This window comes from Lygodium microphyllum, chromosome 6 (genome assembly GCF_053477565.2).
Source record: "Lygodium microphyllum isolate KBCC chromosome 6, Lygodium_microphyllum_v1.1.10, whole genome shotgun sequence".
In the NCBI taxonomy this organism is placed as follows: domain Eukaryota; kingdom Viridiplantae; phylum Streptophyta; class Polypodiopsida; order Schizaeales; family Lygodiaceae; genus Lygodium; species Lygodium microphyllum.
The window spans coordinates 84,616,896-84,688,984 of record NC_141140.1 but is presented as its reverse complement, the minus strand read 5'-3'; the positions used below and the strand labels follow the sequence as shown (position 1 = coordinate 84,688,984).

Below are 72,089 nucleotides of genomic sequence, written 5' to 3'. Positions count from 1 at the left end.
CTACGTACCCCAGCATTAGAAGTGAGCCCCCACTTTTGAGTAGATTTTAGCCTCATAATGGCCAAAATGGGCAACATGTATGTAATGGAAAATATGGCCATAATGGACAACATGCATATAATGAATTGGAAAGTCACAATGGGCAACATGGCTATAATGGGTAGCATATTCACAATGGGTAGTAATGCTATAATGAGTAGCATGCATACAATGGGTAGCATGTATATAATGGGCAACATGGCCAAAATGGGCATCATGGATATAATGGAAGACATGCGTACAACAATGGCCAACATGGCTTAAATGGGTAGTAAAAGGTACTTATGATGATTGGGAGAGCTGGTACAAGATAGTCCTCACTAAATACAACGGACAACCTTGTCTCCATTAGATCTAGAGGATTGGATAGCCAAGTTGGAACCTTACTTTGATCTCTATCTAAGGCGAATGAGCAAAATATTCATTTTGCAACTCTTCATCTTGAGGGTTTTGCACATATTTGATGTCACTATGTCAAGCATGAAAATCAACATATCCATGGGTAGGAGGACTTCAAGGCACACATGGTGCAAGTGTTTGTCTCTTTGATTGAGACAGAGCGATTGGCTAGGAACATCTAGACCAATGTAGCTCGTCCATAAAAGAAACCAATTTCTCAACTTGACAACATATGCTAAATTACACAATTACATATATAGGCTGGAGTCTAATTTATTTATTGTTGTAATGGCACAAAATCCCACTACACTTTTCCAATAATAGAGTTGGTTGAAAGATATGCCTAAAAATACAAGAAGGATATTGAATTTTAGCGCAATTTTGATAGCAAAATGTTGTAGCTAGACAAAGCCCTCAAGGAGGTTCTTATGGGGGAAGTAACATGCCATTTAATGCTTCAAAACAACAATCAAAGTTTAGGCCAGTAAGCAACACAAAATAGATTAAAAATTGATCGATAATTGTTTTAGCCCAAGGCAACAACTCATCCCGATGGATCTATTTATAGAGCTTAAAGAAAATGACTTGTGTTTTTTATATGGGGGGGAATACACTAGAAATCATGATCTAAATTTGCTTATAAGATAGGTAAACTCAATAGTATGTATGTCTTGGAGTATGTGGAATACGAAGATGTGGATGGGCTTAAAGTACACTTCATGATTCATTTAGACATGTTAGACATCTCATTTGGAGATGCCCATAAAAAGTTATGATTGATTCTTTGCAGCACGCATGTTTTGGGACAATATGCTATCCATTGTTTCTAAGATCCTAACTATCAAGAATTGATGACCAAACTCATATATTGTAAACTCTCACATGTTGTATATATCACATACATATCTATATGCCCTAATTCCACATGAAATTGAGCATCCCCAGATACATATTACTCTTCATAATGTTGAACAAAGTAATTTTCAATAACCCCACTATAGGGCCATAGCAATAAGTCCTATTTTTGTTTTTTAGGGAAAAAACCTTAGGGATTGGGATGGAATGTAAAAGAGTAGGATAGATAGGTTAGATATGGGGTTAGAATGGGAAACATACTCGGTCTTGTTGATGGTATATAAGGTGTTGAGAGACTTAGTTAGGGCATCACCTTATCAATAAGTAAGTCTCTTCATCTTTCTCTCTAGCTTTCTTGGCTTCCTTTCTTTCTTTGTCTCCCTTATTATTTTCTCAATTAGGGCATCAGTATATCAATAATCAAGTCTCTTCACCTTTCTCTCTAGCTTTCACGGCTTTCTTTCTTTCTCTCTCTCTCTTTCTCTGGTCTTTCTCTCTCCTATCTCCTCTCTCCTCTCTGTAGTCTTCTCTCTCTTCTCTCAAGTCCTCTTCATTATATATTCCAACTTTCATAGGACTTTGAATTTCTTTAATAACCTTCAACTTGAATCCATGGATGGTCCCAGCTGGCATCAAGAGTATCCCAATTTCCCAATAAATTAAAATTGTGTGAAGGAATCTCTTTCAACCTTCCAAATGATTGTGAATTTGGGGGAACAATGTAAGCTACAACAAATAGAAAAGAGATTCAACAAATACCTTTACAAGAGGAAAGCATTACTATCCAATCGTGGAGCTTATAGGTTATTGGATACCACATATTATCCTCTCCTCTATTGTAGCATGCGCAAGCCTCTATAGAGTTAGATGGTCACTTAGAAGAAGCCATGGAAGCATCTTAAGGTATTGACAAGAAATACGGTTGGAATACAGCATTTTTAATGTGCAAAAAGGATCTTGGAGGAGCTGAGGTGTCGAAACAATGAGAGCTACGAGAGGAATGCACATTGTTGGGGGTAAAGGCGCCTCCACCTAGCCGCCCATGTATTACTACACTGACAGTCACTGCCACTGCACACTGCAAATGGCGGGCGCCCATCACCGTCACTTTATTCTTTATTCTTTTAGTGACAGTTTGAATAAAGGAAGGCCCGGTCACACATTGTGACTGTTGGAGTTCCCATTTCTTGTCTCTCTCTTTCTTGCTCTTGCTCTTCCGCCATAGCTCTCGAGTGCAAGCTTCAATCCTTCTCTCTTTTCAACTGGTATCAAAGCACGGCTTCCCGACTCTTGAGCTTGGCTCATGGCATCCTGAGCTTCCCATTGACTCCCCACTTGCATTGGGTCTCCTTCCCGATAGCCATAGCTCATTCTCTTGAGCTCCCGTCACTCCCCAGCTTCCCGAGCTTCTTCCTAGCCTATTGAGGCACCATCAGGGCATTGAGATTGAGGTATTTCTTCATTATTTTAGAGATTTATTTCAGTCCACAGGTCTAGGCAAACAGGGCAGCCACCATTGAAGCTTCCAACCTTCATATCTCTTTGCTATCGGTTGTGGGCTGCTAGAGGCTTGTTCCCAGGCCCCTTTGGCTCATGTTTGAGCCCTCCAACCACTCCAAAGTTGCCACGTGGACCAGCAGGAGCAACAACAACATCACGCAATTTGCGCCTATTTTTTGGACAGCCACACAGTCAGCCACTTCAGCTCCAGCTCGAGCTTGGCATTGATCACTTGTTCGGGCTCCATTTCAGGCTTCTTGCACATGTATTCATACTTGGCACTAATCCTTTGAGATTAGGCACTGGTTGGTAGCTGAAAACAGTGGTTCAGGACTCTTATAAACAGTCCACAAACATTTTATGCTAGTGCTACATTCACAGTTTATGCATATGCTTGTTTGGGCATGACTACATAACCGGTTTGATACCTATTGCATCCCGATTGATTGGGGGATTGAAGCTACATGTAATGCTATGATTTTGGCCTGATTGTAGGGCTAGAAATACTCAGTTTATAATAGTAAATGCACGCTGAATACTCTTGGGCTGAAGCTATCTTTCATGCTTTGGCATATGCCTATTGGTTTCGGGTGTATGTCTTGGGTTATGCTATGATGTATTGATCATCGATGAACAACTTCGAGCTTGTCATTGGATCCGGATGCTTTTGGAAGCTTGAACTTATTTCAGCCCACACTTATTGACATTGGTCTATGCTTGACAATGGTCACTGCTTTGATAGTTATATGCTATTTGGGTACATGCTTACCCAACGCCTACAGCTTGATGCATTTGTCTTGGCACAGTGTACCATGTACTTGTTGAGATTTAGTGCTCTCTAAAGACTTGGCTTGGATTCTCATTTGCTATTCTGGAATTTTGTATTGGATGTCATTTTGGTTGTCAGAGATATTTATTGGGATGTATGTCTTGCTCATGGATGCTCCCTACAGTTGCCTTGTAGCCGTCATGCTCTTGGGATGCTATTGAAACATTGTCTTGGTTACCTGTCTTTGGCACTTTGACTTGGTTTGATTGAGCTTTTGAGCTCGTTTATCCACCTCTTGTGCCAGTGAGAGCATCTTGTATGCTTGACAGACATTGAGCAGGAGGTTTATGCTATTTTGCACATTTTGCAGATACTTGAGACTTTGGGATCTCTTACACTTAAATGTTGCATGATTCATGCAGTGATATCTTGGAGTTGCTTTTGACTTGAGCTTGGGCTTTGCACTCTTGTGAGCATACACCTACTGGTGTCATGCCTTGCCAGTGTTATGTATACTTTGCCCTACTGTTCAGGGGGTATGCCTGCTCACTGATGGATGCTTTGGTGACATGTTTGGGTGTTTGCTCAGGGTCTTGATGACTGATTGGTGTTGATTTATGCCAGTTTATGGCTGGTCATGTCTTGGTTGTCATTTATAGACTTGGTGCACTGATTTGGTGAGCAATTGACTCTCACAGTACCGTATTGTCCTTTATTACAGCAAGCATATAACTCCGAACTGACATGGATTTTTCATGCTGAAATATTCTGAAATGATGTACTTTCACTAGTACTTGGTTGACAACAGCTTTGGTTACACTTTTCTTGCCATTTTCTCTCGATTTTGGTGATTTTTTGGTCATTTTCTGCAGTAAACAGCAAGCAGTTTTGAATTGTCTACAGTCTTCCAGCCTGCATTATGGCAAGCTCATCCACTGATCATGCTATTTCAACATCACTAAGCTTGATGATACGAATTACTCTTATTGGAAGAGCCAGATTTGGTAGGTATTGGTGCAAAAATCACAGATCAAGCCATTGAGGTTTAGTGGGTAGCCGCCTGCAACTATGCCAGATGAGGAATGGTTTGAGCTTGATGAGTTATGCAAGTTCACTATTGTATTATCTCTCACAGAAGAGGTTCATTACAATGTATTTGAGGAAGAACAGAGTGCATGGTAGTTGTGGGATAAAATCAAGAATCTCTATGACAATAAAATTCCAGCGAGTCAGATGTATTGGGTGAAGCAGCTTATGGATCTGCGCATGAAGGAGAATATGACCAAGTCTGCTCACTTGAGCCAGTTCCATGCTATACTCAAGAACTTGACTTCGCAAGACATCACTTTTGTAGAGGATGTCACTCCTCTTTTCTTGCTTGGTACTCTTAATGAGTCATGGGATGTATTTCGCACTGCATTATGTGCCTCTGCTACTACCTTGAAATTATCTGATGTTTAGAGTACTCTTCTGCAAGAAGAGGTTAACCGTAAGAATTTGGATGCCTCTCGTATGTCGCATGCTATGACAGTTAGAGGCAGGAATGATGGATATGGAAAGCATGGCAGTGGCAATGGTCGTGGACAGGATTCTCAAAAATCTCGATCCAAGTCTCCTGGGAAGTCACGTAGCAAATCCCGTAGCAGGAATGCAGATGTTACTTGTCACCATTGTGGAAAAAATGGCCATATTAGGCCACAATGCCATGAACTACGCAATGAAAGGCGCAAAGATAAGGGAAAATACAAAGTGCATGATAAGTCTTCTGATCGCAGCATAGTGCCTGCAAAGTTTAGTGTTAAAATTGAAGAGATCAATGTTATGCAACCTAAGGATGTTGATGATGATGTTATGCAACCTGAGGATGTTGATGATGATGATTATATCCTTGCAGCTTCTTCTAGTGCTTCGCAAATGATAAAGATACACTCTATGTATGCACAGTGCTGGCTCTTGGACTCAGGTGCGTCCTTTCATGTGACACCTTGCCGAGAGTGGTTTCATTCATACCGTACTGTTTCGGGTTCTGTGCGCTTGGGTGATGACAGCTCTCTTGACATTGTGAGAATTGGTGATGTTAGGCTATAGTTTCCTTCTAGCAGTAGTTTTGTTATGCAGGATGTACATCATGTACCTGCTTTGACATGCAGTTTCATGTCAGTCAGATAGCTTGATGATGCAGGTTATCATGTATCTTTTGGAGACTTTGCATGGAAGATCACTCGTGTTGGCAGACTTGTGATTGCGAGAGGTGCCAAGGCTGACAGTCTCTATCCCTTGATTGTATCCACTTCTTCCCTTGATCATGTTTTGTCTGTGGGTTCTATCCCACATGTATCTCTTTGGCATGCCCGTTTGGGCCATATGTCTTTGAAGGGAATGAAAATGCTTTCTGGTTTGCAGTACTTACCGCCCCTTGATTATGTATGTTTTGATTCATGTGAGCATTGTCTTTATGGGATGTAGACTAGGTCTATGCATAAGAAGTCTGATAGGCCACCCTTGGCATTGGTACATTCAGATGTCTGTGGACCAATGCCTTGTCAGTCTATGGGTGGTGCAAAGTATTTTGTTACTTTCATAGATGATTTTTCACGGAAAGTTTGGGTTTATCCCATTAAGCTGAAATCCGATGTCTTGGATGTGTTTCAGAGATGGCTTGCATTGGTTGAGAACCAATCTGGGTATAGGTTAAAATGCCTAAGGACAAATAATGGGGGTGAGTATGTCTCACGTGCTTTTGATCAGTTATGTGATGAGAGGGGTATTAACCGTCAGTTGACCGCCCCCTACACCCACCCCCAGAATGGTTTAGCTGAGTGGATGAATAGAACCATCCACGAGCGTGTATGCAGTATGCTTAGCCATGCAGGCCCACCACAGAGCTTTTGGGCTGAGGCGGTTAGTACAGTTGTGCATGTCATAAACAGATCACCTTCTACTGGTTTGGATTTCTAGGTTGCAGAGGAGGTATGGACCGGAAAACCTCCCTCTTATGCGCATCTTCGTGTCTTTGGATGTGAGGCATTTTGCCATATGCCCAGGGACAAGAGAAATAAGCTGGATCCTAAGAGTGTCAAATGCATTTTCCTTGGTTATGGGGATGCATGCGAGATGGGCTACCGTCTCTGGGATCCGTAGGCACGGAAAGTCATCCGCAGTCATGATGTAGTCTTCCATGAAGACAAGATGCATAGGCAGCCTGAGAGAGTTGTTGAGATCAACAAGGTCATATTTCAGGAGGAGTTGAGGGCTCCCGCACAGCCAATTGGACAGCCTCCAGCTGCAACAGATGCTCATGGTCAGGTGTTGGACAGGTAGTTGGGTAGGCAACAGCGCCTGTTGTGAGACGGTCTACTAGAGACAGACGTTCACCTGATAGATTTCAGCCCTCGATGCATTATGTCTTGGTTACAGATGCAAGAGAGCCTTTCACTTATGATGAGGCTACGCGCAGGGGTGACAGTCACTCCTAGGAGAGGGCTATGCAGTCTGAGATAGACTTATTGCATAAGAATGAGACTTGGGATTTGGTTTCCTTGCTTGAGGGCAAGAAGGCTTTGCCGTGCAAGTGGGTGTACAAGCTGAAAAGTACCCTTGGACACCCCAAGACGGCATACAAGGCTAGACTGGTAGCAAAGGATTTTAAACAGGAGCATGGTGTGGACTTTGATGAGGTCTTTTCTCCTGTGGTTAAGATGACCACCCTGCACTTAGTCTTGGCTTTGGTTGCTTAACTTGACTTGGATTTATGCCAGATGGATGTCAAGACGTCTGTCTTACATGGGGACTTGCATGATGAGATTTATATGGAGCAGCCTAAGGGCTTTGCAAAACCTGGCAGGTAGTACCTAGTGTGCAAATTGAAGAAAAGCCTTTATAGCTTGAAGCAGGCACCTAGGGAGTGGTATCATAAGTTTGATGCCTTTATGTAGTCACAGGGCTACAGGAGAAGTGCTATGGATACGTGTCTTTACATGAAGAAAGCGTGTGATGGTTCTTTATTGATTTTGGTACTCTATGTGGATGATATGCTAATAGCAGGGAAAGCTCATGATGAGCTAGATGCTCTTAAGGCTCAGCTCAAGAAGAGCTTTGAGATGAAAGATCTGGGACAGGCCTCTCACATACTTGGTATGCATATTAGACGTGACAGGCATCAAGAACTCCTCTACTTGTCACAAAGGGCGTACATTCATAAAGTCGTTGAGCGCTTCCGCATGCAGGACATAAAGCCAATTGGCTGTCCATTGCCTTCTTATGTGAAGGTATCACAGGCTGATTGTCCACAGACAGATGAGTAGAGGGCCGAGATGGCCAAGATTCCCTATGCATCCGCAGTGGGCAGTCTTATGTATGCCATGATAGCCACTCGTCTAGATATCGCCTTTGTAGTTGGTGTTGTGGCAGGCTATATGGCTACACCTGGCAAGAAGCATTGGGATGCCATGAAGGGTATCATGAGGTACCTGAAGGGCACTGCAGATATGTGCATATGCTATGGCAGCCAGGATACAGGAGTCGTGGGGTACACTGACTCTGATTATGCAGGACATACAGATAGTAGGAAGTGCACTTCCGGCTATGTCTTCACCTATGCTGGAGGTGCTATTTCTTGGATGTATAGGGTGCAGAAATGCACGGCCCTTTCTACTACAGAGGCCGAGTATGTTTCAGCCCACTGAGGCTTGCAAGGAGGCCATTTGGTTGGGTCGTTTGGTTGCTGACCTTGGTATTGATGCTATCCCTACACTCTGCATTTGGATTCTATGAGTGCTATTCAGTTAGCCAAGAATCCGGTCTTCCATACGAAGACGAAACACATTGAGGTGAGGTATCACTTCATACGTGGGGTCATTGAGGACAAGTCTGTTGACCTTGTCAAGATCTCGACTGACCACAATCCTGCATATCTGCTCACGAAAAGCCTCTCTACAAAGCGCTTTGCCTTCCTCCGGAGGTTGATGGGCGTGGGATGAGATGACATCTTTCCTCATCCTCTTGTACATGTGTACATGTTGTACTATCTTTTTTCCTTTTTCTTTTTCACTCCTCACTAGGGCAGATTCGCCTTTAAGTGGAAGGTTGTTGGGGGTAAATGCGCCTCCGCCTAGCCGCCCGTGTATTACTACACAAATAGTCACCACCACTACACACTGCAGGTGGCGAGTGCCCATCACCGTCACTTTATTCTTTAATCTTTTAGTGACAGTTTGAATAAAGGAAGGCCCGGTCACACATTGTGACTGGTGGAGTTCCCATTTCTTGTCTTTCTCTTTCTTGATCTTGCTCTCCCGCCATAGCTCTCGAGTGCAAGCTTCGATCTTTCTCTCCTTTCACACATAAAAATTGCACAAACAATAAAAACTTTTGAAATATCTCTCCAATCAAGATAAAATATTTTGGATATTTTATTTTGAGGAAACTTAAAGGAACCTACTTTATAAAATTCATGTCATGGTGTTGAAACGTAAGAAAATAAGCCAAAAAATGTCATATCAATGTAGACCTTTTAGCTTGAATTGCCTCGTGAGAATAATTTTAGATACTCCTTTTAACTTTTTACTAGAGATGGATAAGATTTGGCCAAATTAGTAGAAAGTGAAATGTTATATTGGATCACACATGGTAGTGTGCTATTGGCCTATTCTCAAATCTTATCATTAATGAACACTAATGAAAATGCACTTTTTGATTCACAATTTCTCCCAATGAAACCTTCTAGTCCAATCAACTTAGTATATGCCCTAAGGGATGGTGAACCTCATCCTAGCTAGATAATAGGCATTGAGCTACCCACTTATCCTCCTCAAATCCAACACTCAGCCCTCCTACTCCTCCAAGGAAAGCTACATTAAGATGAGCTCCAAGGGAAGTTACATATTAAGATGGAGGCTAGCTTATGCCCACAATACTAGGTAGCTTTATTTTATTAATGCTACCCAACAAGTGTATTGACTCACACTACTAGCTATGATAGGCCACCCCACATGTGACCATTATCCTCAAAATATGAGGACATACATATATATACATAAGACATACATAGATATACATAAAGCACATACGCATACATGCTCACTTATCTAATGTTAAATAAATAAAATACACACTTTAAAAGGAAAATATACATGGAAGTTCAAAAGTCGTTGATTTACTATCCTTGTTTAACTTAAAAGGGAACTCACGAAACACTCTCAAATATTTGTGTTGCCTTTGAACAAGAAGGCTACAAATCAATCCACAAGTTTGGCTAAAAATTTTGCACTAAAAGATCTTCTAGAAGAGTACAAGGATTTATTCCAAATGCCTATAGTCTTCTCACCAAAGAGAGAGGTGGATCACCCCTATTGACTTAAAGCCTTATTCAAAGCTAATTAATAAGTCCCCCTTATAGGCTTTCAAAGTGTAAGTGCGAAGAAGCTGCAAGGGAAGTCAATGAGTTTCTTGAGATGGGGTTCATTGAGCCAAGCTCTTCTCCTTATGCATCTTCCGTTCTATTAGTCTAGAAGAAAGATGGATCCATTAGGACATGCACTAACTCTAGGGACTTAAACAAAATCACAATTAAGAATTGATACCCCATTACCAAATTTATTAGCCACTTTTGGCAGACAATTTTCAGCTCCATGGGGACCAAATTAGCTCCATCTATCACATACCACCCCTAGATGGATGGCCAAAATTGAGAGGGTAAATTTCTAGCTTGAGACCTACTTGAGCCATTTCTTTCATGATGTACAGTATGTGTGAGATTCATGGCTCCATTTGGCTGAGTTTGCTTGTAAGAACTCTACTCATTATAGCATTGGAGTATACCCCTTTGAGGCCATGTAAGGATACACAATGCCCCTTCCTACAATCATATTCAATGCGAAGTTGAATCCTCATGGAAGAGAAGAATTGGACCACATGCAGGTCCTATTTCAGTAATGTAAGCTGAATCTCAGGAAGGCCCAAGAACACCTGAAGCTCTATGCTAATGAAACAAGGATATCCCTTGAGTTTCAAGAAGGTGAATGTGTTCTCCTCCTAAAGGTACCCAAGTCTCGATACTCCACACTAAAGGATGGCTATAGCAACAAGTTTACACATCACTATTATGGGCCTTACAAGATAATCAAGAGAGTGGGTGACTTGGCCTATTATCTCCAACTTCCTCCCTCTAATAGGATTCATAATGTTTTCCATGTGAGTCAGTTGAAAGCTTTTATTGGGTCTCCTAAAGACCATGTGGAGGAGTTATCACCCATATATGAAGAGGGTATCATCCAATAGACTCCTAAGGTAGTCATTAGATAGAGAGAAAAGAAGTTGAGAACTCAAGAATATCTAATTAAATGGTAGGGTTTACCCATGAAAGAAGCCTCTCGGAGACCAACAACTACTTTGGAGGAGTTCTTGTACCTCAAAGATGCAATTTTGGTTTAAGACTACCTTATTTTGGCCCATTTTGGACTATAGACAACACAATATTTTAAGTTATATTTTACCCTCCATTAATGATAGTCACGTGTAACCTATATGCACTGAAAGTGCACTTCACGAGGTTTTTTTTGACATATCATACGTCTCAATTGGAGCCGCCCATAGAAATTTATGATCGGTTTTCTCTAGCAAGCATGTTCTGGACATCATGCTAACCACAATTTGTTAGACCCTAACTGTCAAGAATATGTGGCCAAACTCGTTGGTTGCCACCTCATACATGTTATATATATCACATGTATATCTATACATCCCAATTCCATATGTCATTGATCTTCTACGAATATACATTACCCTTTGTAATGCTGAATAGAGTAGTACTTTGTAGCCCCACTCTTGTGACCCATACCAATAGTTTTTTTTTTTTTTTAAGGGCAAAAACCTTAGAGATTGGGATGGAATGTAAAAGATTGGGATAGATGGATATGACATAGGGTTAGCACAAAAAATACCCAATTGCAGTATTTGGGTATTTAAGGCATTGAGAGACTAAGTTAGGGTATCAGTTATTGCATAATCAAGTCTCTTCACCTTTCTTTCTAGCTTCCTTGCTCTCTTTCTCTTTCTTCATATCTTTCTCTCGCTTCTATTAGTATTTCTCTCTCCTATTCTCTCTATCTCTCTCCTTTATGTAGTCTTCTCTCTCTTCTCTTCTTCGTCTCTAGTCCTCTTCACTACAGTATTGACCATTGGGATCCCCATACCAATGAGTCAGAAACATCTTGCCAAATTTTGAGAAAACTCATCTTACAGAATGAGGGTCTCATACTTGCAAGGTGATGGGTATTTGCAATTCTTTTATGATTCTTTAGCATGTATTAAAGCAAAGGACCAAGTGGTAGTGCCCCCCTAATATAGGATGGATTTGGAGGTATAGGAGAGCTTAGCAAGGCTCTAACATTATAAATCTTATGTAAGCATTAAAGAAGTGTGATCACGTATGACATAAACTTGCAGGGTTGGAAGGTTCCATCCTAGGTAAGACAATTTTGGCTTTTAATTGATACACTATTTCTTTTTCAAAGTGTTTACTCTATGTTTGAAGTGCTATGGATAAGAAGGGATATGATGATAGGGAATAGTTGCATGCATGCTCATCTATTTTTAATGTCTTCCTTCTATCTAGGTATCAAGTATTAATACATTTGATGGTATGATCTCATTATTGTTGACATTTTCATGACATTGTAAGTAGGAGGTGGTTACAATGGCACCTAAGGAGAAGCCGACCTCTTCAATGGGATGTGTAAGAAATCTCTCCTTGACTTATTTTCCAAAGAAGATAGTGATTCTATTGCTTATGATGGGCTTCATGAGGGCAACATTGGTGAGATTAGCTGCTCATTCAAGGAAAGAACACAAGTCTCTCGACTAGGAGCAACCCTTTCATTAATACTATCAATCTCATAGCTAGAGGAAAATGTATGCAAATTGAAGGTGCCCTACAATCATCTTTGATTGATAACACTCCAAGGTTTGTAGTGAATACAATGACAAGCACTTAGGTTCTTTTCCAAAAGATAAATAAGAGGAAGGGAGGCCAAGGCAAAATTCCCTTGTATCTAGCCCCTAAGGTCTGGGAATAAGGAACAATCAAGATTTCCTACTTGCATACCATGTAGCTAGAAGTTAGGCCACAAAGTCAAACTACAACAACTCAAGCTAGATATCATAGAGAATCACACAATAAATATATATGAAAAACCCTAGCTAATGAGAAGATGGAAAATGTAAGTCCAAATATGAATGTTGACACATACAAAATGTGGGGTACTATGAAGTGCACCTCTTAAAGCTAGGAGGGGGGAACAAAATATATTTTCATCATTTACATGCAAGGAAAATCATGAAGGATTGTGAGGCAACTCTTGCACAATTTTCTATCATGTTATATATCCTATCCATCGGGAAGCCTATGTCAAACTATCCTAAATGGAGAAATCCTCTCAACTTCCATGGACTTCAAATTCACAATTTCCAATATAATATTGGAATATTCCTTTTGGATGGCCATTTGCAAATGCCATGGTAGATGTTTTAAAAGGAATCTTGCAACAAAGTATATCGAATGCCACCTTTGTAGCTATTTTACTTACTGAAGTGTGTGCTTGAGATTCTAGTTCTTGGGCATGCATCCATGCTTGTTTTGTGGAGAACCATATAAGGAAGGCAAACTTCGTTGGAGTGTTTAAGCTAGAAACTAGTGCAACATTAGCTACATGGGTGAACTTGGTCCACTGATGCTATGTCCAACATTGGTTGGAATGGCATTGAAAGATGTTTCTCAAAACATTGTGTGTGTTGGAAGCCTTGATGGTTGTTCCATCATGCATGGACACTAAGCTGGATTGTATATCAAATTCACGAATGCATACATTCCTTATACCTTGGGAATCTATTGCATGTCACATTGTATAAACTTGGCTTACAAAATGCTTGTTGATTTTGATAGTTGCACATGGTTAAAGAGCTAATGCATGAAGCATATGCATTTTTTGCCAAAAGCCCAAAATGGTTCAAAGAATTCAAAAGTTTTGTTGATGGCATAAGTAAAGGAAAATAAGTTGAAGAAAAACATTGACAAAAGGTGGATCTCACTTGTTGGCCCCATTGAACCTTTATATGAAGAGTATAAGGCTATAATTGGTGTGGTGAATGAGATTTCCATAAAGAAGGGCAAGGGATGAGAAATGGCCTCACAATTGCTAGAAATCTTGAGTGATGTGGAGGCACTTCTCTTCTTGGGAGGGTTTCTTCCAATGGTACAGAAGAAAGGGTCATGCCAAATATGATGCCTATTAGGCCACCCCAATCACAAGCCCAATCATCTATGTAGAATCAGTTGATTTAGGAGAAAATCTTCACTCCTACTACCCTGCCACTCTTGGAAAATTGTAGGGAGTTATGGACCAGCCAAACTTTGTTGCAAACCATGGGTCCTAGCCTTTAATATGAAATATCCGTATATTGGAAACTTCTTCATCCTTCTATGCTAAACATTTCATCGTCGCAAGCACCTCAAATCATGTTCGTATTGAAAGGACTCATCTAGTAAGGGCATCAACATTGACAACAACATAATTCATGGTAACATCTTGTAATCCTCTATATCATAAACACTCACCTAGAAAGAAATACTAAATGCCTTCTTCACCTTCACTAACATGAGCTATATAGCCTTCAACAAGGATCGTTTCTTATCCATCAAAATTTTACCACTCCCATGATTCCCCATTTATAGTATGTACTATATCATGTTACCTTTCATTGCAAGTGCCTACGGGATGGCACTCATCTAGCAAGGGGAAATGTTAACCAATTTAAAGGACTGCCAACAAAGAGCAACTTCTAGAAATAGTGAATAATAATTGTTGAAGACCAAAAGTGTGAAGGAAGTTTCTAAGGGTGATAGGATTTCTCGAAAACAAATGTTTCAAAAGCTACCATAAATAGTGACTACCGTATAGGATAACTACATAAAGAGTCAATGACAATAGCAAGCTAGAAATAGCAAGAACAAACTAAGATGGGACCTTTAAAATTAACATATTAATTTTTAGATATATTTAAGGCCTCAACTTCTCTTTAAAGTGTGTCCATCTAGTAAATTTTCATTCATGAGACTAGTCCTAAATATTTTTAGGTCAATTTGCAAAATACTCATAACATGTGCAAAATGTTCGTCATAAAGTCCACGTGTCAAGCTCACTCTTGTGCAAAGTGTATGAACCTACAAGGGGTGGTAGCCCCCTACCCCTCGATTGCATTTACCTATGTCTATAGTGCCTCCCAAGAAAAAGCTTATGATGTTGATCACAATAGGTAAACAAGGGATAAGAACCCCCTCTTCCACATGGGAAAATGTGTAAAACTTCTTACCTTATTTTGCCTCCTTCTCCTTGCTTTCTAAGATGACATCCTAAAGAGAGAGGGGGGAAGTTCACCTCAATCATTTTCATGCTAGAAGGTTGTGTGGGTATGCAAGAGAGAGAGAGAGAGAGAGAGAGAGAGAGAGAGAGAGAGAGAGAGAGAGAGAGAGAGAGAGAGAGAGAGAGAGAGAGAGAGAGAGAGAGAGAGAGAGAGAGAGAGAGAGAGAGAAGGGGGGATGGTAGGTTGAAGGCATTATACAAACCAAAGGTAGCTAGAAAGAAATACTCCTCTTGTTTTATAGAAAAATATTTAAAAAGACTTTCAAAATATAGGAGGTTTGTAAAGCTATTCACAATTATAATGAAGGTTTGGTAAAATTCTAGTGGTTCGAACATTCCCTTAACTATAGTTCCAATCATATAGTAGTATGGATGTTAATGTTTAGATATTTCTAATCACTTAGATTCACCTTTAGGGATTCATAATCCCTCATATTTATATTTAGGGCCTTCTAGTTTCTTACATCTATGTTTATGGTCTTCTAATGCGATAGGTTTAGTGACCTTCAATCCCTTTATAATCTCCATTAACCTCTAATCCCTTAGTTCTTCTAACATGAATAATTTTATGCATAGACAAGTTTGTGAAGTTAGTAGATGCAATGGATGTTTTGTTTTGTGGTAGTTTAAAGAACTCAAAATGTGTAATTTTGTATTCTATGCCAACATACTAAGACATTATTATGCTTTCAATTGCAACATTCAATATATAGATCATATGCTCAAGTTAGCACAAAATACAAGTGATTAAGGTCAATATGTCATTAATATATGTTGACAATTAATTTCATTGTACCTCTCTTAGCATTGCCTCATGATAGCTACCTTGAGCATCTGATCATGGATAGATTTATATACAGGCCTTGCTACATACAGGCCCCTACATGTCAATTATTTGGTTGGCAAAATTAGGTTTGGTTGGGAGACCCAATTTTTTATGTTATGATATGTGTTTCAATCGTTCCATGCATTTCAACAAATGCATGCATGAGTGATTGGATTGAACCTTGCATCACAATTTATAGTGCTTCAAAAAAACATGTTTTTCAAAGGTCAAAAACTATTAATGAAATACATAAGAGGAAAACCACTACATACTAAAATCCTTCAAATTTTGAAGGTTTCCTCACCCCGAATGGTAAATTTCAATATTTAAAGGTGGAATTATACTAAACCTAGGGTTTTTTAATTTGTCGAACATAAATTGGGGTCTTTTTAAATATACTTATTATTTTGGCTTAGAGGGTCTTCGATAACTGGTACCACTTGGGGTGCCCATGTGGATATATTTCCATGTTCCCATCTTGATGTGACGATTAAATTGCACATTACCTTTGGACACACATCACTACAATTTGGTACATAGAAATTTATCTTTATAGAAATTAATATAACGTTGAAACATCAACATGTGTGTGGGTGTGTGCGTGTGCGTGAATGTGTGTGTGCATGAGTGCGTGTGTCCATGTGTGCACGCACCTACACATGCACATGCATGCACATGTCTAGGAGGGAGTGATATCACACCTCACATGCGCATCCATGCACATGCCTGTGGGAGGGAGTGATATTCACATACAGATCCATACATGCATATATGTATCTCCTAATGTGTGGCACATAGTTGTAATGCATGAATTGTGCCTATTAATAGCCTTTAATGACATGTCCCAAAAGCCATAAAATGGTACTAATTAATTGACTTAAATATGTTCAAATATTGTAATAATTGTTTGCATGTTTTCATTGGCAATCTCATTAACATGCTAAATATTATTACTTAAAGGTGTGAGGTTTCTAAAAATGTTAGACATTGAGAGTGTGATCACATTATTAAATATTATACTTTGAATATGGCAAATTTGGAATTAAATCGTGACATTTTGTTAAGATGCTATAAGGAGAAGTACAATTTACTTCAATAATGTTGAAATGAATTCTATTTATTAAATGAAAGAATTCTTCATCTTAATTGACAAAGTTAAGCTCTAAAAGGGAAAACGTAAGAGAAGGGAGTTCCACAATCAAGCAATTTATCAAGGAAAGCTTGGATTCTTTGGTGTTATAAAATCAAGTGCTCATTAGGCATGTTATAATGATTTTCTAGAGCATTAATGCATATATTAGAGTTGTGTGAGCAATAAGACTTTTTAGTAGTTAGTGAGTTTTCTATATGTTGTTGAAGGTACTTTGCAAGCAAGAATACCAAACTCAATATCGCTTTCTACAGTAAATCCAATAAATGGCACTAAAAGATGCCTTCCATACTTGAGCTTTCTTTGGCTTCCAATTTGCTTTTCTAGGAGGAAGGCCACCATAAGTGGAAACCATTTGCACATGGCTATAAGAACCAAACATAGGCCTGCAAATCAAAAATGCAAAAAAGCACTTGTTAGATCGATGTTAAATCTTTGTAAAAGGTCATGCATGTGTTTTGAAAACCTAATAGGGATAAATATAAACCAAACCTTTTTATGTAGCCCATTTCAATTCTTCTACAACTAGTTGGTCTAATATCCTCATAAATGTTATGTTGGTTAAACTTATATTCTTATATATTATTGGTTATAAATGGCATAACTCCAATAAAATAGCTAACAAATTGTGTTTCCACTCAATAGAACCTTTTGAAGCTAAGGTTCAAGTACATTTCTTACTCTGATTGGACTCCTAAGCAATCGTTAGTTGAACCAACCATGCCTTTTAGCTTATAATCTGTGCCAAAATCTTATGTACCTACAGTGCCCTTCACTTTTAACCTTGAAATTTTTTGCAAGAGGGCTTTTTGACCTCAATATTTATGGATGAATTAGTTATAATAGGACCATGAAAGCCTACAAACCTAGGAAGGACCTTGCCGATTGTGAAGGGTGAATGTCTTCATTTGGGGCTAGGAAAATGATAATGTGAAATTTCCCACACACCCATGACCCTACATAACATTTAAGTCTAGAAAGATTGTAAGGTGAAATCCCCCACCCCCATGCCTCTCACCCCTTTCATTCACCCACCAAGACACACATACACATATAGGGATATATATTGGGCACTTTTGGTGTGTATATATATATTGGGGGGGACATTAGGCATCCACCCACCAAAACACACATACACATGTAGGGATATATATTGGGCACTTTTGGTGTATATATATTGGGGCAGACATTAGGCACCTTTGGTTATTCCTACTACATAGGAAGCCTCACAAAAAGTGCATTGGCATTTTTCCCATGTAGTTTGTTCTCATGATTTCTATAAATGATCATGAGGACTGCAAGGTTCGAACCCATGATCTTATAGATGTCATGCTTTCAACTTAACCATTTCTGCTACACGCACATACAAATCGTGCTTTCCATTCATATATACTAGGCGCTCCGCGCCTAGACTCGCCCCGATGCTTCGCGCTGGGGCGGGCGCGATTTTCGTGGCGAGGGCGGGCACCCGCCCCGCGTTTCTTTGTGGGGAGGTTGGGGGTTGCCACGTGGCACCCGCCCCCAACCTCCCCTTAACTAATAGTAAAGATATATATATATATATAACATTCCGCACTTACGGTGCTCGAGAGGTGGAGGTGACGGAGAGCAAGGCCCATGGCAGGTGGTTTGGGGAGACGGCCACTGGGCTGCAGGCGGGCTTGGCCAGGATCTCAAAGCCGTTAGGATCATCGAACTGCCAGCAAAAGCTGGAGTTGCCCCTCCTCATGTAGTACCACCCCACCCGCGTCCCGCCAGGCACGTCATACAGCACCGCAGACACGTCAGCTTGCTGCCACGTCTCGTTATCATACACGTATGTCACAATCCCCTCCCCGAAAAACCCCTGCGACAACCAAACATAATGTCTTATTAAATAAATAAATTACATTAAATTAAACCATACCCCAATAAGTTTTAGACAATTTCCCATTATAACTCCCACATTCACACACTAGAATGAGCTTCTCTGAGGAGGGCTTGCATGCGTAGGTAGGTGTGGTTGGGGGCTAGGGATTGCTAATGCCAACTTCAAAGGAGGGACCACATACTAGGTAGGTACAATTAGGTGCCGGCGACTTCCCCTAATTGCACCTACCTATGTATGCAATCCCTCTCTCACATAAGCTCCTCATGTTGAGCAATATATGTAAAAGCGAAAGAAAATAGCCCTTTTTCTCGAATGGAAAAATGGAAAAAACTTATTGTGTGCATGAACCCTTACCTATCTCACATCAACGAGAATTAATGCTACCCACCATCAAAGAGTTCTTTTTTCAATTTAAATGCGATGTCAGTAGTAGTAGAAATTGTTGGGTCGAAGCCCAATAGCCTAAAGAATGGCCTACAACATTCAAGCTCCATATATAATGTGCTACATAGCTGCAATGCAAACCTTTGACCTTCGAAAATGTAGAAAGCCCTCCCAACTAGGGTGTTGCTTGTCAACAATGCTAAACACTAATTCAAGCTATGGCTAAGGTTTCAAAGTACTTTTCTTTCATAATCCATATAAAAGTCACCATCTGAAATTCAAAATCACTTTGCACTCCCATTGTGGAACGCTCTGTCTTACACCCATGTGGTTGATTATTTCCATGTAGTAGTATCAATCATTGGTCAATGAGCCCTTCCAAGCCACCCCAACTATACCCATACTACCATGCTCATTGTTGTGGAGGACAATGAGAACTTGTGTTACTCCTATATGTAGTAGTGAGATAACCATCATGAGGTTTCCTAACCACCTGTAGCACCCTTAAAAAGTTTCATGATATTGCTAGAGCTCAAAAAAATTTAGCTTTATGGGTTGGGAGAGTGTAGGGGCGATGGGTGTTGGGGTTGGCACCTTGCAATGGCTAGATCTATGTTAGCTTCCATTATCAATCTTGCCAAAGTATGTGCGCAATTTTCAACTTGTCTTATTTTCATATTGGATATTGTAGATGCACTACATAGGGGGCATAGAGCTAGATGAACCCTAGGAGTCAAAAAATCGTGTGTTTGTTTTATGCAAGATGTTTTGAGGTTTGAGACAATGCTCACACAACAATGAAATCTTAGTGTATTCATACCAACTAAAAATCCAAAATATGGGTTAAAACTTTTTCGTGCCCTTACATAAGAACTTCTCGACATTTTCCCTTGTGGAAAAAGGGGCTCTTTTCCCCTTGTCTTTCCTTTAGTATTGTTGACCCCCTTGTCGCACGCAACTAGGTATGGGATGCCTCTTAAGCTCATCACAAGAAGTTTTTGACATTTTTCCATGTGGAAAAAGGGTCTCTTTTCCCTTGTTTTACCCTATAGTGTTCAACATCATGAGCTTTTACAAGGGAGGGACTGTATACCTAGCTAGGTATAGTTGGGGGCAGGTGGATCGACAATTACAGCTAGAGCCAGCAATCCCATACCCCCAATGACAAATAGCAAGATATGTGGTCCCTCCCTCATAGAAGCTCAAGATGTTGTCATAATCCACAATGCTCGAATTAAAGTGAAAATTTGTCTAAAACTTCTTATGTATGATACTATCATATTTCACAACGTGGGAATTATCATGGGAATTTGTCTAATATTTTTTGTGTTGTTACTTTTAAAAAAAATATTTAAGCTGTAGAAGAAGTATTTAATTAATAATCTACCTGCAGTGCCCTGTCTGGGACATATAGGGTAGGCGGCATGCTAGAGGGAGGCACTAAGTCTTGCTTCCAGAAATGGAACTCTGCATCAAATGGCACCTCCCTCTGGGCCTCTGTCTCCTCATTGCAAAAGCCTGTCTTGGGGGCCCTCCCCCCTTTGCTATTTACCCTTGCAATGTAAGACACCATTGCTGTTGCACCTTCTTGCTCATGCTTGCTTGCCTGTGCTAAATAATCTGGTAGATCTTGAGGGCTCTCAGGTTCCCCCTTAGCTATAATCTTTCCTGAAAATCACATAGTCATGAATGAAGTTATTGGCAAGTCCTTCAAAACCTTATTACTAGTAGAAACATATATACCTAGAAAAACAGTGTGGGGCCGTAAAATTCATAAGCAATTAGAAATTATGTTTGTGATCATTCTTTCAATCATGAACTTTTGATTCCTTTTTACTAATTTACCCAAAAAAATAGGCAATTAGCCAACTTGACATAACTTCTATATTTAATGCTCTATAGGCATGAATATTAAGACCAATCTAGCCACTTAGCTAAAGTTTTGGACACTTAAAATTTCATCTTTTAAAGCCAAATTTCACAACAAATTTATCACATAAGCCATCATTGCTTTCAAATCATAAATTGTCTAGTGCAAGGTCCTTAAATTAAAGTGTGTCCCCAAAAAAGTGTAAATACTATAATCTAAAACCTCAATTAATTATGAGGACTTTTGAGTTATTGTATTGAATCCTTTAATTGTTTTTGTGCCACCTCTATGGTAAACTTGATGTATCAATGAATATTGTAGCTATGTGCAATCTGTTGCATAGAGAACCACTTTCATTTGATAGATGTCTATAACAAACTATTTCAACTGTGTCAAGGCTTTTACCAGATACAGAACTTGAGTCACACCCTGACTCTGCATGGTCTCCCAGAGTGTTGAAGAGGTTCCAAGTCCCTACATCCTTTGGGGAAAGTGGATTCTTGACAAATGAGTAATTACCCACCAAATTAGATGGGTTTTGGCTATCTACCAACTTTGCATAGGCTGATTCAAGTAGCCAATCTCCATCCACACACCGATATACTTGCACACCATTAAGTGCCTTAGAGATTAGGGCGAGGCTGCATGCAAGGGGGATGTGACAATGTTAGCATTCAAAATCCTCTTTTAACTCAAAGTGAAAGCAGGAGACGATGTTTGCACTAAGTCCAAAATCTCATTCAAGAAACATATCCAATAGGGCAAATTTTCTCCACTTTTTAGTCATCAAGTGGATTCAAGAGACAGTGTTTGCATGTCCAAAACCTTCTTTCAAAAACATATCCAATGGAGCTCATTAGTCTGAATTGGATCAAATGTACTAATGTGAACCTTTGGCTACATTGTATTAATTCTCACGGATACAAATTGATGCAATGCATGGGTAGCTGGGAAGGAGTATTCTCAAGGGAAAGCCAGCAAAGAACTCTCTCGCTCTCTCTCACCTGTTTCCAACGGGAGGGATCAAGCTGTTCTTATCGTCTGCAAAGGCCAACAAAGGCAGGAGAACCGCAAGAAGAAGGAAAGGGATCTGGAGTTTGATCATTTTAGCCATGTCTGTATGTGACTGACTGACAGAAATTGATGAGAGAGGAAGTGAGAAGCTGATCTGCACGCGCTTACACATCCATAATATACGACCTGTTACATTCTTCAGGGAATTCTTTTCTATCATTTGATGATGATATGATGATGATGTGAGAGAGCGGTCTCGAGTTTCCAAATGCTTTTGAGCAAACCACCATAAGAGTGGCTACAACGTGCTCTCTCTCTCTCTCTCTCTCTCTCTCTCTCTCTCTCTCACTCACGTCTTCCCCACTCGCCCCCTTATAAGCATCATTGAACATCATCAACCATCCAAAGGTCAAAATAGTGACATAAAATCACACACAATGGCACACATCAAGGTCAACAATGCAAAAAGTATCAGTGACTTATGAGAGTAAACAAGTCAACCATAGAGTAGGATCTCCTCACCCTTAACCTTACTCCATTGTCACCAACCATCCCCACCATCTCTCTATGCCATGTTTGCACAAGGCAATCCACCAAAGTGCACATGACTTTATTCATCTTCCTTTCCCACTTACCAAGTCTCTTTATCACCAAGCTATTGTGCAAGTATCACAAAAAGGATTGGAAGATTAGGATTTGCAAGTAATAACTACAAAACTCCGAACCATCGTAAGCTATTAGACATCATTAGACTATGTGACGTTTTCCATAAATTCTTGTAAGTCAATTACTCGCATAAGCAAGAAGACATTGCATGTGAAGTAAGAGGACGTATACATCAAAGTACTTGCAAAGCATACATTAGACAACCCTATTAGCTTTGCAGGCAAATAAGATGCCGGCACACTTTTTCTTGAGGCCTAAGGTTTGATGTCAAGTGCTTAAGGCAAAGCATGTGTGCATTGCAATTTTGTGCACTTCCACCTCAAAGAAATTGAAGCAATCATTGTTTTTCAAGGTCAGGTCAAAGGCATTTTAGAGCTTCCATATGGGGAGTATGGTAAGAAAACATAAGATCCTCAATTTAGCTATGAAGCTTAATGCATGTCATCTTAAGAGAGATCTATGTTGATGAAAAAAAGGGAAAACACATTACTTTGTTTGAAGATCTAACCAACAATACAAGCTTTGTTTCTAACTTTTTAGGTTGACAAGTTGAAAACCTTAACAATAGCTTGAAGGGAGAATCTAAAAAATTAATTGGAATTACAAAGGACACCCATTACGATAAACCTTATACAACATTATAGTAAAAATAATCCAAATTTTTCATATGGTTCATGTTCATTGGGTTATCACAAAATGTAAATATTTCATTGTATGAATGAGTGCATTTATTGGAAGGAATGGAAATTCCTCCTCAAGGTAGAGACTAGGTATTGCTTTTCTTTGATAATATCATGGTGCATAGAAAGACTTGTGAGGGCATATCAAAGAAATGATTTTCTAATGGCCCTATGTAAAAGACATCGATGAACTTAAATATTTCTTAGGTTTATGTAGTTTATATGAAAAATTGATCATGAATTTGCCCAGGAAGCTTGTATGTTGACTAAAATTCTTTGAAAGACTTGTATGTTTATGGGAAGAGCACCAAATGATAGCTTTCAAACAACTCCAAGAAGGTATGATATATGAATCCATTTTGGCATTCCCCATTTGCTTGGGTTCCCACTACTTATTTAGTTGTTTGTAAGTAGTAGTATATGGTTGTGATTGATGAACAACACTTTTTAATTAATTAATCAAACTGACCTTTCAAAAAATGGTTTGGAAGTAAATATCATCAAATTGATCCTAATCCCAAAATCTTGAATGGGCATTACATGAAATCCAATGCATCATTTCGATGTAATTTAACTAGCCCTAAGATTTCAATGCTGACAAGCATCTTGCATGTAAAAATAATGTGTAAGCAAAAAAAAAAAAGTATGCCAAATATCATAAGATAGCATGCCAATTGATATATTGTGCCACAAAAAGTGTTTAGGAGCCATACTAATTATAGTACATGATCTAGTAATAAGACTCGTATTAAATAAATTTGAAACAAAAGCAAAGAAAACTTTGTTGTTGTTCAAAGAAGTTAAGAAAGCAACTTTCCATATTTTAATTGAAGACACTTAAAACATTGCTTGCAATTCATCATATCAACAGTGTAACACCAAATTGTTAAGCATTATATGTTTATCCTCTCATCTTTTGGAGAGATTTAAAAAATCCTAATGATGATCCTCTCTCTCTCTCTCTCTCTCTCTCTCTCTCTCTCTCTCTCTCTCTCTCTCTCTCTCTCTCTCTATATATATATATATATATATATATATATATATATATATATATACACATATACATATATACATATACATACATGTGTGTGTGTGTGTGTGTGTGTGTATGTGTGTGTGTGTGTGTGTGTGTGTGTGTGTGTGTGTGTGTGTGTGTGTGTGTGTGTGTGTGTGTGTGTGTGTGTGTGTGTGTGTGTGTGTGTATGTACATATATATATACTATATATGTATATATATGTATGTATGTATGTATGTATGTATGTATGTATATATATATATATATATATATATATATATATATATATATATATATACACATATATATATACTAGATACATAGATACATACATATATATATATACATATATACATATACACACACACACACACATATATATATATGGTGAACAACATTGATGTCTAGAGGTGTATTGAAAGGAGAAACATACCCCATTTAGTTTTCAATTATCAAACTATTGTCAAAATTCAACATTGAATGTTTTTGCATATTACGCAAGTATAAGGATACTCCTTTGGCATTTTCAATGTATAAAAATCTAAGTCCGAGAGAGAGAGAGAGAGAGAGAGAGAGAGAGAGAGAGAGAGTGTGTGTGTGTGTGTGTGTGTGTGTGTGTGTGTGCCTCAGAAGTATTTGTCCACATGCATGTGCACATAGGTATGCCAATACCTAATCTCTTAAAGCTATGAAATCCTTGGCCTAAATTCAAGTTTAGTAGTTACCCTCGATTGCTAATACTACCAAATCCATTGACCTTACAAACACTACTTCCAAATCTAGAATGAAACGCCAACAGTCACACCCCCCAACTACAACTAACACAATCAACTCGCCCCAAATCCTTGGCACCTCAACAAAATGAGATACGCACAATGATATTGAAAATATCAAACCAGCTCTTTGGTTTGCTTTCTAGAGTGCAAACCTCTAATAAAACCATAAAGAGGACTACTAGTATATACATCTTGAGAATGAAAATTTGGCTTCACAAGCTTCAAATATGTGAACCTCACTTATTTCCTATTTGCATCGAATTGGATTTTTAACATATCTAGCATATGCAAAAATGTGAATTTAAAATTGCAAACCCTCCCTCACTTGTTTCAAGAGCCAAGTAGACACTTATACATCCAACTATTCTTTGTTGTACAACTCTTGCATTTTTAAAGCCATCTGATACCCACACATGACCAACACCATACACCATCAAATATCCGAATACAATTCCCTTGAAAATGCTAAAAGCATAGAATTAACTTTATAACTACATTGCAATCAAAATGAGCACGTCCCAACAATAAAAACATCCTATTCTTAGCGACTCCTTGAAACTCTCAGTTATTAGCCCGATGCAAACTAAGCGAAAAAAGACGGGCCAATAGAAAAGCAGAAGAAAAATGACCAAAAGAGCAATAAGCAAATTTAAAAATCCAAGGGAAGTGCAAAATGAAAAATGCATAATTTAAATATAAAAACACATCCTAAATCCTTGTAAAAGAGTGCCAAGCTTTCTAATTTGCAATTTGTAAATGTAGATAAGTATGGGTAAAGAAACAATGTAAATAAGAAAGAGAAAAGAGAAAGAAAACCTAAGCTAAAATTACAAATCATATAAAAAAAATATGGCGCCTAAGAGAAGTAAGACATGTATAAAAAATAAAGCAAATGAAAAAACTCGTTCTTATGTGTGGTCAAAACTAGCTCTCTTTTTCTTCTTCTTGTGCTTGTGCTTGAGAGGGGGTGTGAGAAAACGAGAGAGTGAGTGTGTAAGAGTGAGAGACCGTGGTAGAGAAGCACTCCATCTTCTCCTCTCTTCTTTTCTCTTCTCTTGTCTCGCGCGTAGCAATGGAGCTTGGAGCTTGGAGCTTGGAGCTTGGAGCTTGGAGCTCGGAGCTTGAAGCTTGGAGATCGAGCTTGCTTGAGCTTGCATCTTGGATCATGGAGCTACCGAAGAGCTTGTGGGAGGAGACAACTCGAACAAGCATGAAAGCAAGCTCACTACGCTCGTAGGTGTGAGAGTGTGTATGACTATGTGAGAGGTAACCATTACACTTGGCTTGAAACGCTTGAAACAATAAGCGGTCCGTGAGTCTTGGCGGTTGAGCGAGAGCTCCCACACTAGTCTTGTTTGCTTGATATACTACTTACTTGCCTTCCTTCCAAGATGCCTTCATCCTAGTGGTCTCTTTTGGCTTCTCCTCGACTTTTTTGGCACAAGCTCATCTACAACCCACAACTCAATGCCATTTCTGCTTTGTCTCAAAAGTCGTATGTTACTATCGAGCCGGCCAAAGAAAAGATAACTTGATACTCTCCTCATTCATGGTTCTTCCATGGCTTGGAGACGCGCAAGCAACCATACTTCTCAAAGCTATCGTTGATCTTAGTGTTGAGGTAATAAGATTTGATGTGTTCTCGTGGTGCTCAAGATGTTATTGGTTCCATCCCACCAAGCCTCCAATTCGAACATGCAACTTGATTTGTTTCAGGAGCTAATGTTCCTTTGACACAGACTGCACCATGGAATGTAGCGTGTCAATAGAGCACATACGTGTTTTCTCCATAACATCTTGATCACATGCTTGATTATTTGTGCTTTCATGGTTGCTTCAAGCACATTCACTTGTGTGGCACCATTGTCAGGATTCGTTCAACCACCTGCCCAATGGCAAATCCATGTGCCACTTGAGTTAGGCATTCTCTTACTAACTGTAAGTCATCCCAAAAAGGCTCCTAGAGGTAGTCCCTACCCTACCTTCTATTGTTGGTGATGTCAAGGATGTCCCCAAGCATCCACCTCCCACACACACCCCAAAAACAAGGGTGAGCCACCTGACCATAGAAAATCCCTGAACAGATTCTTTTTTTCATTTGGAGAAAAGGCAAAACTGAGAGAGAGAAGAGGCGGACTGAAGACGAGGACTTTGAAGATAAACTGCTGTATGTGAAGACGAACTGACAGAAAGTGCTGGGGGCTGTTGACAAAGCGTGTTGTGGACTATGATAAGAGACGGAAAGTGGAACAAGCGCACGCATGCACACACATGCATGGAAGCAGGTCACATTTAACGTCTAGAGAAGGCCAAAATAACCAACATGAAGATTACATATAATCCATATGAAAGGGAGCGCAGGAGTATTTTCTTTTTCTTGTTGTTGGGGTAGGTATTTCATGAAGGGGGGGTATATAATCCATATGAAAGGGAGCGCAGGAGTATTTTCTTTTTCTTGTTGTTGGGGTAGGTATTTCATGAAGGGGGGGAGCAGTTCAAATTAGCTCAGCACAGAACTGCTGCTTACCCAACCGTTAAGTACAGAACTCATTAAAAATACAACATGAATTGGCTGAATAAGCCCTCACAAAACTGTTGCTTACCCAACTGTCAAGCATGAAACTACTTACCACAAAACCTATTGAAAGTACGAATTGGCTGAATAAGCTTTGTGGTTAGACCATAATAATGGACTAAGCAATGACTGTCCAAAGTGATAACAGAATACCCTGATTAGGGCTACAAGTCCCCAATCTTCGGAAACATTTCTCTACTTTATGCTTTCCTTGAGCTACATATATCAGCTTTGATTTGCCGCCTCAGCTACTGCGGCTCCAGTATGACTTCTTCGCCAGTCTATTGAATATCGAATTGTTTCCCACAAGCCTCCATTGGCCAAGTGGAGAAATAAAGAGCACACCCACAGTGGATGACTGGGAGGGGCAAATTTTATCGCTCCAAAAAACAGACCGATCCCCACAAGATGCCATGGAAGAGCACCACCCTGCAAATTTAGCAGAACAAAACACACAGTAACATATGAGTGATGGGTTATACTCTCTACCGTCCAGAAACATAATTTAGAGTCTGGTGAAGACGGGAAGGACCTGAAAATCCATGCCAAATGCCACAGCAGTCTCTTTCAGTATCCCAGCAATCATAGTGCCTGCCAACAGTCCTATGGGAATGCAAAGTTCTTTGCCACCTGAAACTGTAAACACAAGTTCACTGAAGGCTGTAATCACCAGCAAGGGTATCACAACAAATTTCCCTACATTCCAAAAGAGATCAGTCAATTGCTGGGTGAGTTTCTTATGGAATGTATCCCATGGAAAATCCCGCATTGGCGCACTAATAGTCTGCAGCACTTTCGATCTGAAGCTGTCAAATTCAAAGGTTGGTCCCTCTGCATGTGAGACAACAATACCATGTCTTCTCTGAAACCTTCTCGTGACCTGGAACAAAACCAGTACACATGTATTTAAAGATCAGATATGAGAGACTGACTTAGAAGTGCAGGGTGGTTTGGGCTACACAAGCACCCAGTGCATCTAACCCATTATCGGTGCATAGCTACTAGGAATAGGGAATGGAAAATGGGGAGCAAGAACTGGGAACGCAATAGGAACGGGCAGGCTCCATTCCAGGAATGGGGGAGGAACAGGACAATTAAAAATAATTGCCTTTGGAATTTTTCATTATTCTGGAATAAATAACTTCACAAGTATTCAAAGTCACTCCAAAAGCATACTCTAAACATTTGTATTGCACTACTACAAAACAAAATGAATGGCACATCACGTATTAAGATCAGTAGACGCTGCAAAAAAAGTACATACTGCTAATAGTAAAGACTCGAGCTATAAATGTCTGAAGGCTGAAGTACAGATCGTTAAAGAGCCAGGCCTAGATGGCTAGGCTGTTAGTAGATACAAATATCAAGTCAAATTACCAATTAATGCTATTATGTTTGATGGCAAGTTGCATCTATGAACACTCAAGCCTCAAGGCGTGTTAGACTCCTCCAAGATGTGCGTGATAGTATCCTCATCTCCCAACTCATCTCTGGCCTCCTTTGCTGCCTCTTCAACTGCCTCCCAGGGATCCCAGACATGCCCTCCTATCTAGTCCTCTTGCTCCATCTCCCACTAAGTAAAGAGGCCAAGACTTTGTAGTCACACTCTTCGAAAGTATACGTAAGTTTGCATTGACAAAGACAAGATCACTAGCCTTCTTTTTCTTGGAGGTAATGTGACTTGTAAGAGCTCTACATTTGCTCCAAACAAGATGAGCGGTTGGGCTCCTCCAAGATGCCTATGATATATAATAGTATCCTTTGCGAAAAATAGAAGAGATGTTGCAACTTAGTTTCTCCCAATTCATATTCGGCCTCTTTTGCTGCCTCCTCAACCCTCCCAAGGCTCTCAAACATGCCCTTCTATCTACTGCTCCTCCTGCTCCATCTCCCACTGAGTAAAGGGATCGGCCTTCATAGTCTCATTCTTGCAAAGTATATGTAAGTTTACATTGACAAAGGCAAAATCACTAGCCTTCTATATACCAAGGCTACTGCTCTTCTTGGATGCAATGTGATTGTGAGAGCTCCACAATAGCTCCAAAAAAGTGAACCCAACAACTTGTCTCAAGATATGACCCTTTGACTACTCAAGCTCAAGGTCATTTGATCCAAAATGCTCCCACACCACAAGGCAACCCCCTCCCCCCTAAACCGACTAAACCTATTTTTCTTGGGGACATTTTGCCAACCCAATTTCAATGGGGAGTTACTTTGTTCCTCACTACGACTAGGTCCTGTTATTAGTCATCCCACCCCCTTGCTTCCCCTTTTGAATGGTGCAAGTCCAAGCCCTCTCTGCATATGGCATATGGAATTTATGTGGACTTGATCAAACAACCTTGCGAAGCACAAAAGTTGGCATTCAAATTCATAGGTGGATAATTGGGGCTGTTAGATAACTTGCTGCATAAAATGAAAATATTTAGGTAGTAAGTTGTTCATCGATCATGGCATGATCGCCATCTAGCTTTGGTGGGCCAATTATGGAGAATTCAAAGAGTAGGCATTGGTTCTCTGCCAACTTGATAGTCAAGACATTGCTCTTAGTGATTTCAAGGTCTTTGAGCTTTTGGTCAAGATTGATTTGTCGAATACAATCACAAGCCACATAGCAATCAAGCAAATATGCCCAATACTCAAATGCAAGATCAAAAATGCTGAAGTTGGGAGTGAGACTCGAGCATAAGACCCTACATAAGCTTGGCAATGGCTACGGCATTTTCCAAGAGCGGATCATATGAGAATCATCCATAGTTGCCAAGAGTTTCCAAAATAGGGAGACGAAATTGGGAAAATGAATTGTCTGTCAACTTTTAGAAAAAAAAATTATATGACAAATATATCAAGGGATATATTCGTAACTTGAAACTCTACACCAAAAACACTTAAATTCCTCAATAGCATAAATTATAAACGTAACATTAAAATAGATTTGACGGGGTCAAACTACCAAAGACTAGAAATTCACAATACATGAGTTTCAAAAACTTTCAATATCAATATTCCATAGAAAAAACTGTCATGATATCACATAGATTCAGATAAAGAAAGTTTGAGGCCTAAATCAAGCCTCAAGACTAACTAAAGAGTTGAGCTCATGAGTGCATGGTAAATAGTAAACGGTAATGTAATAATAAATACATCATCTAGAGCCAATGATCAAGGAAATGAATCATGATCAACTCCAAAGTACAATGCAATATGTACTACCAAAATGATCATGATCTATCTAGTATGATGTATGTCCTATCATCTAAAGAGAATATTACTCACCATCATCTAAAGGCATCTCCACTATCTCATTTTCCTCCAAGCTACTATCAACAAGACTAGCACTACTGTAGAGGAAGAGGAGGCATCATCATCATTGTCATCAATTTGAGAAGCCAATGGGGCTGCAAAAATACCAGGTGAGTCTGATAAAGAGATAGAAGCAAAAGCATGTCGGAATCAAGCTCCTCTTGCCTTAGATGACAAGCAGTGAGACCGTGTTGAATTTGTAAGTGTGAATATCTCCTCGTAAAGCATATTGTATATGTTTATCTTCTTCTCTGGAATGATGGGACTGTCCTTGACCAGCTCTATGTCAAGCCTGTCCACATTCACATGCTTTGGCTCTAGAATATAACATGAGTTCTCAATCAAACACGAGTTGCAATGACAAAATGCCAAACTCTTCGGGTCGAATTTCTCTCAGCAAGACCCTCTTGGGAATAAAGTGCCACGGTGCCTTTAATACGTGCTCAAGTGTGAACACACCCTTAGCACTTGTACTTTATATATAAAGCATTAAAGAGGTACAACTCTTTGTACCCACACATCGTGCATCACACACACACACACACACACACACACACACACTCTCTCTCTCTCTCTCTCTCTCTCTCTCTCTCTCTCTCTCTCTCTCTCTCTCTCCGCCATTGCCATTGCTGAATATCGCTCCTCCACTACGTACCTAGCACGACAAACTGGTATCAGAGCGTCGGTTAACGCAAGCTCGCTTCCCAAAGTCCATTTGAGCTGTTGCCTTCAGTTCTGATCAGGCGCAGGTCACAGGGGCAGTGTGCAGGTCAAGGTTGCTATCTGCTGCAGGTCGCTGGTTACAACCAAAAGCAGGTGACAGGTCGTCTTCACTCGCTGATACTCAGTCAGTCACAGTCAAGCACAAGCAGGTAACGTCGACAGGCAGGTGGTGCAAGTCCAGGCGACAACACGTGCAGGTTGCGGGGCAGCTCGGAGCAGATTATGGGCCCAGGCAACAAGTCAACACAAATCGTGTGCAGCTCGACTTGTCGATGGTCATTTTTCTTCAAAGAAAATTTTTTTTAAAGGGGCTTATCCTTGGGTAAAAATTCTACGGGCTGTCACGCGTGCACAAGCACAGTTAGACAAATCTGATAGATTAGGCACGCATCTACTCCCTGAAATTGAGGCTTTTGGTTTTACTTGGTTGAGTAAAATTTGTGGAATTTTGCACACTCTCAGGTCTTAGAACTTCAGGCTTTTCATGTAATTGCAATGGGACAGGTACAATTTCTTGAAATTTTGGCACAATGGACCTCACAAAATTTGGGGCTTTTGCAAAATTTGCAAAATTTGGGTCAAATTTGATCTAGGTATGTACTTGCAATGCAATTTCAATGCAAATTGAGCACATCGTACCCCAAACAAATTTGGGGCTTTTGCAAAATTTGTGAAATTTTGGCAAAATTGGCTTGCACAATCTTCTCGAGAGTTATGTTTGATTTAATTTGAGCAGTTTGAGCAGAGAAATTTTGGGGCTTTTAACCGTGTGAGTCAAATTTATGCTCGTGGATGCATTTGGAGTAGACTAAAATTTGGGGCTTTCTCACGAAATTGACGTATTAGCCCGTGACACAACTATAATTGCTCGTGGTGTGCTGTAGCACACATTTTATGCCTCTGAAAATTGATTTGAATTTTGCAAATCAGAAATTTCTGCAATTACTTGGTTTTTCATTGCTGGTTGGTACTTGCTTTGTACCTTGGCCCTTTGTGTGACAGTTGGGCTCACATTTGTTGACCTTTGAGTTACTTTTGAGCTATAAATCATGGCTGGCAGCAGTGATAGCAGCAATCTTTTGCACATTAAGAAGCTTGAGGGTGCACACAACTTTGCTATATAGCAAAAGCGATGCTATAATGTCTTGGCCCAGAAGAAACAGGTGAAGCCCATAAAGACAAAAGGGGTTAAACCAGCAAACATGGATCTGAATGAGTGGGATGAGTTAGATGAGCTTGCACGCTCTACAATAGAACTTTCATTGTTAGACACTTTGCTCTTCAACATAGAGATATTGAAATCTGCCTATGATATGTGGCAAAGACTTGAGGAGTTATATGCTCAAAAAAGTGCATCCAACAAGGTTTATTGGTTGAAAATTTTGATGGACCTTCATACGAAGGAAGGTACAACCATGTCTGTACATGAGTTTAACTCTATTTTCAGCCAGCTGACTGCTTTCTGTGGAATGATGCTTGATTGCCACCTAGAGAATTTTTGTTCCTATAGAGTACTGTTATAATAACCTTTTGGCTTCATGTGTGTGGTTGCCATTCGGCTTGATTGGCTTGAAAGCTTGATGTAAATATTTCCATACATTAATTTGAACTTCTTGACACGGAGAGAGAGAGAGAGAGAGAGAGAGAGAGAGAGAGAGAGAGATGCATCCTAGTGATTGGATACTTGGTAAAGCTAAATATAATGGTCTGGCATATTTGGGTCACTCACAAGACATTCATTTTTTATCCCGTCTCAGGCATTCAATGTCATGCTGTGAAGCTTAAGGGACTTCTCCAATGATAGTATGTTGATATCTTGGTCAGAGATTGAGTTTCATATTGATGAGGAGTTCAAGCAACATTTTTGCTATGCACTTTGCCTAAAGGTTGGGACATTTTTAGGACAGCAATGAGTAATTCCCATGCTATGCTGTTATATTCAGATGTGGAGAGCTCTCTGCTCATGGAAGAGCTCAATAGGCAAAATATTTCAGCAAACAAGTCTCCCAATGCACTACATACTATAGAGGCAGATCCCAGTAGAAGGGTAATTCTGACAACAAAGCACGCAGCAAATCTCGTGGAAAAAATGTAGAGTGTTATCACTATGGCAAGAAAGGGCATTTCAATCGGGATTGTTTTAAGTGGAATAAAGAGAAGGGCAAGGGCAAAAGCACTAATGATAATAAAGATGAGATAAAAGAACAACCAACATGCAAAGAAGAGCAATGTGAAAATACAGAAAGTCAATGTAATCAGTCATGAGAGTGACAGTGGCAGTGATGTACTCTTTGCTTCTTCTTTTAGTGCACATTCATTAATCGCATATTCTAAAGATGACCTGCACATTTGGATTCTTGATTCAGGTGCTTCATCCATGTAACACCACACCGTGAGTGATTCTTTGACTATAGTGATGGTAGATATGGTGTTGTCCACCTGGGGGACAACTATGCATGTGACATTGCAAGAATTGGCAGTGTGCAATTGGCATTTTAGCATGGTTCAATGTCAACTTTGCATAATGTGAGGCATGTACCTCAGCTCAAAATGAGCTTGATAAGCACGTGGCAGCTAGATGATGAAGGCTATCACACCAGCTTTGGGGATAGCCAATGCAAGCTATGTAAGGGATCTAAGATTGTTGCTAAAGACTCTAAAAGTACTATGTATCCATTACATGTATCTAGCATGCGTGATCATGTTGTCACCATAAGCGAGTAGCCAAGTGTGTCTTTATAACATAGCCGATTGGGGCACATGAGTCAAACTGGAATGAAAGTGCTTTCTCGTTTGGGTTATTTGCCGTGTTTGAGGTATACTGACATGCACATTTGGATTATTAATTCAAGTGCCTCATCCATGTACACCACACCGTGAGTGGTTCTTTGACTATAGTGATGGTAGACATGGTGTTGTCCACCTGGGGGACAACTATGCATGTGACATTGCAAGAATTGATAGTGTGTAGTTGGCATTTTAGCATGGTTCAATGTCAACTTTGCATAATGTGAGGCATGTACCTCAGCTCAAAATGAGCTTAATAAGCACATGGCAGCTAGATGATGAAGGCTATCACACCAGCTTTGGGGATAGCCAATGAAAGATATGTAAGGGATCTAGGATTGTTGCTAAAGGCTCTAAAAGTGATACTATTTATCCATTACATGTATCTAGTATACGTGATCATGTTGTCACCATAACTGAGTAGCCAAGTGTATCTTTGTGACATAGCCGGTCGGAGCACATGAGTCAAACTGGAATGAAAGTGCTTTCTGGGTTATTTGCCGTGTTTAAGGTATGCTGATTTTGACCATTGTGATCATCGTATATTTGACAAGCATGCTTAAACATCACATAAAAAGTCTCTTTCATTAAAATCTTCACCCTTACAATTGGTTCATTCATATGTATGTGAGATGCCAAGGTTGTCTCTAGGGGAAAAGAAATATTTTATCACTTTTGTTGATGATGCCACACGCAAAGTGTGGGTTTATTCAATCCGTCGTAAAGAGGAGACATCCGATAAGCTTAAATAATTCCTAGCACTTGCTGAAAATATGACCAACAAGACATTAAAGTGTCTTCGCTCTGACAATGTTGGAGAATATGTGTCAAAGCCTTATAGGCCTTTTGTGATAGCAAAGGGATAAAAAGGGAGCTCACTGCCCCTTATAATCCACCCCAAAAAGGTGTCGCAAAGCATATGAATAGGAATATTCAAGAGAAGGTTCCTACCTTGCTCTCTCATGCTACATTACCTCATGGATTTTGGGCAAAGGCCAGCCGTACACTTGATAAATGGATCACCAAATAGGTCTTTGGGAGAAAGAGTCCTTCAAGAAGTGTGGTCAGACAAGCCACCTTCGTATACACACTTGAGAGTGTTTACGAGGCATTTGTACACATACGTAAGGAATAACGCAACAAATTGGAGCCAAAGTCCTGTAAATGCATTTTCCTAAGATATGGTGACGAGGGAGAAATGGAGTAAAAATTATGGGATCTTGAGAAAAGGAAAATTGTACGCAGCAATGATGCTATCTTCCAAGAAGATCGCAAGCATAAATAGCTTGAAAAGACAAAGGAAGTCATAAGGGTTGTGTTCCAAGAAGAAATACCTATAGGACAGCAAAGAGTACCCACTATACAACAGCAAATACCTGTTGTAAACGACCCTATAAATGTCGGGGATGATGTTGGAATCGGTCAGCAAGAAGTTGCCCATGATATACCACAGTTTCAACAAGAAAATGTGCCAACCAAAACAGGCAAGACAACATGCAGAACCATTTGAACAACAAGCTGTTAATGCAAATTTGCAAGCTAGACAGCCAGCAAACATTGATCATTGGGTTCGTAGATTGACCAGAAATTCCATACAGCCAAATAGATTATGTTGCAAATTATGTCATGTTGACAGATTATGGTGAACCGTCATGCTTCAAGGAAGCAATGGACAAAGAGGACAACAAGAAATGACATAAAGCTATGCTGTCAAAGATTGAATCTCTAAAGATGAATGGTACTTGGGATTTGGTACATTTGCCCAAGGGGCAAAAAGTCCTACCATGCAAATGGGTTTACAAGATGAAGGTCACTTCTAGTTCCTTACGAAAGTACAAAGCACGACTTGTTACAAAAGGGTACAAGCAAAAACATGGAATTGACTTTGACAAGATCTTCTCTCCTATAGTCAAGATGACTAGTTTGCGAAACATATCGGACTTGGTTGCATGCGAGGATATGGAACTCATACAGATGGATGTAAAGACTGCTTTCCTACCTAGTGATCTATATGAGGACATATATATGCAACAGCTAGAAGGTTTTGTGACCAAGAGGCAAGAAAAGACGGTATGTAAACTCAACAAAAACTTGTATAGGCTGAAACAGGCACCACGTGAATGGTATCATAAGTTTGATACATTCATGCAATCTTAAGGATTTAAAAGAAGTCAAGTGGATCACTGCTTATATACCAAGAAGACAACACACGGCAGCCTTATTATACTAATTTTGTATGTGAATGACATGCTAATTGGTGGTAGGAATGTTCATGTGTTGGACACATTGAAGCAGAACCTACATAATAGTTTTGACATGAAGGATCTTGGTGAGACAAATCACATTCTTGGCATGCGTATACTCAAGGACAAATCAAAAGGTCTTCTTTATCTGACACAGCAAGAGTATGTACCCAAGATTTTACAACGTTTTAATATGGAGGAGGGAAAAGCAATTGGTGTACCATCGCCTCCATATGTGAAACTCGGTGAAAAGGACAGCCCTACATCTGATGATGAAAAGGCTGAAATGGCCAAGATTCCGTATGCTTCAACTGTGGGTAACTTGATGTATGCTATGTTCGCTACGCATCCTAACATAGCATTTGCAGTGGGAGTGATTAGCAGGTACATAACACAACCTGGTAGAAAGCATTGGGAAGCAAAATAAGGTATCATGAGATATCTTAAGGGCACACACAAGGCATCTGTCATTGGCTTTACAGATGCAGACTATGTTGGTCGTATTGACTGCAGAAAGTCTACCTCAGGGTATGCACTCACCTTTACATGGGGAGCAGTTTCCTAGATCTCCAAGCTACAGAAGTGTGTTGCATTGTCTACAACAAAGGCAAAGTATGCGGTTGCCACTAAAGCATGCAAGGAGACTTTATGGCTTTCATGTCTAGTCGAAGAGCTTGGCATTATCGAGACCCCCATTCTCCATTGAGATAGCCATAGTGTTATCATGCTAGCACGGAATCCCATCTTTCATGCTAAGACAAAGCACATACAGGTGAAGTATCACTTTATCAGGAATGTACTTGACAGCAAAAGCATTGAGCTTGTCAAGGTACATACAAATAATAATCTTGTAGATCTTCTCACGAAGAGCATTGAGCTTGTCAAGGTACATACAGATGATAATCTTGTAGATCTTCTCATGAAGGGTCTTCCAGTAAAGCGGTTTGCTCATTATCCACAAATAATGGGAGTTGGATAGTATATATATTTTAGCTTTGTACATACTTAGTTGATTCTTTTCTCAACCTTAAGGCATGTTGCCTTTAGGTGGGAGGTTGTTGGAAATAAAGGGGCATCGTGCCCTTTATGCGTGTTCAAGTGTGAACACATCCTTAGCACTTGTATTTTATATATAAAGGGCCACCGTGCCTTTTATATGTGCTCAAGTGTAAACACATCCTTAGCACTTGTACTTTATATATAACTATCACAAAAACCTAAAGAGGTACAACTCTTTGTATCCACAGATCGTATGCATCTCTCTCTCTCTCTCTCTCTCTCTCTCTCTCTCTCTCTCTCTCTCTCTCTCTCCATTGCCATTTCTGAATATCACACCTCCACTACGCACCTAACACGACAGACCCATACCACAATCCTGTGTATGACCAGCAAGACCAATCTCTTCGGGTCTAATTTCTCTCAACAAGACTAGTACCACAATCTTGTGTATAAACACCAATAGCCACCATTTTCTACCAATAAGATTAGAAAGTATGAGCTAAATTCAAACGCTAAAACAATGAAGAAGAAGAAATTCAGCATACTTATACATATTCATTGTTTACTTACCAAAGTTAGAGAACAATTTTCATATTTCTCCCACTAACAAACAAGTTGAAGCTCTATCTCACGTAAGTCTACAATGGGGTGTACAAATGAGGGAGAGTGATTACAAAACTTCAGGAGATCATCCTCAAGACATGTGAGGATGTGAAAACAAACTTCCTCCTCTGCTAGGGTGGTCACAACCTAATTTAACAATAATTATAGCAGGTAATAAATTCACATAAATTTGAAATGTATACTTTACCTCTTAATTCTTGGATAATGGGCAAGGCAATCTATTGACCCAAAAACTTGCACCCCTTTTGCTATTTCTTTATCTTTTATTGCCAATAGATGGAGTACAACTAAGATTCATTGATCTCCTCTGCTAATCCAAGTGCTACTTGCTCTTATTGATGACCAACAAGCCTTCAGATTAATTTGCCCCTAGGTTTGCTTGGGGAATCGACTTTCACCCTACTCCTTGAGAGATAAATTTGGCCCCAAATTGAAATTGGTTGGCAAGCCTCTTGAATCTCCCTGAAATTCTTCAATTTCAACTACTGGAATTTAAGTCTTAGGCCTTTGACTCTAAGCACCCATCTCCAGGTAGCTGTCAAAACCGTAATTTCTACTGTAAATTAGGGTTTACAATAGAGATTGATTGAAATCTCTTCTTCTGATGACTCAAACTACTGGAAAATGCTGAGGGGACTTGAGAAATGACTGGAGAATAGAAGAGAATGTTGTAGAGAGAGAAATTTCTGATCTTCTTTATGAAATCCACCTCTTATTTATTGCTATCCTGATCAAGAGAGTCCAACTTGCAATTAGCTTCAATTTGGGAGCCCAAATTGGCTATCACCGGCCTCCAACTACTGGCATCTACCTCTTTTCACCCTTTTGGAGCTATTGCCTTCTACTATAGACCTTCAAACAGTTGTTTCTAGCTTCTAGGCAAGTCTCCAATGCTATAGAACAATTCAACTACCTCTCCTCCCTCTCCAACAACCTCCTCTTTCACAATGGTTTGAACAAACTTACACCAACCCTCCGAAAACGTTTTTCCACTTGCATTCAAACAGTTGTTTCCAGCTTCTAGGCAAGTCTCCAATGCTGTAGAACAATTCAACTACCCCTCCTCAATTTCCAACAATCTCCTTCTCTTTCACAATGGCTGGAACAAACTTACACCAACCATCCAAAAACGTTTTTCCACTTGCATGGGCAAGTTTTTCCAAGTGGTAGCCTTCTAATCTCATTTTTTAGCATTATCCAGCTTATTAAATTAATCTTTAGAATTAATAAACTAATAAATATTCTAGTGCTCAAAAAACTAATCTCATCGAGACCAATAATTAAATTGGCTAGGCTAATTTATCTCCCAAGTATTAAATCGGTATTAATAAATTAATTAATACCTAGTCTCTAATGCCGCCACTAACATTAGTGGCCAATAAATTGGTCTAGGCCTAAATCTGACACCAAGTACCATCTAGCACCAGTCAGGTATAGCTTATTACAACTTTTGTATAATTGTTATCTCAGGATTTGGGTCCCATATTGAGAAACAATTAACTTGTGCCTCACATGTGCAAGTCACATTTGCACATTTGATTTAACTTTTAACCAAAAACTAAACAAATCAATAGAATTTCATGTCCTTGTGACAAACCATCCCCTTGAAATCCTTGCAATCATCCTCGATTGCACTGCAATGTGCCAAAGCAAAAACATATTGCATTGGAATTTTCAAAAGGCATCATAGTGTAAATAACATTGGCCACTGCTACTTAACCATGCTAATACCAAATGCTTGCTGAAATTTTCCAACTCTACCAAAAGCAAATACTACTCTCATTGTGACTTATGCTCAAATACATAGCAACTTAAGAAATCAAGCACTGTAGAATTTGTCTCTTCTATAATTGACTATATGTTTACAAATAAAATGACGAAGAGAATTTGAGCATAGTACCTATATTTTCAAACAACCCCATCCAAAATAAACCGATCATCCGAGGATCTAGACTGATGATCGACTCCGGCATGCCATGATACTTAAACACATGTTGCAAAAATAAGCATACCATATGATCAGCCTTTATCTTCTTCCTCACATGAATGAAATGGACCTACTTACTAAACCTGCAAATAATGGTCCATATCCCACCATTCCTTGTAGGTGTCCTAGGAAGCTCAAAGATAAAATCTGTGAGAGTGCGGAATGAAAAGGAAACAAGAATACAGAGACAAAGGAACAAAGAGAGACTGCAAGAAAAAAAGAAAGAAATCTGCATTGAGCAAGGAGCAAATGTTGAATATAGAAAGAGGACTGATCACTCCCTGTACACAGCCCACATTGTCAATGAGGGCACCAAATCAAACCAATGACGACAGCAGTATTATAGACGGAGGAAGATGACAGAGCCAGAGTGTGTACCTGCCAAGAAAGAAGGAAGATGATCTACCAAGTGAGTGGGAGAGGCTATATATAGCCAACTACCCCTAAATCTGGCTGAATACTGTTTGGCAAATGGAGACACCTGGGAAATGCAAAGTTTGCTAAGGGAAAGCACACAAAAAGCCGACAAAAAAAAAAGAAAATGCATATGAATGCACTCATATGATCACTTTAGAGTGAGATACCTCCTCTGTCAAAACAAGTGACAAACATGTCAAAGCTCCTAAGGTCGTAGTCTTACTCAGATTGAGGCTCACATGCAAGAGATGACAAGGCTTGACAATCATGTGAGTGCGTAGATAAAGGAAGCGTGAAGATTTGCAACAAGGGAAGTGTGCAGGTGAGTCAGAGTGACAAAGAGAGAGTACGATATGATTTGGATATACCAACAATGTGTTGGTACACAAAGAATAAAATGTATTTATACTTAGGGCACGTAAGGGTGCATTCACATGTACAACATAATAATACACATGTACGATACACGAAGGTGCATCAAGGACATTTACATCCCAACAAATCATGACTGCTAATACCCCCTCTCAGATCCTAGACGCGATGTAAGGCCAAGGAAGAAACAAATCCTAGGGTGGCAAGAGAAATGTCAATTATAGTTTTTCATACGTGAATCAAACGTCAAACACAAACGCGTACGAAAGTATGAAACAAGTATGATTCATATCCTAGACCTAAATCATACATGACCCTAATTTTCAAACATCTTTTTAACAAATTATGAGAAAAGTATTAAACTTACAAGCATCTTCAAAACAAACTTTGAGATAAATCAGAATAGATAGCATGTGCTAATTTCAAATAAAAGATATGTCCAAACTCTAGAGAACAATGCACAACCAAATTAGAATATTGAAGTCTAAGTCCGACATCAAGCCAACCTACAAGACAATCATAGACACTAGAGGTATGCCGACTACATATTAGACTAAAAACTCAAAAGAAACAACCAAAAGTAAACTATAATGAGTCGTAACTAGTCTCTAACAAGGCTATAGGCTACAGCTTATGGATGCTAGACATCAATGACCAACTAGCAACAACTAGTCACTACCAACTAATCTACTCATCATCATCATCATTCTCAAGAGTGCACTCCTCCTCCTCCTCCTCCTCCTCCTCCTCCTCCTCCTCCTAATAATGCGGACCAAGAGAAAAGCTGGAAACATCACTAGTGTTTGCCTCCCTCTATGACAATCGCACTACAATGTCCTCTTCCTCCTCTTGTATCTATTGCAATGCAAGCACTCTATCATCATCCTTCTTCTTATTGAGCATATCCAATGTAACCTCCATCTTTTCATAGACTTTTTTCTTAATTTTGTTGTTGAGAGGAAGGTTTGTATGAATGTATACAAGCTGCTTTGTACATTTTGAAAGCAACTTATTCCTTCTCTTTGTTTGAATAAGTGAAATGTGCTCCAATTTCTCTCACAAGGGAAGGCATAAGAGCCTTGTGAAAGTATACTTACAACCAATGATTACAATTTGGGTGCACATGGCCCAAATGTCTCCCACCATTTAACACCCTGATGCATTCTTTTCGTATCTCTTGCAAGTGGCCAAGAAAATGCACCTAAATCTGACTTGTACATGTTAAGCTCATCACATAATACACTCCACATATCCACATCATATTTTGTATACTTTTCTATCACTGACATCCATCCTTCATGCACCTCCGTATCACTATCAAAATTCTTCGCTCTCCAAATAGAATGCAAAACAAAGGCTGCAGTATGTAAAGGTGAATGCATGATATCCCATCTATTCACACAAGGCCCTTTGATCTCTTGCACCCTAGAATCGGTCACTCCTTCCAAGGAATCTATTTTCTCTATCATTTGATCAATCATCACATACAAAAGCCCCATAGTGGCCCCTTCTCTATCAGCAAAACCAAAAATCTTGAGAATGGGTGCACAAATCTTTACAATCATTTTAGTATCATTCCAAAAATCTGCTCCCAAAATAATCTCAGCTACTTTCATTCCATTCATTGTGCGTGAAGCTTTCTTTCTTGCCCAAGTATCACTAACAACCATACGACGCAAGCTATTGTAACATCTCTCATCCAACAAGTTCACTAACATGATAAACATGTAAGCAAAGTGTGTAGTCGATAGCTTCAATAATTCTTTCCGGCTGAATTGGTGATACAGTGCCAATATTGCATGCTTACCTGTAACAAATGTGATAACTTCATTTGCTTTAGTAGGCACAATGGCAATTCAAGCAAGCTTTCCAATATCTTCTAAAAGAATATCCAAGCAATGACATGTATATCTAGTAAAAAACATATTAGGCCACTCTTGCTCAATCAAATCACCAGCCCTTACACAATTAGTTGCATTATCTATATATACCTGCACCACACAATCTGGCCCAATATCAAGGATCACTTCTTTCAAGATGCCAAAGATGGACTCCCCAAACTTGTATTCTCCACTCGTATCAATAGCTTTTTAAAAAACTAAACCATAAATGGATGTAGCCATAACATTTATACTAGGCCTACACCTTGCATCTAACCATCCATCACAAACAATGCTACATCCATATCTCTTCCACTTCTCCCTAATATCAAGCAACTCACAGTCGATGCCTTTAACCTCTACAAGGTCCTTCATGTGTAGACTGTTATATGAAGGTGGTCTATAGCTTTGACCCACCTGCCCAACTACCTTTAGCATGCCAAGAAAATACAGGCTCTTTGCTTTCCAAAATGGGATATCCTTTGCATAAAAGAAGCAACGAACAGCAATGTCTGCCTCCTTTCGTGCTTGCAAATCCATGCTTTTGTCAAAGCACCCTGTGATTTGGCCACTTTTTTGTTTTCACTCACATGCTCTTGAGAGCTCAATTGCCCAAGCTACCTAACACTAACACTTGCTTCTACATTGCCAAAGCCACTGAAACGAGAAGCATCTCCCAAATTTGACACAACTGCATCAATGTTTGCAGTGGAGTCTTGCACTTCAACACCCACATGCAATTTGCAGCATCCATCCTTTGCACTTTGTGGTGCTCTAATGCACTTTTCCACACCAAGAACTGTCAATCCCAAAATATGTGCCCTTACGCATAGCAAGCCATCATCCCAAGAGTGTCCACAATATTTACATTTACATGTATTCTGCCCTTTTCCAACTATTTTGACAACAATAACATGATTCCATTCAACTTTCCCCTTTCTTCCATCTTCAAAAGTTAAAACCTAACACAAATTTTATGTAGACATGACATTGTTAATTGTAGGCTTCAGCTTCAGCTTTAACAATGCAGGCTGCACACTGCACAGTGCAGACTACTGTTTGCAGTCTTTGAAGGCTGTGAGAGAGAGAGAGAGAGAGAGAGAGAGAGTTTACAAACAAAGAGATAGGCCAGTGTGAACAATGACAATGCAGGGCCCATGCTGAATACACTGCAGTGCTGCAGCCTGCACTGCTCAAACTTCAAAGGCAAAGAGAAATGAAATGAAATGAAATGATATATTAACGTCTACAAAAGGCCAAAATGACCTATGAGACCATGAGTTACAATCATGTGTATGATGGTACAACTGTTTGGGCAAAATATGTATGTAACAAAGCAAAATAAGAAAGGAAACTAACTATAGCTATGTGTAAAACATAGAGCTCTGTCTAGTAACAATGAGCTCCAAATGGTACAGTCTCGTGGGTATGGAGGACCTAGAGAGAGAGAGAGAGAGAGAGAGAGAGAGAGAGAGATCTTACCTTGTGTGATCAGAAAGTTTGGGGCAGCAATGTTTCCAGGTAGGGACCTGTGTTTCCCACAGTTCGTGGAGTTCCTACAGGCTGATTTCAGTCGTTTCCAATCAAGAAAGCATTTTCCATGTTGCCTGGACTCAAGGGAGTAGTTGTTTGGTAAAAGTAACAAACCATTGCTTGTTTTCTAAAAGTCATAAAAAATCTTCTTCTTCTTTTTTTAAACGCCTCGTCTGAAACAGGGCTTTCAGATGTCTATTTTGCACACGTCTAGAAAAAATTTCAGACACGTTTGAAAACAGCTATGATGCCAATGTCAATGAAGTCCATCGATGTAGACCACCAATGAAGAACCTACTCACAATCCTGGGAAGCCCCCTCAAAAACACTAGGGGTCAATAAATCCACAGCCACATCATCAAGATCAAGCCCCTCTGAAAGGGATTGGGGGTATGAGGGAACCACCAGAGAAGAGGGTGGGGGATGGGAAGGAACCTATGGGATAAATAATGCATAATCAGGAACAGGTGCGCCAATAGAAAGCTGCCTCAATGGAAGGGGAATGGAGGATGGATAGCCCACTCTCCTGCCAACCATTGTCATAAAAGTGGTGCTGTAGAAGAATCCTCAACAAAGACAGCCAACTCAATGAAGACAACACAGGTCCCAAGTCTAGGAAGGCCATAAACTGAGAGGAGATGGAAACCCAAGTCCGGAACATGGAGGCCCTTTGGAATGGAGCTCAATGGATGGTCAAAACATAGAGCAAGGTGCCAACACCACTAATAGGCACTCAAAAGATATCACCAACAATGACAATACCCTTGTTGAGCTAATATAAGCATTACATGCTGAATTAGTCACTTAAACAGCCCCGAAAGTACTTAATTAATCAAAACCCTAAAATGGTGCACAGTTTGAGAGAGTTTTAAAACAGTGCGGTGGTACAAGGTCCTAAAAGTTTCTATAAATATGCAGGCTGCCATCCATACAGTATTAATCTCGTTTTTGCAGGTTTAAAGAGTTGTATCTCTACTACCCATGCCCCGTTCGCAGAGGACATCACGGTCACAACTTCTCCTTCCTGTCTGCTACCATCTGGCGCCTGATTCCAACCTCTGCTGATCTTGGTTGTATGCGGCTAGGCCTAACAAAGCTTTGCGTGCCAACTTCCTCTCCTCCTCGAGATCTACTATGATGTCCTCTACAGGTCTACCTCGGTGTTCTAGCCGGGTTTGAACATCGTATTTGTGCACTAACTGTTGAATGGCCTCAGGAAAATTGCCTAGGTCTAGCTCTTTGTTGCTTCTATGGCATGAGCTGCCCTCTTCCATATTTAAAGCTTCCTGTTTTGCCAAGTTGTCAATCAAGTTGATAAGGCTAGGTAGATCCACTTCCACAATAGTGCCTATCCATGTTGCGTCTTTCTTTTTAGCTGTATTCTTTGCTTGGGCCTACCTTTGGGAATTAGATCACCCTTCTATGTCTTTGGCTCTTCTCTTACTAGTGGATTCCTTCAATTTCTGAAGTCTAGGTGCGTTCCTTGTTAGGAACAAAGACCCAAAAGAAACTGTAAATCTCATGTACATTCTTCAAAGGTGGCCATGAGTGTATTGTCTCAACATTTGCAAGGTCTATACAAATGCCATCAGCTAACACAATGTGTCCCAAAAAGTGAATCTCATGCAAGAAAAACTCACTCTTCTTATCATTTATGACCAACTTGTGCTTATGCAACTCATTGAACACAATGTCCAAATGCTTTCTAAGCTCTGTCTCATTCTCCAAGTAGACAATCGTGTCATCAAATAATGTCCACAAATTTCCTGTGTGGCTTGAAGATGCGATCCATCATCCAATTAAATGTGGTAGGAGCATTCATAAGTCCAAAAGACATGACAAGAGACTCATACAACCCAAAAGATGTCCTAAAGACTATCTCAAAAGCAAGTGGCGCAATCTAGGAATTGGACACCGTTGTTACAATTGGTTCAATAAATGTACTATTTACTTTGCAGAGGTAACAAAGTTACGGTTGGAGAGTTAGAGAAGGACCATCTAGATGGTAATGTTCTTACATTACACTTAAGACAATGGTTAAATTTCAGAATTGACCCTTGTCAATATACATCCGTATTCTACACACCAATTAGTATTGGTTTTTATCCAAGAGACCTTTGTGAGCTGAACAAATGGAGGTTTTTTGGAACTATACGTATACAATGTGTCCACAGATAGCGTGTTTGCATGGTCAAATCTTTGAATTTGCAAGCATATATGCTCTGTAGCAATCCTAAGATTGCACCAATATGTGGCATAGCTCCATTGCATGATCAGTTCTATGAGGATGTTGAAGTTGGATGGTTCAAATTTCTTCAATGCATGCAAATTATCATTCAAGACTATGGTTGATCAAAGACCAAAAGCATGCCTTCATTGCCTTTACAATCCCAGTAGGGCCTTGGGCAGCATAGAGTGGCACCCTTGGTCCAATACATTAGGTCTATTTGGGGTGGAGCTGCTTTTGACCTCGGCATGATGCCATTGTCCTCATGATCCCATTTTGGACCTAAGAGAGTATTAAGCCACATAATTAGCCCTCAATTCCACACATTTTTTTGGCTAAATTTGATCCACTATCAAACGGCCCCGAAACATGATTTTGATCAATTATCTAATTAAACATGAGACATGATAACCCTGACCCTAACTTATTCTACAAAAGGTACTAACCAATTTCAGCTACTAGATTTGCAGCCAAACTCCACGCCCTCCTGCTGGTCACTCCATACCCACAGCTGGTCTCTCCACCTTCCTACTGCCACAGCAACGTTAAAGACTGCTGTTTACTACTCTTCACCATCTACAGCAACCCGTCCTTCCCAGTTGCTGCCTGGCTCCATCATATCCAGCCTGTTGCAACAGGTCACACCTTCAGACTGTGATTACAGCAGTGCTTCTGCTGCATTTCCACGCTCAATACTGTTCTACACTGCCATCGGGATCAAGTGCAGAAGGTCGACACTGTTCACCTGTGCTGTCGTGACAGTCATACTACTGTGTACCAGCAGTACAGCAGTCGTCAAGCTCTCAATTTCCATCCCAAAACTGCCGCATTTTTCACTCCCAGGTCGGATGCAAATAAGGCTGCTGTACACGCCAGTCTAAGTTGCTATACTTGGCTGCTGCTCATCGCACACACACACACACACACACACACACATCTCTCTCTCTCTCTCTCTCTCTCTCTCTCTCTCTCTCTCTCTCTCAGGCACAATCAATCAATCCAAAAAGCAGCATGAAATGTTCCAGCAGTGTTAAGCATACCAGCAATGAGTGCCCCAAGGGTAAGAATCGGAATATTTCAGAAGCCTTCAGATTCTTGTGCTTGTCTGATAAACAAAAACAACGGAACTTCTCAAGCCCTAAGATTCCATAAATACTTGGCAATGGAGCTTGCTGTTCATTTCTTTGCCGAATTTTTGAATCCATTCCATAAAAAGGAGAGCGGACCTGCGTTATAGAAGCGAACACAAGGTCGTGCTGAAACCGTTCGATGTCTGTCGGGCCCAGATGATGAGACGATGGAGCATGCGCCTGCATTTGTGGAGACGGAGGCCATGGATACTGGAGAAGTAAGCTTTATGTTAGCATTGTTGGGTTTTACATTAACGGGACAAGCGAACAAGGTGCATGATATTGTGGAAAAGGCCAAGCACTTCTAGAAGCGTTTATAGCTTCCCGGAGAGACCGAGCTCGATGCCCGGGCACGACCTGATGGTTTCCGAGCTCTACTATCTACCCATGTGGGGCACTACAAGGGTACCTAACAAACTCTCACAAATGTTACAGCATTTAAAAGTTTAAAAAGTCCGTGGCCTAGATAGATACTCGGTAAAGTGAAAGGACCAAACAAAAGTGAGAGAGAGTGTGTGTGTGTGTTGGGTGTGAATAGATGATCTGGTACATGAGGTGATGAGTGGAGAGTCGTGGTGGGAGTGGCACATTAAAGGTGGTCATGGCCTTGCTCCTTGCTCCTTCATGCATGCATAATGTTAGGCTAGGCAAGAGACTTGTTGTTGATGATTCTAATGAGCAAGAACCAAAATGGGAATAACCTAATGGTGGAGAATGGGACCTCAAAACTTTGCACAACTATTTGGACATGGTAGATATTGAGAAAATATAAGAAGGGAGCAAGCCTTCCTCAGGACTATGTTGATGTTTTGCAACGGTTTGGATATGCCTCAAGACTATATTGATGTTACCTTTCACAATGGTTTGGACATGGCAGATATTGAGAAGACTTATCTATTAAAAGGGAGCAAGCCTTTCTCAATAAGTGTAAGCACACCAAAGTAGCTACTACAAAAAAGAAATGAATGAAGGCTCTAATGACCCTATCGCTCGTTGTCCCCAAATCAAACAGAGAGTTGCATACTACACATTGGTTGGAGTTTTATTCTACTTCATGAGTTACACTCTAAACACCCTACAAAGAGGACTTCAATAGTTGGTTCATCGCAGCATACCAAGGTGAAGCTTTTTTGCAGAATACCACTTTGTTTATAGAGGACTTTTCATGGCCTTACTGAGCTCTTGGATGTGCAATCAACTATAAGTGTTGTACTTTCTCACCCAAAACAATAATCCAATACAAGTGCCTTGTTAGGGTCACTCTCCATGACTTACCTCTTTGGTTGGATGAAGAGGTTTCTACTATTGTTGGTTCTTTGGGGAAAGCCCTATATGTTCTAGCTATGGCATCGACTTATGGCACTCTCAAACTAAAGCATGAGGTGTGTGTTTTGTGGGACCAACAAAAGGAACCCCAAGAAGTATCTTGAGATTTATGACTAGCATGGCTTTGAAGTGCTATTGCAAGTTAGATATGGAAGCTTCCTAGACTCTTGCTACCTTTATAAACAATGAGAACAATTTGCAAAGGACTAGCCAAAGAAGGAAGCCACTAAAGAGAATGCTTTTGAGTAGAAGGATAAACACATTATTGTGTATACACCAAAGTCCTCATGCACACAAATAGAGATAAAAGAAGCTAAGGTGGACAAAGTTGATGGTAATAAGAAGAAAATGGTGGAAGGGCAAGGGAAGTAGTTGGCTAGACCACAATTGCAAGCCCCAATATCCAACAAGGAAAGCAAGTTTGCTGGCAAAAGAATGCTAATCCAAGAGGAGAGAAGCATAACTGGAAGACATAAAAGCCTAAGGAAAAGATTTCCATCAAGAAGCTTGCACAACTTCCCTTGGTGGTTTGAAACTGCCATGTTGTAATCAAAGGTTGTAATCAAAGTAGAGAGGAGCTTTTTGAGGAGATATATTTTTTGAGATGAATCAAGCATGCAAGAAGGTAACAACAATCTTTTGAAATGTGAACTATGTATACTATAAAGAAGGGTAGGCCAAAAATATTGGCACTACAAGAGATCGAGATAAAAAGAGATAGCGTGGAGCTTCTTTATGGTGCTTATCTAGTCAAGGGACATCAAAGAGGTAAGGCTGGATCTATGTTTCTCATAACACATTCTTCACTTCCATTTTTGCTATGGGTAAAGGAGGATGGATTTGTTTTGGCAGCAAAAATAATTGCCGGGGAGGAGAAGATGATAGAAATTACAAATTATGTGTCTAATGTATGTGCAAGGAGGGCAAACTAATGATCCTTCATGGTTTGGATGATCAATTGGATGCTCGACCTACCCTATTGCTAGGTGATTGGAACATGACTATAGTAAACGAAGACACATCGCATGACAGTGGAGGGATGATTGGCATAGAACAAGAGCAACGAGAAGCATTGCAAAGCAAGTCTAGGTTGTGAGACATTACAACCACCTTTACTAAAGAGAAGCCCAATTTTGTCTCTCTATTAATGACCTTGTTTTGTCTCTTCGCTAATGATCCTATTTGTGCTATCTTTGTAGGAAATTGAAGTTTTTAAAAAAATCGAGAGACCTATACAACTCAAGCTACTAAAGTGTAGAGGTAGATGGGGATGCTCCTACCTCCTTCTACTTTGATGCATTAAAGAAATTGAGTGTTTCTTAAAAATCAGGAGACCTATAAGATGCAGGTTGCTAAAGTGCAAAGGTAGATGAGGATGCTCTTACCTCCTTCTACTTCGATACATTAAAGAATAAAGAGAGGAAGGGAGTTTCTCAACTACATAAAAGACTCTAATGGAAAGAGGTTCACGGATAATGATGATATAATTCATGCCTTTTACTCTCACTTGGATCCTATTATGCATGTTGAATATGTGAAGGTGCTAAACTATGCAATGATGGTTGCCCTTTCTATAAGGGAGGTTGAGTATCTAAGAAAAGCTCTCTCCAAGGAGAAAGTAGAATTTTCATTGAAGAATATTAAAGACAAAAGCTCTCCTAACACCAATGGACTCCTAGCTAAGTTCTACATCTATATGGGAGGTTTGTGGTGAGGACTTTATGAGATTTCTGCTAGAGAGCTATAAGTAATTCCTACACATTAAAATGTGCTTCCTTAAGATACTTATTGTGTATAGCTCCATTTAGTAATCTTCTCACCACAACACAAAACACATTAGTTTCTTTCCATCTATCTACCATGCATAATGTGACCAATGTCACATGTAGCACTATGCATAGTAAGTTACAAATCATGTGGAAAATAAATAAAATCCACAATATTAAATAAAATAAAACTAATCTTATTTTCATAGTAAAATTAGTAATTTTCATAACATTGTTGATGGGTTAAAAAGCAATTATCCTCAATTGATTAAACATACAAAACTCTGAGGTTGGCCAAACACATGCTAGTGTTGTCTTGTGTGATGAATCTACACTAGATCAACAATGAAATCAAAATATAAGTATATTGCCCTATAGAGAGAATCTGTACATAACTATGAAAATAAGGTAACCATGGATTTTCACAAGGCATTGCCTCATGCAGTGAATTTTTGCTCACCAAACATTAATGTAATTATGATTGGTAGGCAAGATGTTCATAAGTCAAAGTTAGCAATTACTTTTGAATCCACTAGGATTCTTCGATAGAATGGTTTTTACATTTAACTAGATTCATATGGTACTAATCCATTTCTAGTGGTGGTCTCCTCATGGTCTAGAATGACTTTGAGTAGTACCAAGATTTCTATGTCTTCTTCTAATAATGGATAGTCATCTATAACTGGAGTTGTTGGTGGAATTCCCTTAAAAGGCTTCAATAGACTAACATGGAATGAATTATGTATTTACAAATGAGGAGGAATACCCAATCTAAATGCATTATCATTGATCTCATGAACCATATGGAATGATACATAATAGTATAATTTTAAAATGCCTTTCAATGGATTTCAACATCCTCTTTTCAATATTAACCAACCTAGATCATTTTTTTAAAATGTAATGGCCTTGTGTTTCTTGTTTGCTTGAGCTATATAACTCCATTGTAATTGTTCAATCTTATTGATGACTTCTTCTAAAACGTTTTTATGGTCACTGACTAAAGTATCAATAGAGCAAGAACATTACTATAGCTATAGTGGTCATAGGGATAGGTAATTTCTTTCCATAGACAACTTCAAAGGGTGCTTTACCAGTAATAGTGGGGTGTTATTATAAGAAAACTGGAGGATAGATAACTATTGGTTGCAATCGTCACTACAAGGATATGGAGGTATAGCAACAGCGATTTGCGACGTAAAATAGCGGCGTCGCTAATAGAGATGGTACTCAGACGAAAAAAGCCCGGGCCAAAACCCAAGCACGTCATTTTACGTGCATACACGAAAGAGAGAGCGAGAGGGAGAGCAAATATCTTGCATTTGAGAGGGAGAGGGAGAGAAATAGAGAAAGAGGGAGAAAGAAGACTTCTCACCGCCGCCACCGCCGTTCGCGAAGAAAAGGAGGAGATGTACGAAGGGCAAAGAGGAGCCGATGTCGTGAAGAGGAGCTGCCAAACCCTTCTTTGAGCCTTTGCAGGCAGTGAGTGCACTGTCCATTCTTGCTTTGTTTTTGTGTTTTCTCTCTCTCTTTTACTTGTTTTTTTGTATAATTCATGTGTATTGAGAGAGGGAGAGGAAATGAGAGAGAAAGAGAGGGAGAGGGAGAGGAAAATGAGAGAGGGAGAGGGAGGGGGAGAGGGAGGGAGAGGGAGAGGAAATGAGAGAAGGAGAGGAAGAGAGAAAGGGAGAGGGAGGGAGGGAAACATTAAACATAATAGGGAAAGAGAGGGAGAGGGAGAGTGATGGAGAGAGAAAGAGAGGGGGAGGGAGAGGAAATGAGAGGGAGAGGGAGGGAGAGGAAATGAGAGAGGGAGAGGAAGAGAGAAAAAACATTAAACATAATAGGGAAAGGGAGAAAGAGAGGGAGAGGGAGAGGGAGGGAGAGGGAAATGAGAGAGGGAGAAGAAGAGAGAAAAGGAAATGAGAGAGGGAGAGAAATGAGAGAGGGAGAGGAAGAGAGAAAAGGAAATGAGAGAGGGAGAGGGAGGGAGAGGGAAATGAGAGAGGGAGAGGAAGAGAGAAAAGGAAAGAGAGGGGGAGAGGGACAGAGAGGAAAGAGAGGGAAACATTCAACATAATAGGGAAAGAGAGAGAGAGAGAGAGGAAGAGAGAAAAAACATTAAACATAATAGGGAAAGAGAGAAAGAGAGGGAGAGGGAGAGGGAGGAACAGGAAATGAGAGAGGGAGAGGAAAGAGAAAAAACATTAAACATAATAGGGAAAGAGAGGGTGAGGGTGAGGGAGGGAGAGGGAGAGGAAGAGAAAAAAGGAAATGAGAGAGGGAGAGGAGAGAGAAAGAGAGAAAAAACATTAAACATAATAGGGAAAGAGAGAAAGAGAGGGTGAGGGTGAGGGAAGAAGAGGAAATGAGAGAGGAAGAGAGAAAAAACATTAAACATAACAGGGAAAGAGAGAAAGAAAGGGAGAGGGAGAGGGAGGGACAGGAAATGAGAGAGGGAGAGGAGAGAGAAAAAACATTAAACATAATAGGGAAAGAGAAAAAGAGAGGGTGAGGGTGAGGGAAGGAGAGGGAGAGGAAGAGAAAAAAGGAAATGAGAGAGGGAGAGGAGAGAGAAAGAGAGAAAAAACATTAAACATAATAGGGAAAGAGAGAAAGAGAGGGTGAGGGTGAGGGAAGAAGAGAAAATGAGAGAGGGAGATGAAGAGAGAAAAGGAAATGAGAGAGGGAGAGGAGATAAGAGAAAAAACATTAAACATAATAGAGAAAGAGAGAAAGAGAGGGAGAGGGAATGAGAGAGGGAGAGAATATAAGAGAAAAAACATTAAACATAATAGGGAAAGAGACAAAGAGAGGGAGAGGGAGAGGGAGGGAGAGAGAGAAGGAGGGAGAGGTTGTTGTTTTCTTGTTTGTTGTAGTACTAGTAGTAGTAGTAGTTTTTTCTTCTTTTCTTGTTTATTGTAGTAGTAGTAATTGTTGCTGTTTTTTTTTTCTTTTTTTCTTGTTTATTACAGTGATAGTGGTAGTGGTAGTGGTGGCCATGGTCGTGGTCATGGTAATAGTAGTAGTAGTAGTTGTTGTTGTTGTTGTTGTTGTTTTTTCTTCTTTTCTTGTTTATTATACTGGTAGTAATCGTGGTCGTGGTAGTGGTAGTTGTGGTCGTGGTCGTAGTCGTCATAGTCGTGGTTGTAGTAGCAGTAGTGGTTTTCTTGTTTGTTGTTGTTGTTGTTGTTGTTGTTGTTGTTGTAGTAATGGTTTTTTTTGTTTTCTTGTTTATTGTTGTCTAGTTTTCTTATTTGTTATTGTTGTAGTAGTAGTGGTAGTAATAGTAGTTTTCTTTTCTTTTCTTGTTTGTTATTGTTGTTGTTGTTGTAGTAGAGAGAGATATATATTTTGTTAAAGAAAATGAGAGAGGGGGAGGAAGAGAAAAAAGAAGAAGAAACAAGAGAGAGGGAATAAACATACAGCATAATAAAGAAAGAGAAAAAGAGAGAGAGATGGAAGGAGAGGAGATAATGAATGGATAAAAAACAAAGAGAGAGTGGTGGCGAGGTTTAATGAATGGATAAAAAACAAAGAGAGAGTGGTGGCGAGGTTCGGTGCAACACCACGAGACGGGAAACACTCCGATATATATATGTTAATTTGTGGGTGGGTGGGTGGAGACTTTACATACATTAATTTTTGCTGAGTTACAAGAGAAGAAATCCCTTCTCAAACAATTTAAAAAAGAAAGAAAGAATGATAACAAAAACAAATTGTTTATCATAACGTAGACAAAATGGAAAACAATAAAGGTCTTGTTGTTCAAGATTGCAAGATGTATCTTAATCAGCGTGTCCCATGTCCTTGCTCTCAATGCAAGCTGGCAATTAGACGAAAACATCGATTGTCTATAGAGCACGTACGATGCTTCGGCGAGTTTCAATCTGAGATCAGTGATCAGGTCATCTTGGATTTTCAGCAAACGGTAAGAAAAGTTAATATCAATCATGCATTGTACTCGCAAGCTAATTGAATACCATATACAAGAATATTGGGTGTGGCTGGCAAATTTTCTATCCAGGGAGGTGATGTCTTGTCCCAAGGAGGAGTTCACCCTTTGCGGCCAATTAGAAGAGTTCGTGGGCGTGTGATGGATGGAGTGCTTGAGCCAATCCACCACTTGGAAGGTATCACCCAATCTATACCGTCAATACCAGAGGAGACAGATAGCCTTCCAGACCTGCCTATAATCTTGGAGCCTGAGATGGAGACAATAATCGATGTATTGATTCCCATGGATGTTGAGACTTCTGATCCGCTTAGAGAGGAAGGATCCATACCATTATATGATGGGTGCCGAGTATCTCGCCTGAAGACATTGCTTGCACTCTTAAGTGTGCAAGCAAAATACGGGTGGAGCGATGTGAGTGTGACCGAGTTGTTCAGGTACCTTGTACGTACGCTTCGTTGATTTCTTTTCAGCACTATCATTAAAAACATTTGTGCTTTTTCAAGGTATTTTATGATTTTTTTCAAGTTATTGAAATATCATATATTACCACCTACAAATACTATACCTGAGTCTCGTGATGATGCATGACATGTTTTACGAAAGCTTAGCATGGACTACAACAGCATCCATGCATGTATCAACGATTGCATACCTTCTTAAGGAGAATACGAGACTATGGAGACATGTACAAAGTGTGGTGCTCACAGGTATTGACAGGACTTGCAAGAGCAAACCATCCCTCAAAAAGTTCTTAGATACTTTCCGCTTATTCCTCGCATAAACCACATGTTTCATACATCCGGCATGGCGAGCTTGACAACGTGGCATTCGGCTTGGTCTTGCAATGGATGGCGTGAACCCATTCAGTTTGCCCTCAACTTCTTACAGTGTGTGGCATATAGTTCTTGTCAACTACAATATTCCTCCATGGCTTTCTACGAAGAAAGGACATCTCATCCTTAGCTTACTCGTCCCTGGTTGCTACAAAGTCAAAAATATGGACGTGTATCTTTGTCCATTAGTTGATGAGCTGAAGATTTTGTGGGAGGAGGGGGTCACTGTGCAAGATATGAGCAAGTACGATGGTTGAGGTCCACCAATATTCGAGCTATTCTCATGCGGACGATGCATGACTTTCTGGTATTCGGAGAGTGCTCAGGTAAGTAGGCTTCCGTTCTTGTTGGTAATATCTATCATAGCTCGTTCAAGTTTGTATTTAGTAGATAGAGGTGTTGGAACAGGTCTGGTTACCTCATGTTATCATGCATGTCCATTGTATGGGCCACAGTTAGACTCCTGAAGGTCATGAACCATGAAGAAGATGGTATATCAAGGATACGTCGCTTTCTTGCCAGAGGGTCATGAACTCAGGGAATGTTTTCTTGGATAACCTCCAACACGTATGAATGCCACAAAGCTGGTACGAGCTGAAAATGGTCCACGGGGAGTCATATCCAAACGAAATGCGACGGTTCTCAGTTTTCTACGAGTTGCCATATTGGACTCACTTACAGATCAACCACTTATTGGATCCCATGCATATTTTCAAGAACGTGGACAGCTTGTTATGGGACCACATCACAGGAAAGAGAGACACTATAGGGGTATGAATGGATTTGAAGGAGGTAGGCAAGATGGAGGCACTTTGGCTACAGTTGAGTGTTGATGGTCGTGTGCAGCTACCTCGCGCTCCTTGGGTTTTGTCCACTAAAGAAGAGTACATTGTGAAGCAAATAGTCAAGTCTATCCTCACTCCCACGGGTATGATACGTTCTCTCAAGTTTGCGTTTTCTAAAGACGACCAATTATCAGGGCTAAAATCCCATGATTGGCATAAGATATGTCAGGTTTGTACTACGAATGGATTGTAATTGGCGTGCGCATTTTGCTATTTGGAGTGTAGTCATTGTTCATAATGCTTTCTCATTTCTGGCAGTTTGTACTACCGATCGCGATCGCAGGATGCCTTACTCCAGAAATACGCGGGGCCATTTACATGTTGTCAACTTTAGTGCAATGGATCTCACAGAAGGAGATTAAGACGTCCTCTATTGAATCCACGAGGCGGGGAGCAGTGGAGACGGTCTGTCTCTTTGAGAAATACTTGCCTACCAACATGCTCACGATACAAATCCACCTTCTTGTGCATCTTGTAGATGAAGTGGAGATTGCTGGACCTGTCCATATGTGATGGATGTTCTTCTTGGAGTGCTTCATGAAAACCTTGAAAGTCTTTGTGCGACAACGAGCTCGGCTAGAAGGTAGCATGGCTGAAGGTTGGTTGGTGTCTAAGACGCTAGTGCATATTTCACAATGGCTACCAACGGTGGATCCACACAACAATATGCTATGGTCGTTGAAGGACGATGATAGATTGACCGGAGATGTGGTGGTTGGAAATGGGATAGAAAAAAGAATGGATGCTGCAATGGAGGAGAAGGTGAATCGCTTTTATATGTTGCACCATGCCTCTATGGAGACGTGGCTCGCCAGGTACCAGCAAGCTAGGTAAGATCGAGAGGAAGCGTGATCTGAATTTTGACGTAGTATGCGCCATCGACCGATTCGATATCTCGAGGGCATGGAGGAGATGCCGCGGTTCATGTCAACGCGATGGTTGCATGGAGCTTTGACCGCAGCGTCTCGCGAAGGGGCGGAGGTCTCAACCGAGGAGTGGGAATTCTCAAGGGGATGTAGTCCAAAGGTGATGACGTGTTTAGGATTTGTTGTATCTATATTTTATATGCGATAACTAATTTGAGTGTTTCAATGTACAGTACAAAATATATAGTGCAGCGTGGTCGTGCGGATGGTATTTTCGCGTGGAGTGTATTGACAAAATGCACTCCACAACTGACTGTGGTATCATGGCAAGGTTCAAGCAAGAGAGCCGACGATAAGCAACGGATCCAAACACGGTTATAGATGAGATGGAGTATTTTGGGAACTTGCAAAGTATTGTTACGGTGGATTACCATAGCTTCTTCATGATACTATTTGATGTGCAGTGGTTCAAAGTAGTACTTGAAGGAGCTGGAGCAACAGTTCGACGAGGTCCATCAGGATTTCTCGAAATAGATTCTGAAAAAAAATGGACGGATTTGCGCGATACCTTTGTGTTGTCGGCCCATTGTGAACAGGTGCATGAACTCATTTGTTTGTTAATTGTATTACGACATGGTACATGTCACAATAGTTTAATCTCTCTTGTACGTGTTTGTGAACAGGTAATCTTCTATCCAAACCCCCAACAACCTTGATGGTGGTATGTTATACCTTCAGCTCCCCGAAGTGTGAGAGTATATGATCAAAGCGATGTTCCAAGCATAGATGAGGACAATATGCAAATAGAGGGGTCAATATTGCAAGGGGTGGAGGCCACCGAAAGCTTGGAGCATATAGAGGAGCCAACATCGAGTAACAATGATGGAAATATAGAAGTCCAAGAATTGAGAACGAGGTGGACTCATCCTTTTGTGGTGACATGTCTATCGACCTTCCAGTGTATGCAGAGTTGTGTTAGGAGATTGACATGGGACCATAGGATACTTCATACATGGAGTATCCACTTACTCAATTCGTTGACTAATCACTTATAAGGGTACATAAGATATTCATTTCAAGCGAGATCATTTTTTTTAGGATTTATATTACCGTGCTTTGTATGATTTAAATTGATTATACTAACATCATTTTTTATCTGTGCAGGTGACCTTTGTGGATACTTAGATCATCAGGATGAGTCGAGGGATGAGCGATGAGGAGTTACAGGATATCTTTATGCGCATGTCTCCAGATCAGATGGCGAGATTTAGAGACATGGCGGACCAGGAGCTGTCTCAGACATCGTCGTGCTGCTCTATTAGATCTACTTCGGTGCGATCAGATGCTTCAGCTTCGAGCAGACGAGGTCGACTCTCCAAACTTGGGTCAAAGGGAGGGAGTGCTTTAGAGTCAGGGGGATGTTGCAGAGATATGGAGGCAGTGAGCCCACAGACGGCACGGGATATATGTGCTACTTCTCACTCTCATGGCGGTTCCAGAGAGTGTGGCTCAGATGGTTGTTGTGGAGGCACGGACGCGGTGTCTCCATCTTGTCGTTCTGCTGGAGTCGCATCACCTCCAGGATTTGTCAAACCTGTGAGGGCATCTACTCTAGTTACTCCGGCTTTTGCTCAACCGTTCGCACAGGTGGCATCCCTATGGATGCTACACCGATAGATACTACCTCGGTCGGTATATCAGATATACAAGGGTCTCCTGGATATGCCCAGGAGCGTGGTCGCAGGTGGGAGAGGACCCATCTTAGGCATACACCAGAGAGGAATGCCTATCTTGTCGATGATAGGTCAGGAGCCATAATCATGAATGATGAGGGGAGGAGGGTGATGGCTTGCATGAGAGAGTTGTGCCAATAAGTTTTTGGGCACAATGTCTTAGATCATTGGAAAAACATACCGGAGGGGAGCAAGGACTACATAGTAGCATCCTTACATGAGGAGTTTCCGATTCCAGCCACAACAAATAGGTTTTCTATGGGATGGATGATAGAGTGCATGCGTGCATATATGTCACATAGACTATCAGACTCACGCAAGGCACTCAAGAGTGGGGCTACAAAGCCCAAGTGGCTAGACGCGGACGACAGGTGCGCCGACTAAGGGAGGAGATTACAGATTCTCCAAGACGTTGGAGTCAGTAGCGCGAGGTGGCGAGGACACGACTAGAGGCCAGAGCGGTCAATCATCTTGGGAGTGGCGGCCACAGGACATATTTGGAGGACTTTGTAAGTTTTTCTTTTGTTTTGCTTGCTTATTTTTTTTGAATATCCTTTGTAGTACTGACAATCATGTTTCTAACAGTTAGTATTTTGTTTTCTTTGCAGCACTCCATTACAAATCGCGATTCGATCGGCCTTGAGACTCGATATGCAGAGAGACACGGTCTCACTGCATTGATCGACCAATTGTATAGACGCGGCGGCCTTGTAAGTCACTCATCTTTCTTGTCCATAGTTACTATGTTTAATTAGAATGCATTATTGTATGGTGGACTGATGTGTAGTTGTTTCTTTTTTTGCAGAGTCCATTCGTTGCTCCTTTGCAGCAGGATGAGCTTTCGGATGGCGAGGATGTATAGCTCGCCCTTGGATCCCTGGAGCTCACACACCCTTCTTTTTTGGTCGCTTGATCTGTGTAGACATTTTCTATGTAGTAGTGATATCTTGCCATGATTGTACCAGTCGCTTTCATTATGCGATCATGTATTTATTTCATGTATCAGTGTTATGATTTAAGTGCACTTTGTCTTTATTTGCATGAGCATTGTACACAGTGCAGAAACTATTTTGTATGGCCCAAATAAAGCACATAGTACTATGCCCTGCCACAATTTTTTTCCCCTGTTACCGTTGCTATTAGCGTCGCAAATTTTGTATGCATTGTTATTGGCGTCATTATTAGCGTCTCAAAACGTCGTTATCAGTGTCGCTATTTGTGTCGATATCAGCGTCGCATTTCAGCGTCATTATTTGCGTTGGTATCAAGACGTTGATACCGACGCAAATAGCGATGCTGATAACGACGATAATATTGACTGTTCTATGGCATCGCCAATAACGATGCTTTTTGCGACGATGAGGGAAAATTTCTTTATTTACATTTTCGTTGCTTTTAACGTCGGTATAAGGCCTATATCTTATAGTGCATTTGATCGGTTAATTGTGTATGATCTTAGAAGTTTAAGGATAGTACTATTTATTTCTTTTGTCTAACCATTGCTTTTGAGGTTAAAATTTGAGGTAAAGTCCATCTTAAAACCCAAATTTTTAGACAATGCTACCATGATTGCAAAATCTATTATTACGAGCAAAAAGTAATACTTTTGAAAATTTGCAATGAGGAAAGATAGTTTTGATGAATAATTTAGCAACTTGTGGTAAAGTTAATGTCTTTTTTACAAGGGACAAAGTAAGCTTGTTTATTGAATCTATCCACTATAGTCCATATCATATCCTTGCATGTGGATATCACATGAAGACCAATAATAAAATCCATAGTGATTTACTCACATGGTCCACTAGGTATAGATAAAGGCATAACTAATCTATAAGATTTACCTTGGTTAATGTGTTAACACACAATGCATTCAAATACAAATGTAGCAATATGGCATGATTTTTTGTAACTCTATGGAAAAAGATAGCTTTGATATGGAAGATCTAGTCCTCCTAGCTCTATAACTTTCAGCTCTTGCTCTTCATGCCCAATGTCTCAAATGATTCCTTAGTGCTTCTTTGGTCAACATTGGGGTTGAAAGGTCACATGCTTGGCCATCAAAATCCAAAGTGCCTAATGTTGCATTGGCCAAGGTCAATTGTGCCTTTAGCTCTACTATGTTATCTATGTTGTCAACAAAGATTCTATGGATGTTTTTTTTGTAGAGCTACTATCTGCTATGACATTATAAACTTATGCACATTTGCCTATGCCTTGAGTTAACTTTCCCTAGCTAGTGAATTAGCTAATTCATCATTTAGCTTCCTCAATACTTCTCCAAATATTTTCTCACTTCATTCTTGATTTTAGAAACTACTTCAATTAGATCTATGTCAAAGTCTATTATTGCAAACTATTGCAAGCCATCTTTAGTTACTCTTAGGCCTATTGGCTCTCTATAATCTCCTTTTATGCAAAGCTGTCTTAGCTTTTCCTACTCTAACTACATTCTTAGGTTTTTTGTTTGAGCTTGCACTTCCTCTTATTCCTTTTCTAGATCTTCTAATTCATGTATTTTACTTCTACTATCCAATCTTTTTCCATCAGTCGTGTTGGGGGGTCCTACAATTGATGGTTGACTTATACTAGTAACCTTTGGCAGGCCTCTTAAGTATATCTAGTTTGTCCTAGAGCTCATGTTTGCCTTGAAGCGCTTCCATTTTATCCTTTTTAAGTTTCTCACATAGGAGTTTTAGGGCATTTAGGTTCCCTATTGTGCTTAGTATCAGGCCACGTTCTTGTGAGCCTAAGGTGGACTTTGCTTAGCATTGCTTGTCAGGTTGCAAAGTGGGTGTGGCTTCTTTAGTGGTTTTGATCTTCTTCACGTTGGTGATTTTGTTCTACAGGCCTTGTGTATGATATATTGATTGTTGAAGCACTTTTGGTTAAGGCTTTTCTCGCTCTCAACAGCCTTTTCTTTTCCCTTCCTCGAGCTACCTTTCCCCTTCTCTACCATAATTACTTGAATTTGTTGAACAAGTGTGTGACTGATTTCCTGTCTTTGCTAAGCCCGAGGTAGATGGACTTTCCTTGCACTCCTCTCTACTCCTCTATTTTCTCTATTGGCTACTCTATTCTCTACCAAAAGTTTGACTTTTTCTTTTTTTCTCTTATTGCTCTCTTTACAATCTTCTTTCAACTTGTTCCTTTTAAACAAGATGAAGCTCTTCTTTGAGAAACATTTTGTCCAACAAGGGGTGTTGCTCTATTTCAGAAGGCTATGGCAGATCTTGAGTGATGAGAATGGCATGAAGCAATAGCCACTAGTGGAACTGTCAAGGTGATGATTGCACCAGATCCTTAGGCACAAATGCTATGATTCACACTTTTGTTGGAATTCAACCACATTGGAATTGTTATTTGCCTTTGTGCTAGAGCCCAACTTGAGATAAGGTGCATGGTCTTAGTGCTTTTCTCAGAAAGCATTGTGAGAATATTTTTCTAAATTGCTTCACTCTTACAAAAGATGTGTTCACTATCTCCCAAGTAGTCTTCCAATGGGAGATAAGCTCTATTTTGCTCATCCACAATTCCTAGGTTGATCATTTTGTATACCCAAGTGAGTGTTCAAATGTATTGTCAAGTTGAGTAAAACAATCCACTACTAGAATATTGATCTTATTGGCCAAATTTAGGCTCATTAGATAGATTGATTGATGAGTGGAAGATGGCTTTAATCCAATTGGCAATCATGGCTTTGTGACATTGGTCAAGGGTACTATGGTAGCGGTCACTAATTCAGTCTTGCCCATAGTCTTTTTTTTGTCTTTGGGCTATGTGCACTTCCTAATCATGGGCTTTACTTCCTCATGCATGAGGTTCGAGGATGACTTCCCTCTAAGAGTTTTTGATTCAAGCATAGTCTTTTTGGGTATAGGAGGTGGGCTTGTTGCTATGCTTTGGGTAGCCTTAGGTCTGTATACCTAGATAGGCCATTTAGGTACAATTTTGGTGGCATGTATCTTAGGCTTACTATGTTTGATTGGTTGCACTTAGCATGACTTTGTTGGTTGATGTTGGTGAGTGTGGGGCACTCATTTCGGGATCTAGATGAAGTGATTACTCCGGTAGTAGCCTTGCAGATTTAGTAGTGAGTTGGGTATCCATGTGAGACTTATTTGGGATTTAAATCTAGTTTGTTAGCTATACTTCCATGGCTTGGAATAAGTTCTTGCGATTATTTTACGTGGTTTTCCATAATGTCATATAGTTTTTGAACTACTATTCAGTAAAAGTTGTTTATCTTGGGCCAAAGAAAGTTCTTTCGTATTGCTCATTCTGTAGGTATCACTAGCTAGTTGGGTGTGGTAGGACATAATAATCTATCAATCAATTCTAATTTACTAAAGGAAAATATAATTCTAGCCCTAGGGAGATTTAGGTGAATACGTTGCTCCACAAAACTAGCTTGACATTGTGTTTTATACTTGAATGGATATCCTAGCAAGATTTCTCATCCCACATCATCTCAATTTGGGAGAACGTAGAAAAGCATTGGGATACTTTTAGTCTTGATGGTCACCATTAACTTTCTCTTGCCTAACACTGAGTATGATGAGCCTTAGTATGAATTTAATTTTGCATCAAATGGTACCAAAACAAGGATTTTCCAATTTGTTGCTAGAACTTGTAAGGGAAGATGTTAAAGTTTGATCCTTCATCAATAAGAGCATTGACTAGGATCTCTCTTTAGGCAATCAACTTCAGGCATATATATGCCAGTGGTATAATTATTTCCTCCTCCTTATCCAAATTAGGAGATTGCTCGAACATGGAGAGTTTGTGGCATGGTTGTGTTGTGTTTGGGCTTTATCATTTTGTTTTGAGTTTTTACATTATTCATGGTTATTGCAGGTTTCTCATGTTCAAAATGTCCAAGGGGTAGTATATTGATGTGGTTGAAAGGTGAGATGGATCAAAGCTTGCTTGGAAGTGAGCTATGGCGGAGAGCAAGAGCAAGAAGAGAGAGACACAAATGGGAACTCCAACAATCACAATGTGTGACCAGGCCTTCCTTTATTCAAACTGTCACTAAAAGAATAAAGAATAAGGTGACGGTGATGGGCGCCCGCCACCTATAGTGTGCAGTGGCGGGTACTATTAGTGTAGTAATACACGGGTGGCTAGGTGGAGGTGCCTTTACCCCCAACGACGTCCCACTTAAAGGCAAATCTGCCCAAGTGAGGAGTGAAAAGAAAAAGAAAAGACAGTACAATGTACACATGTACAACAGGATGAGGAAAAATGTCATCTCATCCAATGCCCATCAATCTCCTAAGGAAGGCAAAGCATTTAGTAGTGAGGCATTTCTTGAGTAGATCTACAGGATTTTCGTCAGTGGAGATCTTGACAAGGTCAATAGACTTGTCCTCCACGACCCCATGTATAAAGTGATACCTCACCTCAATGTGTTTCGCCTTCGCATGGAAGACCAGATTCTTGGCTAGCAAAATAGCACTCATAGAATCCGAATGCAGCGTAGGTATAGTATCAATCCCAAGGTCATGAACCAAATGGCCCAACCATATGGCCTCCTTGCAAGCCTCAGTGGCTGCAACATACTCGGCCTCAGTGGTAGAGAGAGCTGCACACTTCTAAAACTTGGACATCCAAGAGATAGCACCTCCAACATATGTGAATACATAGCCAGAAGTGGACTTCCTACTATCTGCATGTCCTACATAATCGGAATCTATGTACCCCACAACTCCAGTATCCTGGTTGCCATAGCAAATACACATATCTGATGTGTCTTTTAGATATCTCATGATACCCTTTACAGCATCCCAATGTTTCTTGCCAGGTGTAGCCATATAGCGTGCCACAACACCAACTACAAAGGCAATATCTGGACGAGTGGCTATCATGGCATACATCAAACTACCCACGGCTGATGCATAAGGAATCTTGGCCATCTCGGCCCTCTGCTCATTTGTCTGCAGAAAATCGGCCTCCTGTAAAACCTTCACATAAGAAGGTAATGGACAGCTAATAGGCTTTACATCCTGCATGCGGAAACACTCAAGGACTTTATGAATGTACTCCCTCTAGGAGAGGTAGAGTAGTCCCTGATGCCTGTCACGCTTAATGCGCATACCAAGAATGTGAGAGGTCTGTCCCAAATCCTTCATCTCAAAGCTCTTCTTCAGTTGAGGTTTAAAAGCCAGCTCATCATGAGCTTTCCCTGCTATCAGAATATCATCCACATAAAGTACCAAAATAAGCAATGAGCCATCATGGGCTTTCTTTGTGTAAAGACACGGATCCATAGCACTCATGCTGTAGTTTTGTGACTGCATAAAGGCATCAAACTTATGATACCACTCCCTAGGTGCCTGCTTCAAGCCATAAAGACTTTTCTTCAATTTGCACACTAGGTGCTCCTTGCCAGCTTTTGCAAAGCCCTTAGACTACTCCATGTAAATCTCATCATGAAAATCCCCATGCAAGAATGCAGTCTTGACATCCATCTTATACATGTCCAAGTCAAGCTGCGCGACTAAGGCCAAAACCAAGCGTAGGGTGGTCATCTTGACCATAGGAGAAAAGACTTCATCAAAGTCAACTCCATGCTCTTGTTTAAAACCCTTAGCAACAAGTCTAGCCTTATAAGCCGGCTTGGGGTGTCCAGGGGTACTTTTCAGCTTGTACACCCATTTGCATGGCAAAGTCTCCTTGCCCTGAGACAATGCAGCCAAATCCCAAGTCATATTCTTGTGTAAGGAGTCAATCTCAGACTGCATAGCCCTCTCCTAGGAGTAACTGTCACCCCTATGCATAGCCTCATCATAGGTGAGAGGCTCTCCTGCATCTGTAACCAAGACATAATGCATTGAGGGCTCAAATCTATCAGGTAGACATCTATCTCTAGTAGTCCATCTCATGGCATGCTTTGTTGCCTATCCAACACCCTAGCCATGTGTACCAACTATTGCTGCATGCTAACTATCTGGCTGTGCAGGCTATACTAGAGCACGGGGCTCCTCCTGGAATATAACCCTGCGTATCTCTACCACCTTCTCAGGCTGCCGATGCATCTTGTCTTCATGGAAGACTATATCATGGCTGTGGATGACTTTCTATGCCTGCAAATCCTAGAGGTGATAACCCATCTCGCCTGCATCTCCATAGCCAAGGAAAATGCATTTGACACTCTTAGGATCCAACTTAGTATGCTTGTTGGCACATGGCAGAATGCCTCATATCCAAAGATACGTAGATGCGTATAAGATGGAGGTTTCACAGTCCATACCTCCTTTGCAACCTGGAAATCCAAACCACTGGAAGGTGATCTATTTATGACATGCACAACTGTAGTGACTGCCTCAGCCCAAAAGCTCTGTGGTAGGCATGCATGGCTAAGCATACTGCATACACACTCCTGGATGGTTCTATTCATCTGCTCAGCCAAACCATTTTGGGGTGGGGTATAGGGGGCGGTCAATTGACACTTAATACCCCTCTCGTCACATAGCTGCTCAAAGGCACATGACACATATTCTCCCCCATTGTCAACCCTAAGGCATTTCAGCCTATGCCCAGTCTAGTTCTCAACCAATGCAAGCCATCTCTGAAACACAACCAAGACTTCTGACTTAAGATTAATGGGGTAAACCCAGAATTTACGCAAAAAATCATCAATGAACGTCACAAACCCATAGACTGATAGGGCATGGGCCCACAGACATCCAAATGTACCAATGCCAAGGGCTCACTCATGCATATCCTACCAAACTTCTTTTGCGTATTCCTAGTCTGTTTGCCATAAAGACAATGCTCACATGAATCAAAACATGCATAGTCAAGGGGCGGTAAGTACTGCAAACCAGAAAGCATTTTTATTCCCTTCAAGGACATATGGTCCAAATGGGCATGTCAAAGAGATACATGTGGGATGGAACAGACTGACAAAACATGGTCAATAGAGGACTCATCAACTACGAGAGGATAGAGGTTGCCAGCTTTGGCACCTCTAGCAAGCACAAGTCTACCACGGGTGATCTTCGAGGCAGAATCTCCAAATAAAACATGAAATCCAGTATCATCAAGCTGCCCTGCAGACATAAGACTACGTGTAAGGCACAGGTACATGATGTATATCCTGTAACAGAAAAGTACTGCCAGTAGAGAACTGCAGCCATACATCCCCAATGCCAACAATAGCAAGTGACATGTCATCACCCAAGTTAACTGAACCAGAGACAGTGCGGTAGGAATGGAACCACTCGCGGCATGGTGTAACATGAAATGAAGCACCAGAATCCAAAAGCTAGCACTGCGCATACATAGAGTGAACCTTGGTCAATGTCGTAGCATCACAAGAACTAGCTGCAAGAATGTACTCCCCATTGGAGTCATCAGTCTGCATGACATTTATCTCATCGATTTTCACACTGGATTTCGCAGGTACCATGCTGCGATTAGAGGAATTTTCCTGTGCTTTGTCTTTCCCCTCCTCTTTGCGCTTCTCATTGCGCAACTCATGACACTTGGGGCGTATGTGGCCCTTCTTGCCGCAATGATGACATGTCATATTAGCATTTCTCCCACAAGACTTGTTGCGTGACTTACCATGCAACTTGGACCTACACTTCTGCAAGTCTCTGCCACATCCATACCCACAGTCATTTTTTCCATTACCATCTCTGCCTCTAACAGTCAAAGCATGCGATACACGAGAGGCATCCAAGTTATTATGGTTGATCTCTTCCTGCAGAAGAGCACTCTCTACATCAGGCAAGTTCAAAAGAGTAGCAGGAGCACATAAGGCAGTGTGGAATACATCCCATGACTCACTCAGAGTCCCAAGCAAAAAAAATGGAGTAACCTCATCATTAAAGGTAATATCTTGCGAAGTCAAGTTCTTGAGAATAGCATGGAACTGGCTCAAATGAGCAGACATCATCATATTCTCTTTCATACCACAGGTCCATAAGTTGCTTCAACCAATATATTTGACTTGCTAGACTTTTCTTATCATACAGGTTTTTGATCTTATCCCCAAAGCTGCCAAGCACTCTGTGCTTCCTCAACCACATTGTAGCACTTCTTCAGTGACAGACAAGATGAGGGTGGACTTGCATAACTCATCAAGCTCATCCCATTCATAATCAGTCACAGTTTCAGGCTGCTTGCCATGCATCCTTAGTGGCTTTATATGTGATTTCTACACCAATACCTACCAAACTTGGCTCTTCCAATAGGCATAATTCGTACCATCAAGCTTAATGATGTCGAAGATAGCACTGTCAGTGGAAGAAGAGCCCATAATGCAGTCCAAAACAGTGTAGACAGTTCAAAACTGCTTACTGTTTTCTGCTGTAAATAGTCAAAATACCACAAAAAAAGGCAAAAATGATCGCGAACTGATAGCTAATGATGCTGCCCACCAAGTACTATCAAAAGTACATAAAATCAGGATGATTTAACATGAAAATTCCACATTAGTCCATGCATAACTGCTTGTTGTAATAAATTACAGCCAGGTATAATGAGAGCAAACTGTAGGCAAAATCAATGCACCAAGTCAACCACTGACTGTCAAAGCATAACCAGCATCAAGCAAGCATAAATCAGCATATGACAGTCATACGGACATCGAGCAAACACCCAAGCATGTCAAATGAATCCGTCAGTAAGCCGGCACACCCTCTATGTAATAGGGCAAAGTGTACGCAACACTAGCAAGACCTCACATAAAGAGGTGAATGCTTAGGGAGTGCAAAGCCCAAATCAGCCCAAGTACATGTATGCGGACCATGGCATATCAACCATGCAACATCCAAGTGAAGAAGATCCCAGTCTCAGAAGACTCAAAGCTCAATAGCATAAACTACCTACTCAATGTTTGTCAAGCATCCAAAGATGCTCCCACTGGCACAAAAGCTGTATGGATCAAGCCAAGAAGCTCAAGAAAGGCATATGATAGCACCAGTGATGAAAGATCCAAGACCAGACATCAATAAGACATCATGAGCATATAGGCTATGTAGCCTCCAATTATAGCATCCATAGACATCAATTGTATCCCAAATACAACTTTGGCAAGCCAAGAAATATCCCAAGTAAGTTCCAAGAATCCAAATGCAAGCCAAGACAAGGCTCTAGTAGCAATCAGCTCCAAACAATGTAACTAGCATGTCGTGGTGGCATAGGCCAAGCATGTCAAGACCGGTCAGACATGGTAACATACATGCCATATGTACATCCAAGATGGAGGATCAAATGCATTCCAAAGCCGAGCTCAAGCTCAAATGAAGATCTAGAACCAAAGACAAGCTCAATGTCATACCCCGAAGGTCAATACTTCATTGCATATCCTAAAGACATAGCCTGAAACCAATAGCCATAACCAAACATGAAGTAATAGGCTTCAGCTCACTGTTGTACATCAGTGATTTACTACTCAAAATTGAGTATTTTTAGCAAGCAAATCAATCCAAAATGATGGCATAACATGTGGCTTGCATCCCCTAAGCCTCAAGTGCCCAAATGCAAGAGGGAGCAAGATACAAGCTCCAAGGGTTTGAGCTATAGCTGCCTTGATTGACTGCAACCCGAGAAATGAATAAAAGCACTAAAAGAACACTTCAATACCTCTGTAGCAATGCCCTAAGGGTGCCTTAATAGGCCGGAAGGTGCTCCGGAAGCCGGGGAGTGACAGGAGGTCGGCTATGGCTGCCGGGAAGGAGACCCAATGCTGTAGGTATTTGAATGGAAGCTAAGAATGCCGCAAACCAAGCTCAGGAAGTTGGGAAGCCAAGCTCTGATACCAGTTGAAAGGTGAGATGGATCGAAGCTTACCTAGAAGTGAGCTATGGTAGAGAGCAAGAGCAAGAAGAGAGAGACACACAAATGGGAACTCCAACAGTCACAATGTGTGACCGGGCCTTCCTTTATTCAAACAGTCACTAAAAGAATAAAGAATAAAGTGATGGTGATGGGTGCCCACCACCTACAGTGTGTAGTGGCAGGTACTGCTAGTGTAGTAATACACGGGCGGCTAGGCGGAGGCGCCTTTACCTCCAACAATGGTTTCCATTAAAGTGGTTGTGATCCCCTCCCCATCAAGAGTTTTGAGCTTTACATTTCCTATCTAGCTGATGGCATGAATGCAATAGGTTCCCAATTCCTTGAATTTTGACTTTTTTTAATGTCCCTTGAGAGAATAAAGGAGAATGAAGTCTCCTTGCTTGAACGATCATTCCTGCATGTGTTTATCAAACTAAGCTTTCCTATGGGCTCTTTCCATAAGCACATGATTGGCTAAGAGTCGAGTTTCAGTCAGCTATTCTAGCTTAGAGAGGCACTCAGTACACACCTAATTTTCTTCCTAGCATTCTTGTATTGCAATACACATACTAGGGATTAAGCACTTTACAGGTATGATAGAATCTATGCCATAGGTTAACCTAAAAGGGATTCTCCCTATGGTTGTTATAAGTAGTGTGGTAAGCCCATAGCACTACCATTAATTTGCTATCCCAATTTTGCTATGATCTTAACATGGTTTTGGTTAGCATGTCGATCAAGGGTTTATTGGTTTGTTTAGCCTAGTCATTTGCTTGTGGATAGTAAGGTGCTAACTTCCAATGAATGATAAAAATATAGAGATCAAATGATGCACTACCTCATTTTGAAAATATGTTCTAGATCACTCACAACTTCTATTGGATTTGATATCACCTATTCTCACAAGAATTTACTGTCATTCTCGCATCGTTCTTTTTGGTTGTGTGTGCCTTGACCCATTTCGACATATAGTTAGTGGCAACTATGATGTATTTTGCTTGGGAATACAATGGAGTAGGGCTGATGGGTTCCATGAAGTCAACTCCCTATTTTTCAAAGGGTTGACAAGAAAGGACTGGAATAAGCTCCATTCTATCCTTCTTGATAGCCACTTTCCTGCACTAACATTTGTCATAGTGTTTTATAAACTTTATTGTAGCTTTGATTAGAGTCAACCCACCATAGGTGAGATTGTAAAACCTTAGGTGCCATGGTTGTGGCATCGATGTGGCCTCTAGCTATTTTAGGGTTCATGCATGTTGGCATGAGTTCTATGCATCTATTGGTGCTTGTAGGGACACTTTTGATGCTGGGATGCTATGGTGATGTCTTGGAATGTTTTTGAGCTATTTTGGGCCTAAGTTGAGCTCAATATTTAACTATCATTTTGTTGTTATAATATAGTTTACAACGAGCATTCATTTGGATAGATTATCCATAAAGCAGTTTGATACCGCTCGAGTACTTCTAGTGGATATATTGATTCTTTGGGTGTCATGTACATGCATAAAGATGCTTATGGGATTTTTAAAGCTACAGATCAGAACTACATTTGTTATCTTGGAGCTTGGTTACAATGCCGCTAATTGTGGTAAGTATTAAGCTGATGATATTTGCAGCTATAGCTAGTAAACTGTAACAAGGTTGTGGAGACTATTTGAAGGCATTGTTGTTGGCTAACTAAAAAGATATTACATTATCTTAAACCAGTAACATTATGGATAATTAAATAGGAACTGATAATATTACTCAATTGTGGGGGAGAAGCTTAACAATACGAACTTTGCTCTGTGGAAGTTCAAAATGCAAAACTTCATAATTGGAAGAGGTTATTGGAATTTATGTACTAGAGATGAAGCTAAACCGAGATTGCTTGATAGAAATCCTACTCCTGAGTAGTAGAGAGCTCATAAGTAGTGGATGGAAAGGGCCAGTAAAGT

The 72,089-nt window shown here is 40.3% G+C and overlaps 2 protein-coding genes and 1 pseudogene across 2 annotated transcripts; all 3 read right to left on the bottom strand.

Moving 5' to 3' along the window:
- Positions 1 to 16,977: 16,977 nt before the first annotated feature.
- Positions 16,978 to 22,318, bottom strand: LOC148034755 (uncharacterized). The gene is made up of 5 exons (XM_087680561.1): positions 22,084 to 22,318; positions 21,485 to 21,720; positions 20,597 to 20,877; positions 18,536 to 18,801; positions 16,978 to 17,341 (listed from the first exon to the last, which is right to left on the bottom strand). Exons 1-5 carry the CDS (start codon positions 22,311 to 22,313, stop codon positions 17,191 to 17,193), a joined length of 1,164 nt encoding a protein of 387 aa, XP_087536687.1. The 5' UTR covers positions 22,314 to 22,318; the 3' UTR covers positions 16,978 to 17,190.
- A 5,322-nt stretch (positions 22,319 to 27,640) lies between these two features.
- Positions 27,641 to 48,383, bottom strand: LOC148034753 (uncharacterized). The gene is made up of 4 exons (XM_087680560.1): positions 48,128 to 48,383; positions 47,942 to 48,006; positions 28,339 to 28,686; positions 27,641 to 28,235 (listed from the first exon to the last, which is right to left on the bottom strand). The coding sequence occupies exons 1-4, from the start codon at positions 48,234 to 48,236 to the stop codon at positions 28,032 to 28,034; spliced, it is 726 nt and encodes a 241-aa protein (XP_087536686.1). The 5' UTR covers positions 48,237 to 48,383; the 3' UTR covers positions 27,641 to 28,031.
- LOC148034754 (uncharacterized) lies at positions 41,949 to 47,715 on the bottom strand (annotated as a pseudogene).
- Positions 48,384 to 72,089: the final 23,706 nt, after the last annotated feature.

Coding starts and splice junctions, on each gene's coding strand:
- LOC148034755 (XM_087680561.1), bottom strand. CDS start 22,313: ATGATAGAAAAGAATTCCCTGAAGAATGTAACAGGTCGTATATTATGG. Junction 20,878..21,484: donor TGACTCAAGTTCTGTATCTG/GTAAAAGCCTTG, acceptor TGTGATTTTCAG/GAAAGATTATAGCTAAGGGG. Junction 17,342..18,535: donor ACCTCCACCTCTCGAGCACC/GTAAGTGCGGAA, acceptor TTTGATTTGCAG/GCCTATGTTTGGTTCTTATA.
- LOC148034753 (XM_087680560.1), bottom strand. CDS start 48,236: ATGGCCTCCGTCTCCACAAATGCAGGCGCATGCTCCATCGTCTCATCA. Junction 48,007..48,127: donor TGTTCGCTTCTATAACGCAG/GTCCGCTCTCCT, acceptor TTTGTTTATCAG/ACAAGCACAAGAATCTGAAG. Junction 28,687..47,941: donor CCTTGGGGCACTCATTGCTG/GTATGCTTAACA, acceptor GTTTTGTTCCAG/GTCACGAGAAGGTTTCAGAG.